Source organism: Euphorbia lathyris, chromosome 4 (genome assembly GCF_963576675.1).
Source record: "Euphorbia lathyris chromosome 4, ddEupLath1.1, whole genome shotgun sequence".
Classification (NCBI taxonomy): Eukaryota; Viridiplantae; Streptophyta; class Magnoliopsida; order Malpighiales; family Euphorbiaceae; genus Euphorbia; species Euphorbia lathyris.
In genome coordinates this window covers 91020799-91092887 of record NC_088913.1, presented here as the reverse complement: position 1 = coordinate 91092887, position 72089 = coordinate 91020799, and the positions used below count along the sequence as shown (strand labels likewise).

Below are 72089 nucleotides of genomic sequence, written 5' to 3'. Positions count from 1 at the left end.
AATATTTATATGATTTTATTAAAATATATAATATATTTTTATTTAAAAAATATAGTATTGAATTTTTTTAGCATCAGATGCACTTAATAATATATAAATAAAAGAATTGTATAATAAATAAACTAAAGCAAATGTATTTTTATTAAAAAAATATAGTATTGGATTTTTTTTAGCATCAGAGGCACTTAATAATATATAAATAAAAGAATTGTATAATAAACAAATTAAAGCAAGTGTTCCGAACAAAAATATAGAGAAATTAAAATAAGAAATTGGAGCATGTTCTTGAATTTATTTTTCTATTAATAATTCATTATTGCACATTTCTTTTTTTTTTTCTATTAATAATTCATTATTATGCACATTTAATCGATATTAATAAATGTATGCGTCAAATATTAAACAATAGAAGATACAAGGACAATAGTATATTAAGCAGCGCACGACATAATGTACAAGAAGAATGATTATCTTGGTGGTAAGTAGTGTGAAGTGTAGGTGGAAATGCCTGGGTTTGAACCACACCAGTAGCACTCCTTGTTTTATTTAATTTTTACACTCAAAAGAAGAAAAAGTGAAAGTATTTCCGAAGCTTTTAATTTTTAGTGTTGTACCGTATCTTTTCGGAGCTATCATAATATATTTCTTCTATGGATGAATCCGCAAGTTTTTTTTTCTTAGATTTAATTAGTAAGTTAATCATCATAGTCATAGAACTGGTTTTATTGACCAATAATATTAATCTTATACATCATTTCTCTCGTATGGAAGACCTCTCTTGAGAATATACTGTCACATTTATTAATATTTGTTCTTAATCATCTCCTAAACTCATATCATTTGTGATTTTGTGAAATGGAATTCTTTATATAAATAAAATATTTTATTAGTTTTGAAATATTGTATTTATGATCTAAATCTTATTATGGATGATGGAATACATCTGAATATTTTCTTTGATATTTTGTAAATACATTTAGGTATTTGTATTACTTTTCATTTCATTAGTAAATTCATTAACAAAAATAATAACTTCTGCTACTCTTTTCTCCAAATCAATATTTTTTGATGAAAATGAGTATACCATTCCATTGATGAGCAGTGGCGGAACTAGGACCCCGAATGACCCGGGGTTCAAACATATCAATAAAAAAAGTTTCAAAACGTTAAAAAAATCGAAATTAACTGTGCGGTTGACGGTAAATTTTCAAAGTCCAATCCGTTAGGGCTGGACAAAATTTTTTTAGCCTCCAACGCATTAAAACTGTAAAAATGTTATAATTTTTTTTAGAACCTAGCATTGAACTAATAGAAAATTAAACATGTTTACTTTTTTAATAGTAAAGACATAATAAAAATGAATATTAAAATGTTTATTTTTTTAATGGTAAAGACATATTAAAAATGAATTCAAAAGTGTTATAATAAAAATAAAAATAAAGAGTCAATTTAAATTAATTAATAATGGTAACATGTTTTTATAATTATTGAAAAAAAATAAAATTAAAATAAATAAAAACTTTTTAAAAGAAAATAAGGTTGAAGGAAATCGAACACAGGACCTCTCAAATAAAAGCAAGCATCCTTAATCATATCATCTACCTTTAAACATTGAAATAATACTACATAGAATCAATATAATTCTCTCCAAAATATTACGAGACACCATTACTAAAAAAAATTCTCAATTCTCGACCGGCTGGCCGGGACTGGAGCATTTCTGTCTCCAGCTTTTAGCCATTTAATCCGACTCTTTTCCCTGTAAAGCATTTCTATCGTAACAGCTGAATATCCAAATCCTCCTTTGCTTGCATTTCAGCATTACAAAGTTCAGTTGAGCAACCCAATTCCTTAATTCGGCTTTGCACATCATTCAACCTACGGTCAACCAACCTGATGTTATTTTCAACCCGCTCAAATACAGCCTAGTTCCATTCTCGTAAGATTGGCCGAAGCGTCCTAAGTTTGTGACAGAAGAGCTGAGCGAGGGGAAGCGAAAGGTGAGACGCTAACCAATGTGATGAAATCACCTCTTTAAGTGAGCCATGTGTTAACCACATAGAATGGAACCTAAATCTGGCCACACGCTGACCCCTAGATTGGCAATTTAAAAGCATGGGAGAGTGGTCTGAACGGTATATGGCAAGCGAAGTGCAACTGACAGTATCCCAAGTGTCCATAAATCTGGCAGAAATTAACGCCCTATCCAGTCTACATTCAATATGTTCCGATCCTTGCCTCCCATTCGTCCAAGTATAAAAATGCCCAAGAGAACCAATATCAAGTAATGCACAGTGATTAATGAAGTTCCTGAAATCCTAGCAAGAACTGGGAGATAGAGGAGAACCAGTCTTCTCATGAGAACCAGTTACTGCATTGAAATCCCCAAAATGAGCCAATTTTCACTCACACTATCCTTTAGATTACAGAGCTCTGACTACAAATACCATCGAGCAGAGGCAATATTATGGGCATAAACAAAAGAAAGATGTTGAAACTTTCCCCCAGAGTCGTACTTCACAGTCACCTGCTGATCATAGGAGGAGAAAATAGAGATCGCTGAGCAATCTCTGGCAATTACCCACATTGAAGTCGTAGGCTTATTATTCCAGGCAGTAATAGACATCCCAATTGAACGCCAAAAGGTATCAGAAATAGAGTCATGATGAACAAGCGGCTCTGCAAGGTAGAGTATGTCAGGACGGTGCTGAAGACAGAGTAACTTCAAAGCACGTTGTGAGCGGACATTTGCAATGCCCCGACTATTCCAAAATAAAATGATCATTCGAAACACTGTGGAGGCTTGCTAGGCCTTTTCTCACGAGTCCCCGATGAGATAATGGAACTTTTATTCTTTTTTGCACCGTAGTCCAAGGTTCCTCGTCCTGAACTTTCGAAACCAGAGACGAATCTGCAACTTTATCTGATGACTTCGAAAGCAGAACAGAAGGGCTCTGCGAATTACCTGAAGAGGTGTGAGCTTTCCATCCAAGATTCTCCAGATCCTGGTCGAGTTGAGGAGAATGAATTCCATGTTCTGCATCAAGTTCACCATTAGATGGACAATCCTCCCAACGAGATGAAGAATTTGCCATGTCGTGTAGAACAAGTTGCTTCCCTGAGTCATTCTGCTCTTCACAATTAACATTGGGAGGAAGATTTTCCGCTTTGGAAGTTTTCACATTAGTAGGAGGTTTTACCGCTTCCATTGTTTGCACTTTCTTTTGCCAAACATGATTATTATTACCCTGTTTCGAATCTTGAACGTGATGTTTCCCTTCCCTTTGGATGAACTTTGCTTTGGGTTGCTCCTCACGGCCAGGATTACATCTACAACTTCTTGCAAAATGACCAATAGAATGACATATTGAACACAAGTCCGGGAGGCGTTCATATTCCAAGAAGACCCACTGCATCAAAGATTCTGTACCACACACAGCTTGTACTAAAGTTCCTTTGAAAGATCCACGTCATTTAGGATTCTAGCATAATGCCCCATCTCTCCTTCAATCGTATTTCGATCAAAACGAAGTGGAATTCCTACAGAACTTGCAATATTAGCCATTATTAGGCCACTGATCTTTCATTTTTTGGTTCATTAAGCCCTTGATCTTTTATTTGGATATATTAAGCTCCTGAGCTTTTATTTTTGGTCTCATTAAGCACTTCATGACCAAAAAATGTAATTTTGGACATAAAGTTCAGTTAACAAACTATTATTCATTGCACATGCATTCGAAATTTGTATTTTTTTACTGTTTGAAAGCAGTTTTAGCTGTGTGATATGGTTATAAGAAAACTATAAAAATCTTAATTCAAACTATAAAAAAAAAAATTTTTTAACAATTTCAAATACATATGAAGTTAATAACGTATTTTTAACATAATTATATATTCACAACTTACTAATTTGGTCATGAATGGCTTAATGAGACCAAAAATAAAAGATCAGGGGCTTAATGTATAAGGATTAGCTTTTAGTTAATTTAAATATTAAATACAAATCTTCTTGCTTCAAAAAAAAAAAAAAAAATACAAATCTTCTATATATATGCATATGCCATATATATTTACATTATCACATCACAATAATGCGGATAATGTAAGTATTTGAATTTTCTAAATAATTTTGATAAAATATGATTTAAAATCCATAATGACTGTTGATCTTATGTATCTATTTTAAAGAATCTAATAATATCTTTATACTAGTTATATTAGCATTATTTTAAATTAAGTTCGAATAAGAAGATTATCCTAAAATAAGATAAATTAAGTTTAGAGGTCTAATGAGCTTTTTGCCAATTATAAATATATATAATAAATAAGATAAGTAGTTTAATTTAAGGGTTAAGGTGTAAAAATACCCCTAACGTTTTGGGTCAGGAACAATTTTACCCCTAACGTAAAAAATGGTACAATTTTACGTCAATTTTATCCTTAACGTAATAAATTGGATCAATTTCAGACACTATTATAAAATACAATTTATCATAGGAAGTAACGGTAGTCATTTCAATTTCAATTGTTCTCAACAACAACTGAGGTAATGGACCGCAGAAGTTAGAACGTATGGGAGAATATCAAATTTTTACTGTGAGAATGATTATTGAATTGATAATTCAGTCCTAAGTGTATAAATGACCATTATCAATTTGTTTTGTTCATATATAACAATAAAAAAAAACACTTAATTCATAACAAAAATCAAATGGCAATAGTAAAATACTAACTTATGAAGTATTCCAGGCAAGGAAAGAAGAAAGATGGATCGAAAATGGATTCTAGAACAGTTGAAAACTTTTGAAAAGTTATTTTATAGATTCAACGATTTTTAAATTTACTCAGTAGGTACGGGAATGTAAACAGATTGAACGATTTTTAAATTTCTAACCTATTTTATAGGGATGCTTTTTGTAAATGCATTTATAAAACCGTTGAGTATTTGTAGTGATTATATATTTACATTATCACATCACAATAATAAGTATTTGAATTTTCTAATAATTTTGATAAAATATGATTTAAAATCCAAAAATGACTGTTGATCTTATCTATCTATAGATTTTAAACAATCTAATATCTTTAGAGTAGTTATATTATCATTATTTTGAATTAAGTTAGAATACTAAAATAAGATATTTATCCTATATATTAATATTAATATGTATTTAGTTGCTGTTGTTATCTCTGAAATCTTTTCTATAGCAATGCCATTGGAGTCGAATGCACAAAGTCCCCCTTCCCCTCCGATTCCGGCACCGGCACCGGAGCGAAGAGTGCCGAACCCAATTATAATTGTGGAGAAGGTTCCTAAGAAAAACAATAATGCTGCAAGAGGTAACATATATATATATATAATAATTGAATGAATTGGTGTTTAATTTATGAAATTTTAATGATGTATATATAATCACATCACAGTGTTCCCTGGCGATGTAGCAATATCATTAAATTTGAATGCTCCAGAATCAGAATTAGAAGAAGAAGAAGAAGTGAAAGTATGTCCGAAGCTTTGCATTTATAGTTTTGTAATGTATCTTTTCGGAGTTGCCATAATATATTTATTCGATGAATGAATCCGCAAGTTTTTGTTTTCTTAGATTTCATCATAGTCATAGAACCGGTTTTATTGACCAATAATAATAATATTATACATCATTTCTTTCATATTGTTTTGGAAAATAAAAAATACGGTGTCATGGTAAATGTCATTCTAAACACCTTTAATTCTAGAGTATTTTTATTTTGACGTAGCCACAGGCTTTAAAAAGTGTAAAGTTCAGTAACCATATACCGTTAAAAATTAAAATTCAGTGACCATAATATTAAAATGAGTAAAGTTTAGTGGCCATGGGTGTAATTTACCCACATTATTTTTGAGATTATGTTAAAGTTGTATTTTGGAGTTTTTGGATTGATTGTATTTTAATAAATAAATAAATAAGTAAAAATGGACGAATTTTATAAATTTAAGAAGAAAAGCTTTTATATCCTATTTTTAAAATTAATTCTAAATATGTTTTTTTCCCTATAAATTACAAATACTTTATTTTATGCCCAATTAAAAAAAATTAGACTCTAATAACTATTTTAATGGAAGGAACAAATGTTTAAATTAACCCTCAAAGTTGCCATGGAGGATCAATTTAGCCCAAATAAATCTTTGGATGTCTACTCTGTAGACTGGCCATGGGCCGTGCTGGGTCGGGCCTATCAGGTTTTTATGTGAAAAATAAAATATATATTTAAAAGTAAATTTTTAATATATATAAATGTATAAATTAATTAGTTAATATTAATATGCGGGCCGGGATGGCCCCACCCGTGCTATTTTAACCAATTCCAAGTCCGTTCAAAATAGGATATTCGATGAGTTGAGAATGGGTAAAATGACAAATTAGGACAAGTTAAGGGGGTGAAAAATACCATTTTTATAGAGTTAATGGGGTAAATAAGACATTCGATGAGTTGGAGGGGTAAAATGACCAATTTGGATAAGTTAAGAAGGCTGGAGAAGTATTAAGCATTTTTTTATTTGTAAAAGTATTTGAATTTTCTAATAATTCTGATATAATTTTGATGGTAAAATATGATTTAAAATCCAAAATGGTTGTTGATCTTATCTATCTACGGATTATATTATCATTATTTTGAATTAAGTTTGAATAAGATTATCCTAAAATAAGATATTTATCATATTAATATTAATATCTATACTATATATAATTACAGAAGCAGAGAGAAATGAGAAGAAGTGTTTTATAGGTCTTTTTGATGAGTTGTCAATGTAGTAAAAAATCAGACTAAAAATATTTAATTAATTAAAAATAAATATTTAATTAATTAAAAATAACAAATTTATATTTATAATATATTAAATAATTACTAGCCTATTAATTAAAATAATAAAAGAAAGTAAGGGTTACGGGAAGATGAAAAAACACAAAGCAAAGAAAATCCAAAAATCACAAATAAACCTCTATATAAAGCATGATAGATAGTATTCCACCATTATATTTATTGGTCACGATAGATAGTATTATATTTCTGAAGGTAAATATTCGATTTTTTTCATATGTTATAGTTATTTTGTTCTCAATTTTGTTGCTGTTTTATTTTTATTAAATTAAACAATAGTTGTTATAGTTTTATCTTTCAGATTCATTTCTGTTGTTACCCAGGTTCTATACCTCTCGCTATCTTATCCATGTTTTCTTTTTTATTTGTCTTTTTTTCCCAAACTGATTGTTTCAATTGAAGAAATCCGACAGAAATAGAAGATGCATGAATAACTAAAACCGGAAAACATAAAAGTGTCAAAAATTACAAGAAATTCTTATGTTTCTCAAGGTAATTATTCGATTTTTTTCATATGTTGTAGTTATTTTTGTTCTCAATTGTGTTGTTGTTTTCTTTTTATTAAACAATAGTTGTTATAGTTTCATTTTTCAGAGATGAAATTCTATTTCTGTCGTTACCCAGGTTTCATGTCAAACCCGACCCTAAAAACCATCGGATAAGACGGTGAGACAAAAATAACAGACGCTTATGAGTCCGAAATACGATTCTAATTTCTAAGAGAATGGTCTCTAACTTATTACCTAAACGCTTATCAACTTTATCCACATTAGTTTAACAAAATCACCTCATAACTCATTACGGTAAGACTTATAACCGATGTAATAACCTATCTTATTATCTTTGATCTATAGTCACCAATTGATTCACGTAACCAAATTTATTCTCCAATAATATCAAGTCTGGATTTCTGTCACTTAACTCCTACACGATACGAACAATTAATTTAACAAATGCCTATATTAGCTAATCTAATAATAGTTGAATAACTCTTGGCAAGTATTTAATTTAACTTACGTAATTGGCTTGGACTTAACAATAATCATTATCAAGCTTCCTACGTATCCCAATAATTCATATTGGGAATCAAAGCCACGTAGTTCTACCTGTCTATTTTTACAAAAAGAAACACAGCCCTCTTTAATCTAATCTGCAGAAAAAAAATATCAGAAACCACAACCTTTCTAATGTGCAGAAAATACCCGAAAGTTCATATGTAACAAAACGAATCCCCAATGCAAATTATATTAAAATTCCTATAAGAAAATCAAGAAAACAAACAATATAGGCTGGAAAAAGAAAATTCACAGAATTCCTCACTTGAACTGAATATCCCTATATATACGAAAAACCGAGTCTTAAGGCTATTATCCACACACACAAATCACAAGTCAGTTCCTTAAATCTGAATAGGAACTTAGATTTCAGAATTGGGTTGTGCTCCAGAATGCTTTCCAGAGCCTGTAATGGCTCTGGTTGTACAAATGAATATTTTGTTTTACTCCTATAAAGGATATCAAGGAGCAAGTCAATGGTATATAATACTGCTTCATACCTAATAACATATAAGTTGAACACACAAATAAATTGCATATAATTAGGTGTTAATTCATTCCTAATCAACTATATTATGAACTTTACTACTGTTACTAATTTTTAGTTCATATTTGCAAATATCTCTTTTTAGACTTCACTTCAATAGCATTGTAATTGGCAATCTTCCATAGAAATTAGCAATTAATAGGCTGACTATTAAAATTAGTCATGACATAGTTTTAATTGTAAAATAATATTAAAATTTCTTTACCAGTTAACGTTGTCACAACCAAAGGTCCAAACAAAGCAATTGTATTAATATGTTTTTGACTAATAGAATTTGGAGTAACAAAGGCTGTGTTTGAAGACACATTATGAGGGTCTCAAATGACCCTTTTCAAACAAAACCAACCTCAGACAGGTAAACATGAATTAAGCATGTAAACAGAACCAGAATGAACCAAATCAAAGCCAACAACAAACAGATCTTAGCTCATGAACACGCAAAAGCGAACAAGTATAGTAGACATCCATTTCAAATCAAAAGACACAGAACACACCTTTGAGCCGCTAGGAGTTCTTAGAACTCGCAAGAACCCGAAGAAAAACCGAAGTAGGAGAAGGTAATATAGAGTAAAGAACCACAAACCTCAAATTTACCTTTGCAATTGAGTTATGGACTGACTAGACCTCCTTAAGAACTCAAATTTCTTATCGGAGGCGAAAACCGCCACCGCTGCCATCGGAACTTGTCCGATGAGACTGCCCAAGGGTCTTAAACTGAGGAGAAACCATGGAAGACAGCTAGGAGAACCAAAACAAGAGTGAAATCGGAGAGAAATAGTTCAGAATCCATGGAGCCGAAAAGAGAATCGAAATCGAAGAACAAAAATGAACCTCCAGGAGAGAGAGACCGCCCGCTTATTCTTCTTTTTTTTTTTTTTCTATTCCTTTCCCTGAGATTTTGGGCATTTTCGCCAGGTTATGTTCCCTGGGAGTTGACCCGCTACGACATCTGGCTTAGGAATTAGGAAAAAGTTTTTAATTTAATACCTCCATTACTAAATTATACAGTTAGGTCCCTTAGTGTTATAATTTCTCCTATAATTTATTCTAACATTTCAATTTAGCGTCCAATCTTCTAATTCGAATAATTATTCATTAATTTATTCCCTCTTCATTTTCGTATTTATTTTCATTTCATGAGTAAATAGAAAATTAAATGATTAATTGTTCAGTATTAGTCGAAGAACTGTAAACGGATTATCTAATATCAATTTATAAAAAAATTAGACACGGACGTGACATTTCATACCTCTCGCTACCTTATCCATGCTTTTTTTTATTTGTTTTTTTTTTTCAAAATGACTAAAATAAAGATTTTGTAAATTTGTATTCTTTTTTAGTATATGTTGCTAGGTGTTATCGTTTCGATTGCTAACTCTTAACTAAAATTTAGATTTTCGGCTTTATATGAACTCAATTTTTGGTTTCCTCAATTGTGCTGTTGTTTTATTTTTATTAAACAATTGTTGTTATAGTTTCATCTTTCAAAGATGAAATTCCATTTCTGTCGTTATCCAGATTCCATACCTCCTGCTACCTTATCCATGTTTTCTTTTTTATTTATATATTTTTCAAAATGACTAAAATAAAGATTTTACATATTTGCATTCTTTTTTAGTATATGTTCTAGGTGTTATCGTTTTGATTGTTAACTCTAACTAAAATTTAGATTTTCGGCTTTTTATGAACTCAATTTTTAGTTTTATTTGAAGTTAGATTAATTTTTCTAATTCAGAACATCTTGAAATCCACTCATTTTTTTAGTTTGAGTTTAGCTAATTGATATGATTGTATTTTTTTTTTATTTTTGTGCATTTTGGTACAAATAGATATAAAGTTTCACAGGATAGTTGTTCATTGAAGTTTGAGACATATTAAATAAAATATTAAAGAGATATTGGAATATTATACTTACAATGAAGTTTATTTCAATATAAATTATGTTATATTATTATTATTATCAAGAAGTTATTTTTTCCCCAATTTTCTAGACAAGGAGTGTAAGCGTCTAATACGCTTGATAAGATATTTATTCTTAAAGAATGTGGATTACGCTAGATACGAATTCAAAATCAAGGTAAATAAAAATAAATTTTGATGCTCAAAATCCTAAAAATGTATATTAATTATGGTTCGTACAAAATTGTTAGTATTTCAAGAGTTTTTAACAAATGAAAATGAAATATGATCATAGGACAAATTATTGAAAAATATTAATTAACAAAATATTATTATTTGAATCTCTTCAAATTCTCAAATGTTAAGCATAATGATTCTAATTAATATAATTAATTTCACATATTAATTATAAAACGTTTTTTTTTTGTACTGAGTGGTTATAATTACGATTTAATTCTATTTAACTAAAATTAATTTATGGATTTAATACTTTATTAAGAAAAAATAAAATGTTTAATTAATGGGCAAAAAATATTTTCACTCTCCTCTTGATACGCTTATGTCTCGACATCCTCTCTTATTTAAAAAAAAAACCCGAGAGGAAGATGGTTCTCTCCTAATTATCTTTTTCTTCCTTTCATTTTTTTTCAATTCTTTTGTTTGTTTTTCTTACTTACAAAATTCAAGAATATATAATTATTAAAAAAATATTAATGAAGTCAAATAAGCGATATCTGCGAGTATGACTGATATTCTATATAGTGAAAGAATGAAGAACAAATTGATCGAATGTCTTGATGAGATATTACAAGATGAAAATAGGAGAAATCATCATCTTAAACTGATTTAATTAGATATATTGGGTTATTATAGCAGAATGAATAATTGAATTCGAATACTTGGTGATCATGAAATTCCATCAACCAAAATTATTATCATCAAGATGAATTTGTGACTAATTCTTACGAATTTTATTTTTTTATATGTAACATATTGAATTGATAAAGTTTCTTCATATGCAACATTAGAAAAGTATTGATTGTAATAGTTTATAGAATAATATATTGATGTTGCTTCCATTTTAACATAGATTGTAATTCTTTTGTATCGTAGATATAATATTTAATTTTAACTGTAGTTTAATTCAATTTTTGTTTAACCTATATTGTAATTCTTTTATATCGTAAATATAATATTTAATTTTAATCATAGTTTAATTTAATTTTTGGTTTTTTTATTATATTCTACTATATTTCTTAATTAATCTGCTATTTAATTATTATTGTTTCACAGAATATTTGGAATATGAAAATGTATTAAAATTCCTAAAAAGTACAACTCATTAAATTTTGTAAAAATAAATAAATCATTCATCTTTAGTTAAAATTCTATAAAAAAAAAGTAGTCAATTATTTTTAAAATTAATTTAATTTGAATTATCATTAAAAAATATATATTAATTTCAAATATACATAATATAAATTTTTTTCATAGCATGATATAAAATTATTTAAAAATAAAATATGTCAATTTATTTATTTATCTAAATTATATATAAAAAAAAAGGATGTCTTATTCTCTTGTATTTGTCTTGTAGTCAATTTACTAAAATGCATCCTTCTTTCCAACTGAATATATATTTTTAGTCCATATATTTTGATAAAACATATTGTTTAGTCTCTATTATTTCAAAAACACATAGTAAGATTTTTAACATTTTTCTTAATAAACTGTTTAGTCCTTCCGTCTGTTTGTTAGATTTTTTTACCATTTATGACTTCGGAATTGACTAAATTATCCTTCATTATTTACCTTCAAACATTAGAAGAAGAAATCCAATTTAGAAGAAGAAACTATTTGTATAGAGAACAAGAAAAAGAAAAGACCTAATGCTTACGAATTTGAACGATTAAGAAGAAAATCAAGAAGAAGAACACTCAAAGTTGATTTTAGATGTATTAGAATTTAAAGGAAATGAAAATAAAGGAAAAGGAGAACGTAAATCTAAATTGGTTAACAAACTCTTTATGAGAGTCTAACGGTGGGAACTAAACAGTTCACTGAGAAAAACGTTAGGAACTAAGCAGTTCATCGAGAAAAATGTTAGAGATTTTATCATGTGTATTTTTTTAAAATACAGAACTAAACAATGTATTTTATCAAAATATAAAGACTAATAAATTAATTATCCTATTTTTTAATTAATTTTTTGAAATAGCTAATTTTAATTTTTTTTTTTGGGGTAAAACTAATTTTAATTTATTTATATGTTTAATCATAGGCATGAGATTGTTTTCCGATTTAAATTCTCTTAAATCAATGTCCATAATATATTTTTTTAATCAAGGTTGTATATTTTTAAATTATTTCTGTCATCATGGCCCCACAACAAAATAATACAGTATTTGCAGAAAATGTGTTTTTTTTGTCACCTGTAAATGTTTTATTTGCAGCACCATATTAATTACAGGGAGTCTGTAATAGCAGAACCTGAGCATTCTTTTTAGCATCGTTTTACTTTTTCGCATTTGTTATAATTAAATAACTAGTTTTAATTATATGTTGAATCACATTCATTTAGATTGTTTTCCGAATTAGTGTTGAGCTTTTTTTTTAGATCATGTTTTATCTAAATTATTTTAAATAAATGTTAATAATATATTATCCTTATTCATTTAATGCTAAAAAAATTTTAACCATGCCGTGCTATGTAAGAATTCCTCAAGAATTCCTCGTGAATGCGCCGTCACCTCCTACCTTGGATTCCTGACTGTTGCGAGCTCCACCAGACATTGGTGATAGACATGGTAATGCCTCGTCGAAATTGGTGTGACCTTCTAATCAATAAAGTGTTCTTCGAGAAGTTCGAACTTGTGAAAACTTTCACAAAACATGACAAGTAGTTATTGATTATGGTAATGATGACCTCTTATACCCCAAGGTCTCCTTAGACCTTGATATGGTAATTAATGATTTTAGGGTCTAACAAGCTAAGACACAGTCTCATTAAATGACGAAATATCAGTCCATCTCACTTATAAGGCTCTTTTCGGAAAGATGGATCAAGAAGACGCATGGGAAGCTTCAGATTCCAAAAACACGCTTAACTCTACTTTACTACGAAATTATAGGACCTGAAGCCTATGAGGAGCTGACACGCATATATCACACAAGCATGTAACTAATATTTACTTCTCTATCACTAAACTTCTTTCAAGTTAGTACTCTTTCTTAAATACCTCGTTGACTTAAGAATCAGAGAGAGTTTGCCGGACTTCGACCCCTGTGTGACTGTGTATTGTGTTCTCAGGTCACTAGAAGCAGTTTACTAAGAAGATTCTGATACTTCGATATTATTTGGTGCTGTGAGCGTGGATTAGATTTGGTGAAAGGATGGGTTATGTTCATTCCTCAGTAGTTCGTCCCTTAATTGAACCTCTTCTCCAACAGGTTATTCCGCTAGTGATTCATTCTCAGGCTCCGTTTAGTCAAAGAATTGAGGATGAGTCCGGTACTTCAGCCTCACATAATTGTGGCTTGGTTGACTCTAGTAATCATCTGATTCTGCCTATGTTTGTCACCCCAGCTTTAGACCAACAAATTGAAGCTTGTTTAGGATCACTGGATCCTGAACAATGTTGTTTCATGGATAATCTCACAAAACAATTGATTTACAACATGGGCTCCGTTTAGGAGTCAATGAATATCCTTCTTGTTGAGCATGCTTCATAAATCGAAGTTATGTGTTTGGTGTTGAAATAGGCAAAAAACCCAAAGATGTATGAAGAAAGGAGTTGCCCCGTCACTTATCCTATAGGACATCACACAATGAAGACATTTCGTAAAAAGAGAGGGTTTTCTGAAGAGTCCCAGCCGAAGGTTTTTAGGGGAAGATCAAGGGAAAGGCCAAACAGTCCTCAACATCGAAGACGTCATCACTCACCTTCACCAATTAAACATTTTCCAAGGCAAGAAGTTTCAAGATCCTCGAAATGGCGAAAGAGCGTTCATCATGATTCCACCGAATCTCTGATTCATCACTACGAAGGTCAAAAAAGGATTTGGCAGCTTCAAAATCTCCTAATCATCATGGTCAAGAACACCGAAACGGAAAGAAAAAGAATTTTCTCTTAAACAAGAAATTTTTAATCTTATCAAGGGCGAGTTTCGACAGGCAATGAAGGAGGAGGAATTCCAAACTAAGGGATTATCAACAAATGAGACAAACATTCTTTTGAGTGCTGATATTATGGATCAACCAATGTGTTATCGTCGTAATTTATAGCAATTTTTGTACTTAATTACCAGTTATTTTGTACCATTTTAATAAGTTTTAATGATAGTTTTCTTATATTTTCATCATTTATGTATCTAAGTCATTTTCGTGTGTTTTTCAGGCACTTTTGCAAGGTTTCGGCACAAATAACCAAAGTTGGGGCTTAAGGTGAGAACCCATAAGTAAAATGGAGTAAAAAAATGAGTTTTACTGACTTCCTGCATGCATCTTATCAAGATGCACAAGCATCTCGTCGAGATGGAGTTGTAAGTTACAACTCACCTTGGTCATATTGAGGGTAGAATTGACACATTTTCATATTTACATCGTATCTCCCTCATACAAAATTGAGGCGATTCAAAATGTGTTGAAAAGCTAACAGAAAGATGAACAAATGACTAATAATAATCATCTCCAAATTTGAAATGTAACAGGCTCAAAATTGTCCCAAGTTAATGCACATGTTGAAGCCTAACATTGCTTTCCCACCTTCACTCATTTCAACTCCTAAATTGTCAAAGTCTTTCACCACCATCTTTAAAGTTGAATTTGAAAGATTATGGAGTTGGGAGCCATAAGGAGACTTGGTCTTTGGAAGCATATGTGTCATTTTACTATAAAAGGAGACATTGGGAGCCATTTAAAGACACACCAAGCTTAGGCTTAATTCTTTCCTCTATAATGTTATTTTCCTGATTCTTCTCCTTAAGATTCAGTTGTTTTTGTTGTTGTAATTGTTGTTATTGTTCTAAAAGTGTTGTTTCTGCAAAATTTCATCCAATAAAAGTAAGTTTCAAGTTACCGAAGAAGTTCGTTCGGTAATCATCGTTACAGTTTCTTCTAAACTTTAATCTCTTTTATTACTATAACTCTATCTATCTTTCTAATGTGTGTTTTAATCTAATCATGGGCTAAAATCCCCTTATCTAAGGCTAAAAGCGGATCATTTTTTTTATGACTATAGCATATATACATGGGTCGCATTGTTACAAAAAAAAATTGAGGCCAGACAGACATTACAGAATTTTTGCAACCATGTGACCAGACAATTCAACAAACAAGTGAAGAAAATACGTCAGACAATGACCCTGAGTTGACTATGCGGGATTTTTTTATGCCAATGAAGGCATGGCTCATCAAACCTCGTGTCCTGAAACCCCACAGTAGAATGGACGCGTAGAACAGAAACACTTGGACATAATGAACACAACAAGGGCACTCATGATACAAAGTTCAATGTCAAAGATTTACTAGCAAAAGAAGTCAGCCATGCGGTTTGCCTAATCAATAGACTACCATCCACAAATACAATGACACACGCCGTATGAACTCTTTTATGGAGAAAAAAGCAGTGTGGAAAATCTGAAAACATTCGGGTGTTTTGCTTACGCCTTAACCCTGGATAGACACAAGACAAAATTCACAAATAGAACCACAAAATGCATTTTCCTGGGTTATGGAAAGACATCAAAGGATTCAAATTATTAAATCTAACGACTAACTTGGTTTTCTTTTCAAGGCATTTGCAATTCTTTGAAGACCATTTTCCATTCTCAGATAAACACAACATGGTGGAAACATCATTTTGCTCAAAAGACGAGCTTGACATTTTACACAGGACAGTAGTAGAAGATGATGAAGACACAAAGGCAATTCATCAAATAGACACGCACGAAGATCCACACATAGACAATTTACTTATAGAAGGAATCACAAGCCTATACATTCCACAAGAACCCATAGTCACAAGACCAACTAGAGAGAGAATAATTCCCACGTACCTTGAAGACTATCATAGAGCCTTATTGCGTGGAAATCCCTTGCCAGACTTCACCAATTCCTCATATTCACTGGGGAAACACTTGTCCTATGACAAACTACCTCCAAAGGGACAACCTTTTTCCCTCAACATCATTTGTCATATGAGCCTGCAGCATACAAACAAGCCAACTTAGATCAGAACTGGACACAGGTTATGCAACAAGAATTGACAACATTGGAATCTAATCATACATGGACCATAGTGGACCTACCTGAAGGGAAGAAACCCACAGGTTGTCGTTGGGCTTACAAACTCAAACACAAGACAGATGGTAGCATAGCCCGCTTTAAGGCCAGGCTCCCAGTAGGAAGGTGTCGACTTCACAACAACCTTCGCCCCTTGTAGCCAAATTTACCACCATCAGAAGATTACTAACAGTTGCAACCTAAAGAAAACGGGACATTACCAATTAGATATCGACAATGCATACCTTCATGGCAAGTTAAACAGAGATGTCTACATGACGCTTCCACCAGGTGTCAAAGGGGCTCAGAAACAGGTTTGCAGACTGAACAAATCCCTATACGGCCTTCGCCAAGCAGGGAGACAATGGAAGACCAACAGGAAAAGAGAGGTAAAAACTCCTCTAGAAGACGGTGATTGACTCACGATAGACATTGGAGAGGTTTTTTTGTTCATACAACGAACAAAAACTAGGGTTTGGATTTCACTTAAACGTTGTCAAGATTTGAATTCATTTAATTTCAAATCAAAATATCCCTAATCGCTAAACATAGTTTGTTTCACTAATCTAGAGTTATTTTTCACAAAAAAAAAACAGTTCCAAAAACACATAATCATGCCCAATAATAACATATTTAAGACATATATTAATTTCTATCATCCAAAAACTATATATTTCTTTAGATTCGTGGATCAAAACTACAAAATATGAGATTTGTGGCTTAGATATCAATGAAGGGAAAAAAGTATTACAACTAGAAATATAGATATGATAACAGATTCTCATGTTACCTCATAGGCACAGAAATCATCGAGTTTATTATAGGGGAAGAACGAAAACCACCATTTTTTTTATATTACCGCCAGACTTTGACTATGCCGAAATTAATCAGGGAAGGAAGTAATGATCTAGGAACTAAGAGCAATAGTAGTAGGGATGTAAACGGGACGGGGCGAGGTGAGGATTTGGTTTCCCATCCCTGTCCCCGCCTAAATGGGGATTCCCCGTCCCCGCCAGCTAAACGGGGACAAAAACTATCCCCGTCCCCGCCCCATGGGGAAACCTTGGGTACGGGGAATCCCCATTTACCCATTTAGTTAAATATAAAAGAAATGTCCATCCATGTTTTGAAGGATAAATTAGTTTGAATTTTGACAAAACAAAAGGAGAATGTTACAAAAATTAGGAGTAGCTTTGCTGTGTATTCATCCATGTCCTGATGGTAGACCAACAATGAAAGATGTAGCAACTATGCTCAAAGAAATTAGACAGGAACGAGAAGAATGCAGTAAATGCTCAGCAGCTATCACACAACATTCATATCAATGCCCATAGACAACAACAACATTAAACCATTAAAATATATAAAAGCTACAGACAAGAAGATGATGAAGAAAGCTCATACCATACCCACATTCACAGCTTTGCCCCCATTAAAACCATGCCAAATAACAGTAAAAGACTCACACACACAGAGATAACATAAATTATTATCCACAGCTTTATTAAGTTAACAATAACCACAGGTAACAAAACCCTTAGATTTTGTGCAGAAGAAGAGGTGGAGATCGAGCGGTGGAGGCGGCGGTCGAGAAGTCGCTTCCTGTTTCCGGCGCCGTGAGATATGAACGGCGGTGTGTGGTGCGAGGTGGAGGTGGCAGTGCGAGGTGCAGGTGGCGGTGTGTGAGGTAGAGGTTGGTGGCGCCGACGATGTGGAGGAGTGGGTGAGATAAAATAAAACCCTAAGGAAGCATAGAACATGAGATACGAATCGTGAATGAATAGAATGGTTAACAAAGAATAAGATTCTGTTTTTATTAATTGTTTAAAAATTCTAATATTTAAAATATTTAATATTTGTTACTTAATTAGTGATTCGTTGACAAGAAATAAAATGAGTTTAGATGGTTAAGGCGTTTGGTGGGGTTTCAATTGGTTAGAGGTTTTCAAACCTTCATATTTACATTTTTAATATATATATTTCAGTTCATTTATATATAAACGGGGATTAAATGGAGAATCCCCATCGGGGCATTACAGGTACGGCGATCCCCACGGGGCGGGATACCATTTCCCGGCCCTTCCCCGTACCCGCCTACGGGGACCATATTGGTCCCTGTCCCATTCCTGCCAAAAAACGGGACGGGGAATCCCCACCCCGTCGGGGCAGGGTCCCGACAGGTACGGATATTCCCTGCCCTAGTTGCATCCCTATATAGTAGAGACTGAAAGGCGGTGACCGTGGCTTGGCATGTGGATAGGCTACCAAGCTTTTCTTTTTCTTTATATATATGCATTAGATTATTTTCTCACGGTTAGAGTTATGTAGTTATGCTTCTGTAATTTGTAACTAGACTTTAACTCTGATTACTCACGTAATCATAATTCTGATCTGACCCGTTTGAATTACTCACAAATGATATACAACCCAAATATATAATAATAATAATAATATAAATTCCCAATTTGATTAATACGTCAATTTAAATGTGGTAATTTCATTAATGATTGAATGTGGTATAAAAGGGGAAAGTCAAGAAATATGTATGAGCATAGAATAATCAACCACTTACTTCGCCCTTTTATCCTATAGTATGTAACTAATATACATACCTTACATTTATGCAGTCCGGTTCCAGTATTTTAGAAGCCCTAGACAGATCAGTTCTGATATTTTTATGGGTTTTAGGTGAAAAAAGAGATAAAAAAAGCTTTTAATAAAACAAATTATACTTAAAAATTTAAAATAGAAATTTGGGCATATTTTAGACCTAAAATATTATATTATTTATTCATTTTCTAGGAATGAATGAATATTACAACAGTAAAAAATAATTTGGGCCTCTTTTGCCTCATGCCCTAGGTGGTCGCACTCCTAGCCTATACTAAGAGTCGGTCCATAAACATTTGGGTCTTCTTATGAATTATTTCCTACTAGATTATAATTTTTATTTTGAATTTGTAAAAATATCCAGAATAAAAAAAATTATCGGTACATGTTGTTATATAATTAACTCAATATGTTATATTACAAAAAAAAATCATTTTTTATTAAATCATGTCATAAAACTCAAATACCGAGTCCAACCCATATAAGCTCACAAAAATACATATATTATTTTTTAAGAATAAGAAAATTGTTTGCAATGGTTTATAACGCTTTGCGGTGGTCCATAAATATTCAGACATTCTTATAAATTGTTGTCCTACTAGATTATAATTTTGATTTTGATTTTGTAAAAATACTCACCATAAAAAAAGAATCGATACAGATTGTCATGCAATTAACTCAATATTATAAGTAAATTAGTGAAAATTAATTGTGTCTCATAGCGTTTTTCGGTGGTCAATGAATATTCAGACCTTCTTATAAATTGTTGTTATACTAGATTATAATTTTTATTTTGATTTTGTAAAAATACTCAAAAAAAATTTTGGATTGATACAGGTTGTTATATAATTAACTCAATAGTGTAAGTAAATTAGTGAAAATTAATTGTGTTCTAAAATATATTGTAACAAGTAAATCAATATATATTAGTTATTTTAGATTGAATATATATTAATATTTTGGTTTAATGGAAAAAATAAGATTATAAAAAATTTATTAAAATTATATAATAATAATAATAGTAAAAGTAAAAATAAAAACATATATAAAAATGAAGAGAAAAGAAAATCAGGAATAAAAGAAAATCAGAACCAAACCATACAAATTCAACGATCGAACTCTCATTCTTTTAACGACTCCATTATGTCTTTACCATTCAATATAGTACTACATTTTGTTATAAATCCAACCCTACATAATATTTAACCACAACAGTCTTAATAATAATCAAATTTTAAAAAAAATCCAAACGGAGGCCCCCTTAAATCGGAGGCCTAGGCGGCTGCCTATGCCGAATGCCCCTAGAGCCGACCCTTATGTCATCATAACTTTTAACTCTTTTTTTAGAGATCACTTTTAACTTTATGACCCTGTTTGGTAAAGAGATTTTTGGAGTAAAATTAGAGGTTTGAGACACTTTAAGATTTTGACTAGTCAGACTTTTAGTAGTGGTATTTGGTGAATAGAGGTTTGAAAGAGCTTATTAGATCCAAAAAGCTAATTTTAAAAAAGCTTATTTAGAAGCTTTTTCAATTAGTTTATTGCTCAATTTTTTATGTACTTTTTTATCCATAATTAATACTATTTAATTCCAACTAAATGTTTTACCATGTCCTTATTTGTCATTTTACACAAACAGTTATTAATAACCAGCTAAGTTTTACCAAACAAGTTCACAAAATCCGCTAGTCAAATTAACCAAAAATATAATCAGCTAAATTAATAGCTAATATAATCAGCCAACAACTAATAACTAATGGTCAAACACAGTGGCGGAACCAGGACCCCGGATGACCCGGGCTCAAACATATCAGTAAAAAAAATTTCAAAACGTAAAAAAAAAATCGAAATTAACTGTGCGGTTGATGGTAAATTTTCAAAGTCAAGTCCGTTAGGGCTGGACAAAAAAAATTTAATCTCCAACACATTAAAACTGTAAAAATATTATCATTTTTTTTAGAAATTATTATTAAACTAATAGAAAATTAAACATGTTTACTTTTTTTTAATGGTAAAGATATAATAAAAATGAATATTAAATATGTCTACTTTTGTTTTTAATGATAAAGATATATTAAAAATGAATTCAAAAGTGTTATCAAAATAAAAAATAAAGAGTCCATTTAAATTAATTAATAATGATAATATGTTTTTATAATTATTGAAAAATAAAATAAAATAAAATAATTAAATATAAAAGGGAAAGCAAATATCATATAGTATCATAATTTACAAATATCAATTTCATTCATGTCATTCTCACTTCCAACTTTTTATGACATATCAATCATAATACAAATATTCTATAAAAGTTGGGTAAGACAAATATTCTATAAAAGACAGACGCATATACTCCGCCGCCTTTATGGTAAAATCCATATATAGCCCCTAATCAATGTATTTTTCAATGATTTGAGTCTTTAATATTACAACATAGATACATCAACTCTTTATCAATTATTTTCAAATAATTTATACTTTAAAAATAAATTAAATTCCTGTCTTTTAAAATTATTAATTAGGTTCTCAATTTATACATGGAAAACCAGTTAAGTAGGTGCTCGAACTTATACTTTAAATCGTTGTTTAGATTTCTTCAAATGTATTCTGAATTTCTCTGTGAAATAAAATATAATTTTATTGATTCGGTTCGGTTCGGAGTCAACTTTGTACAAAGAATAAAGATTTTATGCTTTTTTATTTTATAATAGATTTAGAAATTAGTATTTTTAAATTCACGAAATATTTAGATTTTTAATTTTTTTTGTCCAATTTGTATAGAACACAATGTAATTTTTTGGAATAAGAGCCAAATTTAACCATAGCATTTCAAACTAAATGTAGACCTGACATATGAAATAATGGAAATTTAATTCCATTTCCAAGCAAGATCAAATTTAGCCGTAAACTATCGAAATTTTGAAAAGATGAGTTTGAGTGTTGTTTAGTCACATCGGACCTTCCAAATAAGTTTGTGGATAAATTGAAGCAGCTTCGCATATTTTTTTGTTGATTTTTTATAATTATATTAATAACATAGTAAATATTTGGGTAAATTCCAAAAAAATCCCTTGTGGTTTCATGTATTTCACAAAAAACCCATGTGGTTTGTTTTTACCAAAAAAAAGGAGCATGGTTTACGCCGTTACCCCGAAAAACGGAAAATGGCTTAACGGTGTTAAAATAGATGGGTAAAATTGGAAATTTCGGATTTTTTTTATTTTTTTTTCTTTGATCTTCTTCTTCTTCTTCTAATTTTTTTAAGTTCCGAAATCTGGAAATTCCAGATTTCCGATTTCGGAAATTCCAAATTTCCGAAATCGAAAATCTGGAATTTTTAGATTTTCGAATCCCAGATTTTCGATTTCGGAAATGTGGAATCGAAACTAAAAGAAGAAGAAGGAGGAGGAAAAAAAATCGTTTTTCCAACTTTACCCCTTGCCACATCAGCACTTTTAACGGTGTTAAGCCATTTCCGTTTTTCGGGTAATGGCATAAACCACGTTCCTTTTTTTTGGTAAAAACAAACCACAGGGTTTTTTTTTGTGAAATACATGAAACCACAAGTTTTTTTTTTTTTAATTTACCCTAAATATTTTAGATAATTTGGCAAGAAAACTTGTTATTAACTTATATGCAACATATCTAGTTTTTAACATTTTAACAAAAATTTATAATTTTGTTTGTAATACACTAAATATCGTAGATATAATTGACAGGGACAGATTCTGGATTTTCAATTAGTGGAGGCAAATTGCATACATAATTTTTTTTACAAAAATAATATAAATAAACAATTTCAATTACAATGTATCAAAATAAATTACATAATTTTAGCAAAAAAATAATTACAAAAAAAATAATTTCTTTTTACAATTTTTGTCTATGAATATAATATATAAAAACATATAGACTAATAAATGATTTATCGTAAGAAAAGTAGGAACAAATGAGGAAGAAACGTAGTTTAATATATTATTATTCATCTAAATTCATCAAATTTTGTGATTTAGAATCATCAACTTGTATTTACGCCTATCATATGAGGTTAGGCTATGCTTTAAAAACTAAAGTTGTCAATCGTAGATGACATTATTACTTATTGTCTAAAATTGATAAATTGAAGTGTGCACATAAATCTAAAAATAAATTCAAGAGGTGAAATGATGATAAAAATCAACTTTAGTAGATATAATTACCTAAATAAATGTATGGACAAAGTATACACAAAAATTCTTATATTTTGGTATATTCACAGTGATTAAAAACTTTATAAGTAGGTATTTATAATTCATGATGTTAGTAAAAATAGTAAAAAAAAACTACAATTTCAGATTTTTTGATGCGGGGCATCTTTCCCTAGGATCGAGTTCGAGCAAGGGAAGTCGGAGGAAGAACCAAGTGCGAGCAACAATCGATGAAAGAGGCCAAAGCAATACAACACATCTGCTTAGACACGCCTCGCGTGTAGTTGAACACGCTCCGCGTGTACTTGAGAGTGATCCGGAGAAAATCCAGAAGGTCACTTACGCAGAGCTTGGTTGGGGCACGCCCCGCGTGGAAGAAAACACGCTCCGCGTGTAAAAAGGGAATGATCCGGAGAAGAGTCAGCAGCCAAAACACGCAGGGCGTACTGTTGGACACGTCCTGCGTATTGGAGTGTCTGATCCTGAGAAGAATTCATCAGCCAAGACACGCAGGGCGTACTGTTGGACACGCAGGGCGTATTTGAGTGTCTGATCCTGAGAAGAGCTCATCAGCCAAGACACGCAGGGCGTACTGTTGGACACGCAGGGCGTATTTCCACTTTTCAGCAACTTGCTCCTTACTTCAGCTTCCTTGTTATTTACACATTTGGTCCCTCAGCTCCTCTCCCACCTTCAAATCAACCCCCTCCACTTATCTTTACCCCATTTACCCTTATCTTTATGCTTTAATTAATTATGTAATTCCACCCTTTATGTAATTAGGCTATTAGGGTTTTTGAGATGATATAAATTCATCTCTTCCTTGTAATGGTTCTTCAACTTTTTATCAATCAAATTAAAACTCTTCTTTGTGAAGCTTTTGTTAAGGTTTTTACCTTCAATAATGGGGAATCTTGATTTCCTATGGATTTAGTCCATGAATTTGGGATCCACTCCTTCTAGTTAGCTAGAGAAGTTGTTAGCCTTTGTGAGTTTACGGTTTAAAACTCTCAGTGGATTCCGCGCTGCATCATTTGGTATCAGAGCCGATCGTTTTCCTTGAACGGAGACTTCTTTCGACAATGATTCAACCGAGTTATTTACAAGCTTTAAAGGAACGTCTTGAAGCCGAGACAATGGAGATGAGGCTCCAATATGCCGAAATGTTGAGAATGACAAGAGAGAACTTGGAGCAAGAAGAAATGGAAAGACTTCAAAGGGGAACCCGAAATAGCCAGAGACGACAACGTCGAGCCCAACGGAAAAAGGATGAAGAAATCTCTCTTTTGCATCCTAAAGATTCATCCCAAATCTGTCCTCTATTGCAAAAGGAAGAGGTAAATCCAAAGCTTTCAATTCTTGATGTGGGAGTTGTGGGCATGCCTCTTATTAATGAGGATTTGGTTGTTTGTGGTGTTGTTAGCAATTTAATTTCTCTATGTGGAGTTGTTGATAATGAATTTGTGAATGGGAAGTTAAATGCATGTGTGGATGTGGAGGAAGGGATGCTTGTATGTGAAAACATGGGGAAGGGTGATTTTGTGTGTGGTAATATAGAGGAAACCCATGTTGCAAGGGATTCTCCCCAAGTGTTTGATGAAATGCCCCTTAGGCCTAACTATATAGGTATGCTTAAGGAAATTGATGGCATATGTGTTGAAGAGGGGGAGAAGGAGTTTGGGCTTGTTAATCTCTTTGGGAAGCATGATGAAATTGGGTTATATGTGGAGATTGATGGCTATGGAGATGGGAGAGATGTTGGTGGTTCTACCATATTGGGTTGTAGCATGTATTTTGAGTCGGACGGCTTGGCACGTGAGTTAGTCGGTTCGAATTGTGAAGAGGAGTGTGAGGAAACGGGAGGTCGTGGGAAAAGGCGGATCATTGATGAAGAGGGAAATGAATTTGAGCATGATCATGAAGAAGTGGATTTAGAAGAGGGGATTGATGAAGAGGAGAACCAATCCGAGAATGAGCTAGTAAGACATGAGGAGCATGATTATTGTGAAGGCGAATTCGAGGATGAGGTTAAAGAGAGAGAGAGCGCTTCCGAATATGAAACATGTGAGGATGGTGAACTTTGTCATAGCGCATATGAATTTGATTATGATGAAGATGGTAGAGTTTACCATGAGGAGGATGAACATCGACGCATTGAGTGGAACCAATATGGGGCCGCTAATGAGGGAGACGAAGATGGGGTCTACTATGATGAGAATGGGCGTCGGTGTGTTGAGTGGGATCGACATGGGGCTCCTTATGAAGATGATGAGTGTAGATTCTATTGTGATGATGAGTTGGAGGATGTTGACCGGGTCTATAACGATAATACTTATAAGCATGATGGAGGTAGGGTCCATTATGACGATGAGTCGGGAAATGTAGAATGGAACCGAATTGAAGAGGCTTATGATGATGATGAAGATCGGTTCCAAGTTGAGGATGAGTCGGGAAGTGTTGAGTATGAAGACACCTATGAAGTTGATGATGATGGCAATGAGCAAAATGTGTATTTGGTGACTAGAGTGCCAATGCCTAGTGAAGAGGAGCCGAGCCAATGTCATCGATTATTTAGAACTCGATGCTTAGTTCATGGGAAGAAGTGTGAGATGGTGATCGACGGAGGAAGCCAAGTGAATATCATTAGTCGGTCCGCCATGAGCAAGTTTGGGTTGGTTCCCGAGCCACATCCTAGTCCTTACCGCCTTGGTTGGGTCAACGAGGTGGAAAAGCTTCAAGTTACTCATTGGTGTAAGGTTCCTTTCACTATTGGAGCTTATGAGGATGAAGCTATGTGTGATGTTGTGGAGATGGGTGCTTGTGATGTGCTACTTGGTAGGCCATGGAAATTTGATTGTGATGCCTCCTATGCGGGAAGAAGCAACACCTACACCATACGGAAAGGCGGAATCCGATATGTCCTTATACCTCTGAAGAGTTCTCCTAGTAAGAAAATGGAGACCACTTTGGAAGAATGTCCAACTCGGGAGTTGAATGTGAATGGGTGCATTGGTGGAACGGGTGAGACATTGAGTCATCTTGATTTGGGTTCCATGTCTGAAATAGCTAGCCACTCTCCTAATGAAGTCAAATCCCAAGAGGGGAATGAAGTTGAGATGGGGAAGAGCAAAGTTGGAAGCGAGGAAGTTGAGGCGAGGTTCAAGGGTGACAAGCACGTGTCCTTCAATGAGCCACCTAAGGGGCTTCTTAAAGGGCTTCCACCTTTGAGGAAGCTACCACGTGACATAGCATGGGATCCGGGAGATAGTACACCTAACCCTACATATGGTGAATTGAGCTCTAGAGAGGAGGATGAAGGTTGCTCCTTGATTCCTCTTGTTAGCACCGAGATGCCTAGCACATACCACATGCAAAAGAATCGAGTCACTCATGGGGTAAAATCTGAACTTATTCTTTTATGCTTTGTTGAAATATATGTGTTGGAAGCTTGGTTGTGTATGTTGAGGGAGAACCTTTCCTATGAGGAGCCCATGAGGGGTGATCTTATCATGAGGCATGGGAGTTTATTATTGAGGGAGGATCTTTCCTATGATGAGCCCATGAGGGATGGTCTTGTCATGAGAAGTGAGATTTTTATATTGAGGGGGGATCTTTCCTATGATGAGCCTATGAGAGGTGATCTTGTTTTGAGGAGTGCGAGCTTCATGTTGAGGGAGAACATTCCCTATGATGAGCCCATGAGAGATGATATTGTTGTGAGGAATGTGGACTCTATGTTGAGTGATAGCCTTCCCTATGATAAGCCTATGAGAGACAAGCTTGTTGTGAGGAATGCGAACTTTATGTGGAGGGAGAACATTTCCTATGATGGGACCATGAGGGTTGATCTTGTTATGGGCTTGGGTGATTGTTTGTTGAAGGGGATGGCTTCCCGTGGAATCTAGAGAAGATGGAAGGATGTCAAGACTTGGTAAACTCGGGACTCATTAGTTTGTGCTTATTTGACATGGATGTGTGGGGGTATATGTGGTGCTTGTTGAGGGAGCATCAACCCTATGAGGAGTCAATGAGAAGTAAGCTTATGGTGAAGAGAGTGGGTTTTATGAAGTCTTTGATGAATGGGAATAGCCACCCGAGAGATGTTAAGAAGATTGATGGAATTCAAGGCTTGGAGAATGATAGCCAAGTCAGTGAAGTGGCAAGTCTTGAAGTTCCGAGAGTGTTAACCCAAGGCGAGGGAGAAGCTACTATATGTGTGCTTGGGTTCACTATGATGTGGGTTGACGAGTGTCGCCGAGATATTCCGTTTGATGTGGGCCATGGGCAAGGAGAGATCGAGCATGATAGCCGGGTTGGTGGAATGAGTGATAACAAAGTCCGGGCATATTCAATTCGAAGTCATGTTTGGGTTGTGAAGAGTACTCAAGGGATCACTCCAATTTGGGTTGATATATAGCGTCGGGACATGTCATGTGAGGTTGGCTATGTGCGAGTGGAGGTTGAGCCTAGCATCCGGATTGATGACATGAGGTACATTGAGATCCGAGCATATTCGACTCAAGATCATGTTGGGGTTTTGACGAATACTTGTGAGATTGATTCTAGTTGGGTTGAAATGTGTCGTCGGGATATTCCATTCGAGGTAGGCCATGAGTGGAAGAAGGTTGTGTTGATTCCTCAAGTACGTGATGGGGAGATCAAGAGGGTCCATGGGTGGTCCGTGCAACCAAATGAGGAGCGTTGGAAGATCATCCAAGCAGTTATGGGGAAGTGGTTTGACAAGCTTCGCCAAGACATACCATTCGATGTTGGTAGAGCATCCGAGATTGGTGGAGATTGGGAGATGAGTGCCATGGAAGATGGATGTTGGGGTGAAGTACTCGTTGAGATATCGGGAAAAGCTCGTGAGGAGAAGGTGAGTCCGACAATATGTGGAGTGGACTCCTTGAATTCATCTCGAACAACACCTTGGTTCGATTTGAGGATTCGGGTTCATTCACGACAAACACGTCTCTTCAATGCGTGGCAAGCAACTTGGGGTCAAGTTCTTTTTAAGAGAGAGAGAATGATGCGGGGCATCTTTCCCTAGGATCGAGTCCGAGCAAGGGAAGTCGGAGGAAGAACCAAGTGCGAGCAACAATCGATGAAAGAGGCCAAAACAATACAACACATCTGCTCAGACACGCCCCGCATGTAGTTGAACATGCTCCGCGTGTACTTGAGAGTGATCCGGAGAAAATCCAGAAGGTCACTTACGCAGGGCTTGGTTGGGGCACGCCCCGCGTGGAAGAAAACACGCTCCGCGTGTAAAAAGGGAATGATCCGGAGAAGAGTCAGCAGCCAAAACACGCAGGGCGTACTGTTGGACACGTCCTGCGTATTGGAGTGTCTGATCCTGAGAAGAATTCATCAGCCAAGACACGCAGGGCATACTGTTGGACACGCAGGGCGTATTTGAGTGTCTGATCCTGAGAAGAGCTCATCAGCCAAGACACGCAGGGCGTACTGTTGGACACGCAGGGCGTATTTCCACTTTTCAGCAACTTGCTCCTTACTTCAGCTTCCTTGTTATTTACACATTTGGTCCCTCAGCTCCTCTCCCACCTTCAAATCAACCCCCTCCACTTATCTTTACCCCATTTACCCTTATCTTTATGCTTTAATTAATTATGTAATTCTACCCTTTATGTAATTAGGCTATTAGGGTTTTTGAGATGATATAAATTCATCTCTTCCTTGTAATGGTTCTTCAACTTTTTATCAATCAAATTAAAACTCTTCTTTGTGAAGCTTTTGTTAAGGTTTATACCTTCAACAATGGAGAATCTTGATTTCCTATGGATTTAGTCCATGAATTTGGGATCCACTCCTTCTAGTTAGCTAGAGAAGTTGTTAGCCTTTGTGAGTTTACGGTTTAAAACTCTCAGTGGATTCCGCGCTGCATCATTTTTAAGTTTGTAAATTTTGACAAATTCATTGATAATAATTAAAAATATATAAAATTTGAGTTAATTTGTTAAAATTTATCAATTTGGAAGATAAGTTGATACTTAAATTTTAATTTGCGCTAAACATATCCATTTTTACCTTTACGAGCGTTTGATATTCTATTGGGATAGAGATAAGGATAAAAGTTGGGATAAAGATAAATATAAATGGTGGGGATAAAGATAAAAATATGATAGTCGAGAATTATTATTCAATGTTTGGTATGTGGGATATGAATAAGGATAAAATAATATATTTTACTATTTTAACCTTATTTAAATTACCTAACATTAATTTGAGGGATAAGATGAATTTTTCCATCATATTAAAATTGCAGTAGCTAGAGGTAAACTTGCTCTGGGCTGTCAACCATATGGATAAAATTGTACTATTTTGTACAATGGAGATAAAATTGCTCCCGTCTAATCGATATTAGGAGTATCTTTACATTTTATTTCGGATTGTATCATAAAAGAAAATAAAGATAACACAAAGGTATAAGGTGCAAAAGTGGCCTCCTAACATTAAGCAATTTTACCTCTAATATTGGGACTGGAGAATAATTTTCCTCTAAAGTTGACACATTGGGTAAATTTGAAAATTGATTCATTGACCGTGTTTTTTTTTTCAGTTATGAATTTTGTCATCTCCACTATGTGAATAAATAAATAAATTATAACATGTTCGTCAGCATGAGTCAGATAAAAAATTCGAATATTTTGTAAAATTTTAATTTTAATAATATAAAAAATAGAACCAACTAATATGCAAATCAAACAGAATATAGATAATATATTTATATTTTTTTTATATTTGAAAATGACTCAATTTTAAATATAGAAATAAAAAATACTCTTATTTACTGACGTTAGGAGTAAAATTACACTAACTATTTTAAATTTCAAACGCTAAAATTATATCCTTATACTTTTTATCTCTAAAACAAATTAATTAAATTATTTCTTTTATCATGCCCCACAACAAATTATATTTTTGTTTTCGGTTGTCTTAATTTTCCAACTTTTCAATTTTAATATTTACTAGAAGGATACCTCGCTTCGCTTCGATTAAAAAATAACTTTATTTATTTAATAAATCTAAATTATTTATGAAATAATAAATTTGCATTTAAAAAAATAAAATTGCCAATTCTTTCATCAATAAAAAGGAATATAAAAAATATTGAAATAGAAACTAATAGATTTTCAATTGGTGAAATATAAATTTTGTTTCATTTTATTGGAATGTAATAAACTGAAGTTTTTTATGTTTATGCTTACAATAGGCTGTTTAAGGATATTTTTGTGCTTTGCAAATTTATGCAATTAATATTCTATCTATTATTACACTATGGAATAAAGGCCAAATTTAACTCAAACATTTTTTTATTGAGAAATATAAAGTTTTTTCTTTTGAAAAAAGGAGAAATATAGAGTTAGAACATACAAAATGGTGTAAATTTAATTGCTACAGTTTATCAATAAACTTATTTAAAAGCCCGATGTGACAGTTAAAACATTACAGTGACGTAGATCTAAAACTGATCTTGCATGAAAACGTTAGAGTTAAATTTATACTGTTTTTATATGTTGAGACAAAATCTGCATTTTCTAAAAAACGTTGGGATCAAATTTGACCTTTATCCTTTATACATTCAACCAGTAATAATTTGTAAATTTATATAGAGAGCTCTCCGCTCTATTTTTGTGATGACCCATAATTTTTTTTTCCTATGATGAAACTCATATTCTGTGATCCGGAGAGAAAAATAATAATAGTTCGAGGAAGGCAAAAAAGAAAGAAAATATGAAGAGGCTGTTCAATTATTTTTCCATATTGGCCCTGTTTGGGAATTAGCTGTTAGCTGATTACATTAGCTGATTTGACTAGTTGTTTGTGTAGACCTGTTTGGTAAAAATTAGCTGATTGATAATAGCGGGTTGTGCAAAAAGACGAATAAAGGTATTCCTTTTTTTAATACATAAAAATATATTTAAAATAATTAGGGTTAAAGAAGTCCATTAATTTTAATATTGCAAAACGCTAATTGAAAAAGCTCCTTTTAAGAGTTTTTCTAAATTAGCGTTTTCATCTCAAAACTCTCTCTCAAACCTCTCTCCACCAAACACTCGAATCAACGGTTTCAGTGGTCAAACCGCTAAAGTTGGTCAAAACCGCTCTTTTTATCCCAAAACGCTCTTTACCAAACATGGTCATTGAGTCGTTGATTATTGAGTTAGTTTATTATGGATTTGACTCTTATTTAACTTTTCCATCGAATTTGGAAAAGGGGAAGATCGATTTGACAATATAATGTTGAAAATCACAAAATGAGAGAGGAAAAGATCGAATTTGGAGGAATCTACTGGAAATTATTTTATGTAATTTCTTGTTACTTTTTACTTTTTACTTTTTACTCTTTATCTATTTTAGTTAATAAACTCTTATTGTTATTTGTCAACATCAATAAGCCGAATTGCCCTAACGATACGTGCTATCGATGAAAAAGTTAAATAAAGACCGAATTAATAACAAAATCAATAATCAATGAATAAATATGGAAAAATAATTAATCAAGAACTTAATAAAATTGAGAGGTTTAATTATGTTTTTTTTTGAAAAAAGAAAAAAAAGAAAGAAAAAGAAAAATAAAAATAAAAATAAAGAGGCGTGGAATACTAAGATGGAAGTTGGGAGTAATTAGAAGCTCTAATGATGTTCTAAAATGGCACCGTTTAACACCTAATTAGATGATGGGAGCTGTGAAGAAAAAAAGAAATTAGCGATGTGGAAGTAAATTTTAAGGGTAAATCTGGCAGAAATTGGGAATTTTGTATATATACTGTTACTCCAATTCTGTATTTGGTCCTCACTCCTTTTTGGTGTATTTGTAGCGCCAACTTCATTAGCAAGGTGATAAAATACATATCTTGTCTTGTAGTGAATTTTAATTTTAATATATTTAATTCATTTTTAACTGATACCCTATCTGAAAACTACTTCCTGTTTTATATAATAGTGCTACCGCTATACCTGATCCCTACCCTTTCATTCTAGAGAGTTCTCCTTGCAGTATTACAAAAAGTAAAAACCTTCCTCTCTCTCTACTCCTACACCACCATCGTCGGCGGTAACAAAAGCTCCACTTATGGCTGAAGGTATTGAGCTCCCCGTTACTAACCCAGGAGGTGAGATTCTGCCTGATCTCCCCGTTGATCACCTGCCTGAGCTTCCCGTTGATGTTCCCGAGGGAGGTGAGATTCAGTCTGGGCTTCACGTTGTCCCCCCAGTTCCCCGAGAAGGTGAGATTCTGCCTGAGCTTTGCGATGTTACCTCAGGAGGTGAGATTCAGTCTGGGCTTTCCGTTAATGTTCCCCCAGTTGGTCAGAGTCAGCCTGGGCTTCCCGTTGATCCCCCAGAAGGTGGGAATCTGACTGAGCTTTCCAATGTTTCCGGGGGAGGTGAGAATTCGACTGAGCAGCCTCCGTTTGTTCCCCCAGAAGGTGAGATTCAGTCTGGGCTTTCCGTTAATGTTCCCCCAGTTGGTCAGAGTCAGCCTGGGCTTCCCGTTGATCCCCCAGAAGGTGGGAATCCGCCTGAGCAGCTTCCGTTTGTTCCAACTAACTATGTTCGTGACATAGACGCGGCGTGGGCAGTATGGTATGCCTTATTTTCAAATGGTTGCTGTGCCGGCTGGGGGATTCTCTTTGTGATGAGGAGTCCTAGGTTTGAACATACATCTACACCTTTCCGATTATTTATTTTCGCGATTATTTATTTTCGCCTTCATTTTGTGCGTGAATATAGTTCTGTCTTACATATCCTATTTGTTTTGTCCTCGAGTCGCACAAATTATTAGGAACGATGATAGTAATGAATTCTATGTGCATTTAGGAAAATGCATAATAGAATACATGCTTACTATAGGATCCGCTTTTTTCCTGAAGGATTTTGTTAATGAGTATAATGTTATACTCTTATTGATTTGTATGTTGACGGGTTTAAATTGTATTGGGTTATCTTTAGGTATGGGGAGTATGGGGTTTGCTCTAACATCCGTAGTAGCGGGGACTATAGTTTCAATTGGTATAACCATGGAAGATACAGTTGGTTATTGTTTAGGGTTTTATTATGCTGCATTGATCTTCATTCTAAAAAGCGGAGATGAATGGAGGTCACAGATAAGAAAAATTGAAAGGGAAAGAAGAAATCAAACAACTCTAACTCAACTGAGAAATACAGTCAAGAGGTTAAACACGGAAGTTAAAGAATTAGAAAGCCGACTACACCAACCAAACCAATCCTAGAGGTATTTATTTTTTAAATATATTTCAATTTGATTTTCCATCGGGTGTTTTATAAACTGTAATTTATAAACTGTTTTGTCTTTGATAGATCAGTCGGAGAAAACGAAGCCCCATAGATCAGCCCTGATCATTGGGAGTGAAAGGACTGGATTTATGATCTTGTTGTTCAGTTTTATTATTTTTATTTGAATTTTTGAATTTAGATACAATGTTAGAATTATTACTTTATGGAATGTTAATTTTTGTTATTATTATTTACTTATAGAACTCCGCCTGTGAGGGTCACTTGGTGGCCTTTACAGCCGGTCCCAAGTCCGGACAAAGGAGGAGGGTTGCGGTAGGTTTGTGGCGGCCAGCGTAAAACTTAGCCACATCTTATGACATGAACCATAATATAAATACCGTTGGGGCGTTCCCTACTCAGCGACGCGCTGCACTTCCTAGACCCGGGTGTAGTGATAAATGTGCAAGGGTTGCTAGGTCGTCGCCCCGAAGCGGCGCGCCACCCCAGGACCCGGGGGTGGTGTCAAATATGCAAGGGTTGCGGGTAAATAAGCTAGTCCACGGTAATGGTAGGGGTAGGGGTAAGGGTAGTAGGTTACGCTTTGGGACTTGGAACATAGGTTCTTTGACAGGAAGATTAGCTGAAATTGTAGATGTTATGAAGAGGAGGAGAATAAATATATTATGCCTACAAGAAACCAAGTGGGTTGGAGCCAAGGCTAGAGAGATAGCTCCTTGGGGTTATAAGCTTTGGTACTCAGGAAAGGATAAGGGTAGAAATGGAGTAGGTATTCTTATTGATAGGGAGTATATTGATGAGGTAGTAGCGGTGTCTAGGAAGAGCGATAGAATTATGAGTGTTAAGCTAGTGATAGGGGATGAGGTTGTGAATGTCATTAGTGCATATGCGCCACAAATAGGATTAGATGTGTCTATAAGACAAGCTTTTTGGGATGACTTAGAGGAAGTGGTGCAACAGGTTCCTAGGGATGAAAAAATGGTACTAGGGGGTGATCTCAATGGACACGTGGGTTCTAGGCGAGATGGGTTTGAGAGTGTTCATGGAGGGTATGGTTTTGGAGATAAGAATGAAGCAGGAAATGATATTTTGGAATTCGCATCAGCCTATGACTTGAGTATCATGAACACATGGTTTATGAAGAGAACATCTCACTTAGTGACTTATCGGAGTGGCGGTAATGCGAGCCAAATTGACTTCTTCTTAGTAAGGAGTGCTTGGAGAAAGAGTTATATTGATTGTAAGGTGATCCCTGGTGAGAGTATGACAACCCAACATAGAGTAGTGGTGCTAGATTTTCGAAGTAGGAAATGTATAAGAAAACAAACACCTCAAGTAGAGACTAAGATTAAGTGGTGGAAATTGCAAGGGGAGAATCAACAAAAATTTGTGGATGAGATGACCAAAAAAGATATTTGGACTTGCAATATGGATTCAGATATAGATTCGATATGGAATAAGATGGAGCATAGTATAAGGGAAGTAGCGAAGGAAGTTCTAGGGGAATCTAAAGGTAGCATGCCACCGGGTAAGGACACATCTTGGTGGACAGAAGAAGTACGACAAGCAGTAAAGAGTAAGAGAGAATCCTATAAACTATTGGGGAAATGTAGGAGTGACGAGAACTACGAAAAATACAAAGAGGCTAAAAGGGAAGTAAAGAAGGTCATACGAGATGCTAGAGCAAAGGTGAATCGGGATCTGTATACAAGATTGGATACGAAAGAAGGGGAAAGAGACATATATAGAATTGCTCGGATGAGAGATAGGAAGACGCGAGATCTCGGAAAAGTTAAATGTGTGAAGGATGTGGACCAGAAAGTCCTAGTTGGAGATAAGGATATCAAGGAACGATGGAGGTCCTATTTTGATGACTTATTTAATGGAGATCGCCAACAAGATGTTGGAGATATAAGTATCCATCACGATATGATAAATCATGAATGCCTGCGGAGAATTCAAAAGGGTGAAGTCAAAATGGCATTAAGTAAGATGAAGTTGAAGAAAGCAGTAGGACCTGATGGCATCCCTATTGAGATTTGGAGATGTTTGGGAGAAAGAGGAATCGAATGGTTGACGACGTTTTTCAATAAAATTTGGAGAAACAATAAGATGCCATCAGAATGGAGGAAAAGTACCTTAATCCCTTTGTATAAGAACAAAGGCGATGTCCAAGATTGTGCCAACTATCGGGGAATCAAATTAATGAGTCACACTATGAAACTTTGGGAGCGAGTGATTGAACAAAGGCTAAGGAGGACGGTGAAGATCTCGGAAAACCAGTTTGGCTTTATGCCGGGAAGATCAACTATGGAAGCCATCCATCTAATGAGACAATTAATGGAGCACTATCGAAATAAGAAGAAAGACTTGCATATGGTTTTCATTGACTTGGAGAAAGCATATGATAAGGTACCAAGGGAAGTACTTTGGTGGGCCTTGATAAGGAAAGGCATTTCGCGGAAATATATTGACATCATAAAGGACATGTATGAGGGAGTATGCACGAGTGTACGTACTAGTGTTGGGAAAACTGAAGAGTTTCCTATTACGATTGGAGTGCATCAAGGTTCCGCACTAAGCCCATTTCGTTTTGCCATCGTTATGGATGAACTAACAAGTTCACTTCAAGATGGTATACCATGGTGCATGCTGTTTGCAGATGATATTGTGTTGGTTGATGAGACGAAAGAAGGAGTGGAGATGAAGTTGGAACTATGGAGGCAAACTCTAGAATCTAGAGGCTTTAAGTTGAGTCGAAGTTAGACAGAATATTTGGAGTGTAAGTTTAGCGGCCGTAGGAGTAGGGAGGCAGGGACAATCACCCTAGATGGGAGAGTTGTTCAGGCCTCGGATTGCTTCCGGTATTTAGGATCTATTATCCAAACGGATGGAGAAGTAGATGGAGATGTTGCCCATAGGATTAAAGCTGGTTGGTCGAAGTGGAAGAGTGCTACGGGTTTCCTTTGTGATCCCGGCATGCCTAATAGATTGAAGGGAAAATTCTACCGGACGGCAATTAGACCAGCATTGTTATATGGTACGGAGTGTTGGGCAGTGAAACACTGCCACATCCATAAGATGTCGGTGGCGGAGATGCGTATGTTGAGATGGATGTGTGGTCACACGAGAAAGGACCAGGTGCGTAATGAAATAATTAGGACAAAAGTAGGGGTCACATCTATTGAGAATAAAATGAGAGAAAACCGACTAAGGTGGTTTGGCCATGTGAGACGTAGAGCGCTTGATGCGCCGGTTAAGAGAACCGAAGAGTGGCAAAGGGATGTAGTGGTGAGGGGTAGGGGAAGACCTAAGCAAACTTGGAGGAGGGTGATCGAGAGTGATATGAGTTTATTGGGAATTGAGGAAAATATGGTAGTGGATAGGACGGAGTGGAGGGAGCGAATCTGTGTCGCTGACACGACTTGATTTTCACGGTTTTATATGATGGTTCATGTTAGCCGACCCCGAATCATTTCGGGACTAAGGCTTTGTTGTTGTTGTATTATTTACTTATAGCCATTAAAGCAAAAAGAAAAATCATATATACTTACAATATATGAATATGATTTTTTTACATGATTTTGAAACTCATATCAACAATAATATATTATTGATATTGATTCAAGAGATTTTTTTTATGATCTAAACAAGCATAGATATAAAAACCAGACCGAACTGATTGGGTCAACTCAATTCGACAGGATCTGGGAAGCCAACTGGTTCAGTAAAAACCGTTGGGCGCAGCTCAACCGTAAATCCGGTAACGGGTTTCTTGGTTTACATTGTTTAAAATGCAGTACTTTTACTGATGTTTTGTATAAAAAAACAGAAAATTAAGGGCTAGTTTTGGTTTTTAGATAGTGAACCTTTGGTAATTGAGGAGTAGTCTGCTTATTTTTCGAATTTTAAATTCTTGATCTTTTATAACTATGAAATAAGCGAGTGATTAGCATTGATAATTATAAAAGTTGACAATGTTTTCAAAATGTTATAAAAGTTTAATTTGTCTCAATAAGTTAAAAATTCACTTTGGACGTTTTTCGATCATTATTTTTATTAGAGTTTATTATGTGACATCCAATTACATGTATCAACGTCACGTGATATAATAAAAAAAATATAACCAAAAATTAATTCAAATAAAAGTATTGTCAATTAAAACTTTAACTACAAACTAGTTGATAAGGTATATCGTTGTTAATTAAAATGTGTAGTTTTTTTTTTAATATGACAGGCACGTTGATGTGATGTTAAGATGACATATTAACAATTTCGGTGAAAAAATGAATAAAAAACGTTGCAAGTGAACTTTATCGGAATACAAGCATTTAAGTGATTTTATCGAGAGAAATTGAATTTTTTATGATCTTTTGACGATAGTCTAAATTTTAATGACTACCAATACTAATTACCAAAGAAAACGCAACATTAAGAAATCAGAAAACAATCTCATATTTATAATTAAAATTATGAAACCTAAGAGTGAACAAAACTGAACCAAAAATCTAAATATCGATAAAATCTGATTGAAAAACTGAACCAAACCAAATTATACTTTGGTTTTGTTCGGTTCTCATTTTTCAAACAATTCAATTTTCAGTTTGAAACCAAATAAAACCAAGCCGAGCCAAATTAACTTTTCTTTTCTTCTTTAATAAGATTGATTCGGGTTTGATGTGATTTTTAGAGGTGCCAGCATAGCTGAGATGTCTGTTTTTTGCGCTTTCTCGTTAACCGGCCTTCAATAAAAAAAAACCATAACGTTTTCAAGTAAATCAATTTTAACCATACGCTATCGAAAATTTGAAATGACTTGTTTGACCGATATTTAACTGTCACATCGAACTTTACAAACAAGTTTGTTGATAAATTGAAGTGGTTTCATATTTTTTTTGTTTTTTATAATAATAGAGTAAAATTTTAGACATTTTGACCAAAAAAATTCTAATTAATTTATATGTACCAGATTTAGGTTTTAGCAAATTTTTGTAATTTTGCTAAAAATACACAAAATATCTTAGGAATAATTGATATTTGAGATATCTGAAGTGACAGTTAAATATCAGTCAAACAATTTTTTCTAAGTTTCGATAACATAGGATTAAATTTGATCTCCCTTTAAAATGTTAGGGTTAAAGATAGATCATTTTATACATTTTATACATTATGGCTAAATAACCACTTCCCTTAAAACGTTAGGGTTAAATTTGAGTTTTTTTTTATCATTTTTTTAAATGGAAATACTAAGCTTTTTTTTTTTTTTTTTGTTTGCAGCAAAATATTAAGCTCTTAATCTTTTTTTTGGTAAGAAGGGAAGAAAAAAAACAAACAAACAAAAACCTAACCCGGGATCAGTCTAGGAAGACTGACCCCAATCCTATCCTCAAGAAGAGAAGGTAACAGAAAAGAAGGAGGAACGGAAAGGGTAGAAACACCTAACATCCCCCCATGCCCAGCAGCTGCCAAGCGATCCGCCACGCGGTTTTGCTCCCTATAAATATGGGAGAAGGTAAGAGAATCGAAGGCAGGACGAAGCCTCAAGATGGCTTTAATGAGATTCTGACTCTTAAGACAAACAGCATGTCTATCCGAAATCCTGTTGATAGCCTCCAAGTTGTCAGACTCCACCGAAAGTCTTTTAACACCCATGCGAATGGCGAGTTTAATGCCAGACAAGATCCCCCAGAGCTCTGCAGTAAAGGAGGAGCCCGTACCTAAGTTATGGGTAAACCCAGCCAGCCAGGCGCCACCAGCATCCCGAAGAACTCCACCAGCAGCAATTCTGCCATTACTAAGGCAGGAGCCATCCGTATTCAACTTGACAACCCCTTCCCTGGGCTTCCTCCAACCAACTAACTGGACCTCTTTAACCGGAGAGGGGTGAACCAGGGGCTCTCCTTCAAAACTCTTTGTAATAACAGAGAGTTTTTTCGAGAAGTAAAACCGGAGGTCAGGAATAAAGACAGTCTTCTCAGCAAATAACTCTTCATTCCTCCATTTCCACATTTGGTGACAAATAATAGCGAAGAGAATAGCCCCGTGCTCCATACTGGCCAACAAATTCCCATTAACGCCTTCAGAGAACCAGTCAATATCAGAGAACCCCATAAAGGAAGGAAGGATGTGGTGAGGAAGGACCCCTTCCCAAACCTTTCTACTATTCGGGCAATCCCTCAAAGCATGGCACAAGGTTTCCACATGGCCGCTGCATCTGCTACAGGCACCAGATACAGCCAAGTGCCTTCTGTGTCTATCTGCATTCGTGAGGAGCCTGTCTTTGACTCCCAGCCATAGGAAACTCCTAATGCGGTAGGGGACTTTGAGGGCCCAAATGGACTTCCAAATTTCCAAAGGAGGATAAGCTCTTAATCTAATTATGTGTGTGATTTAATCGACATTTAATGCAACAATTATATCAGTATTTCATTGTCTTAACACGTTAATTGACATATAGATTGTCATGCCAAATAATTTTTTAACTACTTTACTTTAAAAGAGCTGTGATATCCTATAGTTTACACATTTTAGATGGGATTTTTGAATTAAGAATCATTTCATCATCTCTGTCAATCAAGGTTATCAAACTCAGACTGGACCGGACGGTTCAAACCGATTCGATCGGAACCGGTCACGATTTCGGGTCAGAAGTGATCCACTTTTTAAATCTTTAAAACCGTTTAGAACCGCTCAAACCGGTCGGATCAACCGTGATTGGTTGACCGGTTGAGCGGTTTGGTCCGATTCGATTTTAGACGTGTTTACTTAGAAAAAATATAAATTATAACAAAGTTAGGATTCAAACCTTAGACTATTGGTCTGTAAACTCTAATGCTCACCACTACATTACCATTTTACTTATGTTATTAACCATTTGACAATAAATATTAATGTTATAAGTTAAATAATTAAAATATGATGTAATATTATTATTTTTATTTAGATAAATATCATTAAGAAATTATTTTATTTTCTCAATATTAATAAAGTTTAATTAGCATTTAAATTTTAAATACAAATAAAATTTAAAAATTTAATAAATTAAAATTTAAGTTGAATTATAATATACATATCCTATTAACATATTTACATGTTAGTTATTAACAAAAATAATCACTATTAATTTTTAAAGTATATTATTTTTTCAATTTTTATATTTATTTATCATATTAAATTTATTAATTTGATATGATGTTTTAATTTTTTTTTTCGAATCAAATGTTTTGATATTTAATAAAGGGTTAAGGTGCAAAAATACCCCTAATGTTTTGGGTCAGGAGCAATTTTACCCCTAACGTCTAAAATGGTGCAATTTTACCCCTAACGTTTGTAGCCAAGAGCAAATTTACCCCTAACGTTAATAAATTGGGTCAATTTCAGAAATAATTCATCAAACTGTCTTCTCGGTCATGAATCTTATCATCTACACTTCACATGTGCGTCATTTTATCAGTAACAAATCATAAACATATGTTGGGATGTGAAAAAAAAAATAAAAAATAAAAAATATACCGTCTTTTGTACGAATTAGACAAAAAAATTCAAAAAAATTTACCGAATTTGTAAATATTAATCTCCAATTCTATTATTAAATTATAAAAAACATGAAATCTTTTTTTTAGAATGAATTGATATGCAATTGGTACAAAATAATGAACAAAAATATCTGTGTTTTATAATGTGTCTGAAATTGATCCAAATTACCAACGTTAGGGGTAAAATTGCTCTTGGCTACAAACGTTAGGGGCAAAATTGCACCATTTTAGACGTTAGGGATAAAATTGCTCCTGACCCAAAACGTTAAGGGTATTTTTACACCTTAACCCTTTAATAAATATTATTAAATATGGTTAATATTATATTATATTATAAGACTAAATATGAATAAAAATATAATTTTCACATGATTTTTGAATACCGATTAGATCTTGATTAAACCTCAAATCCTTGATTTTTTTTTGTCTTTTTCGGTTTTTTTGACCTGTAAGATTTTGACAACCATGTTATTAATATGGAGCATCTCTTTGGTCTTAGTTTATTCTTATTTATATTTTTTTATTAATTTATGACTGGATACACTCTCCTCCACTATAAATAGAGACTTCATATATTAAAGAATAATTGAGGAAGGATTTAATAGGATAATCCCTTTAAAAAATGCCTCTTTTAAAAATAATATCAACAAAAACATTTAGTTTAAAAAAATTCTAACTATAATGTTCTATGTGGTCTAATTGAGTTAAATGCAATCGGTGAACTATTCACCGGTTTCATTTTTGTTAGGAAACCAGTGTTTGTAAACTTATCATGGAGTGAGTAATTCCATCCCAATCCCCTTTCGTAATGGGGATTCTTCATCCCCGTCCGGTTGAGAAAAACGGGGATAAATTTGTTCTCATCCCCATACCAATAGGTAATAGGGATCTCCATGGATATATCTGTCCATTTTGTAAATTTTTTTACAAACTAATATCAAATATATACAATTTATTAAATATAATTTATTTAAAAAAATAAATATAAAATTGTGTAATCTTTAAACACAAACAACAAATAAAAAACATAGATGAGAAGTAAATCAAATGGTCTTAGAAATGAACAGACCAATCTAATGAATTAAGTAAAAATTGTGGAATAGGACTTCCCCAATTTATAAGTTTGAATTAAATAGGAAGGTAAAATTTTCATAACCCCAATCAGAATCGAAATTTTATTATAATAAGAGATTAGAGAGGATGTTTTGAGGTGGCATTAGTCTAAGGATGGGTGTTATAATGTAAAATCTGGGTATGCCTCGGGCATGAGTGTGGAGGTTGGTGATGTGGTAAGTGAGGGTTGGAAGGTTTTATGGAAGTTAGAGATCCCACCAAAGTTGAAAATGTTCCTGTGGAAGGTGTGCTCAAAATGTTTGCCAACTCGACAAAGACTTGCTCAAAGAAGGGTTCCACTATCTTTGGAATGTGCCCAATCTGTGTTGAGGATGATGAGACTGATCGGCATTTATTCACAGTTTGTTCTTTTGCAGGTGAAGCTTGGAGAGTTGCTGGTCTAGCGGTGCCATAAGTGGAAGATATGTAGTTTTCTCAATGCTTTTAAAGGATTTAGTGTCTTCATCAAAAGAAAAGATCATTCGCACATGTTGTGTCTTGAAGATAATATGGGAACACAGGAATAGGGTAGTTTGGAAAGAAGAGTGGTGGCCAATTGATCTAAGTTGGAATGAGGTAAGGAATGAAGTTTGGGACTGGATTGCTTATCGAGCCTATATGCCAAACAAGCCTAGCTTGGTAGGCCATGGTTCAGGGTTAACATCTCGGGACAGTAGATCTAGAACTGGGGTTGTGGGATTAGGGGAACGTGTCTCTTCAGATATTGATCAGGGTCACACATGTATGAGCTATTGGATCCCACCTTCTATTGGAGTTGTCAAGTGCAATATGGATGCGACTATTTTTACACAACTTGAAAAGTGTGGATTAGGAGTTGTGGTTAGGAATACGCTTAGTTCTTTTATGTTTGGGAGTAGTTGCATTATTCAGCATTGAAGGAGCCTAAAATTGTGGAAGCACTTGCTCTTCGTACTTGTCTATGTTGGTTGGCTAGCCAAAACTTCACTAGAGTTGATTTTAAGTCTGATGCTAAAGTCGTGATTGATGCTGTTGCCTCTAGACGTCAAGATCTTTCAGAGTTTGGGTCAATTATTCAAGACTGTAGGGATATCTTAAACTCTCAATCCGATTTTAAACTTTCTTTTGTTCTCGTTTAGCGAATAGGGCCGCTCATTTGGTAGCTAGGCGGGCATGTTCCAATGCTAGCGATTACTTTTTTTCTGTTTTACTTGTTTGGTTGTCAAACATTATTTTGGAAGATGCAAATTCTTCCCGTTAATCCATTTGAGGTTTTGCCAAAAAAAAAAAAAAAAATTAGAAAGTTTTAATTGTTTACCATTCAATTGAAAAAGATGAAAGTTATAATTATATTCAAAGTAGATTCTTTAGACTATAGGAGATAATTGCATTTTAGAATTAATTTTTTTATAAATTATATTAGTATTTAATATATATAATATAAAATAGAATTTTACATATCCATATTGCATTTTAATGTGCATAAAAAATATTACATTTTAACGGTTATATCTATCCTAACGGTGGGATTTTTATGAGGCGGAGATAGCTATTACCATTTCTAACTCATCCTTGGAAATAGATAATTTTACTTCTCATTACTAATCCTATAAAAATGGGTATTGGAGATTTTCCGATCTAATAAGTTAAGTCTTTGATACACCGGTTTTATTTATTTTTGTTGCTGCAGCATTGCTGCATAGCAAATCTATCCTTTTATATATAAATAAATATGTCAATATGAAATAATCTTAAAAAAGTGGATAGATTAACAAAAGAAAAAAAGTGGTTGATTTGTTCAATAATCAACCTAAGAATAGATGAAAGGGATGTTAAAATTAATTAGAGCAATTTTAGTGGTCGGATGGTTGCACACCCTCCAACCACTCCATATTATTCATTTCTAACAATTCTCTTCGTAAAACAATTTTCATAAACAAAATCATCTCTATTGGTTAATCATAATCACATTATTTAATGGGTCTCCTATATAATATAATATTTTATTTCTTTTACTTTTAATCAATTGAACTATTTTATAATAATAAAAATATATTTACTACTAATACCAATTAAGGTCTTGAGTGGTTAAGACGCTTAAGTTATATCTCGATTTTGAAAGTGCATGACGAGTCTCAAACCGAAAAAAATTGGACAAACTATCTAAAAAATATTTATTATTAATTGATAAATATTTATAATTTAAATCATTTATTTAATTGGTTTCAAAAAATTAAATTAAAAGCATAATATAATATAAAATATTACCATTCTATATAATTTAACCATTTCATAAATAAATCCTATATAATTTCTATTTAAAATTAATTTTAACATTTTCAAATAAGATCAATTTTAGCAATCTATTACTAAAAATTTGAAAAAATAGTTTGGACTGTTATTTAATTACCGAACCAGAGTTTTCAAATATCAAATATATCTAAAATATTTAATGTGGTACTGACACAATTAAAAAAAATTATTAAAATTCGAACAACTAAATCTGTCAGATATAAGGTACTATAATTTTTTTTTTATCAAAGTGTTAAAATGTTTATTTTATTGCTAATATAGTTACAAATAACCGATAAAAAATATATGAAACTACTTCGGTTTATCAACAAACTTGTTTGAAATGTCTGACGTGACAATTAAATAATAGTCAAGATGGTATTTTCAAATTTTTAATAATATATGATTAAAATTGATCTTATTTGAAAATATTAGAATTAAATTTATAATATTTATACTTCTTCTTCTCCGGTTTCATTTAACTATGGTAGAATAAAAATAGTATTATATAGTAAGATTTTGTTTTAACCAAACAATTTTATTACAATTATTTAAAAAAAAGATATTTTCTTAAGAAAGGCTTGATACATCATTTGTCCTTTCAATTTGTTCAAAAAGGTTGATTGGTCTCGTGATTTTTCAAAGTTTCTCGATAGCGCTCTGAATTTGCATAAAATGCTCAGTTAGCTCCCTGAACTTGTGTAAAATTTAATCAATTAATCACTTGGTTATAAAAAAATAAGTTAAATACGGAAGATGTGTTGCACATGCCTTAGAATGTTATTACATAATTCACAAAATAGATTAAACATATTTAAATATAACTTCTTACCTGTTAAACTATAAAACTTTTTTCTTTTCTAATATTAGAATCGCAAATTCTGATCTTGGTCGTTTTATTTTTTTTTAAGATACGTGCAATATATATCTTCCATATTTAACTTAGTTTTTTACAATCGATTACTTAATTGATTAGATTTTACGTAAATTTAAGAAGTTAACAGAATACTTTATGTAAATTTAGAAAGTCAATTAACTTTTTTAAACAATTTCTGAAAAGCAAAGGATGTATTTAAGCCCTTAAGGATGTGCTTTTTAGGAAAAATTATAAAATTGGGTCAAATATGAGACTCATTTAAATATTTAACCTATTTACTCAACCTACTACATATCTAGACTATGTTTGTATAACTTTTCCAAAATACTCTTAATATATATATAACACTTAGAAATTTTTTAGCCTTTCGTCTTTCTCCCTCTCGTCTGACTTCGTAGATTTCGCAATATGCGAAGTCTGTGAAGATAATGTTTGGTTCAGTAGATGATTTCATTAGCAGATTTCACAATATGCCAAGTCTACAAAGATAAAAGACGTTTTTAAAGCATTTTTTTTATCTTCGCAGACTTCGCATATTGTGAAATCTGCGAAGTGATATATAACAAAAAACGCATAACAATAAGGGGTTCTAACATTAAAATCATAACATTATCAAAATTTACAACAAGATTGCCACAATAAACTCCTAATAAATCATTTCAAAGTCAACGTGATGAACTGGATGGAAATTTCTCCGTGTATTGGAAGTCCATACCTTTTGGGATGAGAAATGGAAGTTCAGACCTTTTGGGATGGATGTTTCACAGGTTCCACCTCAACTCCTCTATAACAAGATTGCCACAATAAACTCCTAACAAGTCATTTCAAAGTCATTGTGACTAATCTTGATGAGAATTTCTCCATGTATCAGAAGAAAAGTCATCTTCTCTACATCCCAGTACACCGCCTTCCTGAAAGGGATGTTATGTATTCAACCACCTTCAGAAAAATTAAATCGTGTTAGGCAGAAAAAAGGATGATTTGGCTTCGCGAAATAGGATTTCACGAACTATGCAAATATAAATGTGCAAGGAAGAGGATGATTTTACTTCGAGAAAAGAAGATTTCACGAAGTATACGAGGAGAAATATGATGATTTGACTTCGCGAAAACGGGTTACGCAAGGAAAAAATCATGAACTTTTCTCTTCACAGACTTTGTGTAATCTGTTTTTGCAAAGTTAAATCGTCATATTTCTCCTCGCATACTTCACGAAACTAGATTACACAAAGTGATTTTCTAGAAAAAGGAAGAGAAAACAGTATATACTTACATTTTTCTCGCCTTTCACCATTAAAATCATCAATAACCATATGATAAACTGGGAAAAACGATGAAAAGAACGTAGAATAATGATTTCTTCGATCCGCACAAGAAGAAAGAAATCAAGACACGAACAGAAACAGGAAGATGAAGAACCATGACTTCGTTTTCTAGCAATAGGAAGATGAAGAATCAAGAGATGAAGAGAGGAAGAAGAGAAAGACATGGTGATGAAGAGAAATTGTGCAGATTCCGTGAAATATAAAGGAAGAGAGGTAGATTAAAGGTCTGGAAATCATCTGAGGAAGGGAAACCGTTTGTGTAGGAAGAGAAAGGGGAAGGGGGAATGTCACGTCCGCGTCTAAAAATTTAAAATATTCAAAATTAAGATTATGTCATATATAATTATATTATTGTATTTAATTTGATATTTTTAGGTGTAAATAAAAAGTTTGGGTAAGTTTTATAAACACTTATAAACTAAAAAGACCAAAATCATTATTCATTCAATATAGAAATCATATGTATACTTTATATGTATAGTTGTACTTTTAACTTTTAATTTTATGTGATGTCAAATTAAAAAAAATAATAGAAAAAAATAATAAACAAATAAATGAATAGAAAAAAACGTGGCATCAACTTGATGTATATTAAAGTCACTTGTCAATTTATATACCTATGTCAATATACTTTAATAGGTGCCACTCATTTAAATTTTTGAAAACTTTGTATGAATTGAATTTCTAAAAAATGTATATAAAAAAACATCCAATATAAACTAAGGGGAAGATGGTTTAAATTAGGAAGGAAGATGGTTATCAGTGTAGAAAAGAAAAGGGAAAAAGAAAAAGAATGTTTTTTTTGCATGGTTGTCAAAACCGGACCGGTCAAATAACCGGAAAAGATAACGGATTAAGGGTTTGAGGTTTAACCGGAATCCAACCAGGATTCAACCGGTATTTAAAAATTATATGCAAATTATATATTTATTCATATTTAATCTTATAACATAGTATAATATCAACTATATTCATAAAAGTTACTCTAATATAATAATATTTATTTAATATCAAAACATAAAACATATATTAAATTAATAAATTTAACATGACAAATAAATATAAAAATTAAAGAAAAGATATACTTTTAAAATTAATAGTGATTACTTTTTATTAATAACTAATATGTAAATATGCTAATAGGATATGTATTTTGTAATTCAACTTAAATTTAAATTTATTAGATTTTTAAAATTTATTTGTATATATTTAAAGTTTAAATGCTAATTAAACTGTATTAATATTGAGAAAATATAATAATTTTTTAATGATATTGATCTAAATAGAAAAAAAATACTAAATCATATTTTAATTATTTAAGTTATAATACTAAATCATATTTTAATTATTTAATAGTAGACATAAGTGAAATTGTAGTGTAGTTGTGTGTATTAGATTCTATAGATCAAAGATCCAAGGTTCAAAGCTTATCTTTGTCAAAATTTATATTTTTTTAAAGTAAACATGTCTAAAAGCAAACCAAGCCAAATCGCTTAATCGGCACTGGATCAACCGGTTCATGGTTGAACCGGCCGGTTTGAGCGGGTCTGTACGGTTTTCAAAGCTTTAACAATCGGACCATCTCCGGCTCGGAATTGTGACCGGTTCAGGTAGAACCGGGTTGGACCGAACGGATCGGATCGGGTTTGATAACCTTGCTTTTTGGTATATATGAAATTTTGGGTTAAGGAGGTTTTCGGGAAAAACGTTTTTGGCTGACAATGGATTACGTCGGTGATCGACGACAACATTTTGGATCAGCTATTAACGGATTACACCGATTAATTTCACTGATCAACGACGACATTTCGGTAACTATATTTTAAATCTAAATTACTTTTAAAATATTCTAAGTATGATTTTGAGTAATTCTAGTTTTAGTACCCGTCAAATTTTAACAGGTTTATATCTATGATTTATCAAGTCTATAGGTTATCAATAAAAATATAAAATTTAGACAATTATGTATTAAAATAGATGATCAATTAGAGGTTTAGCTCACGGTCACAGAATGAATTTACGGAAAGAATTTAACAGACGATCAATTAGAGGTTTCGATCACGGAAAATATATGACACTAGTTAATTATTAAATTGTCAGTATGAAATGCTATATATTGAATAATAATAATAAAAATAATATAAAGAAACTAATAATAAAAATAATTTATCGGTGTCGCGAATCTAACTGAACCTTCTGTCAGAATTAAGGATACCAGTTTAGTGTTACCGTTTTCAATTTCAGTGACGAACATAAATAGTTTAATAAAAATGTTGGTTTAAAATTCAATTTATATAATAATTAAGTGACGTTAAATTATCGAATTAAAATAAGTTATAAATTAGAAGGACTAATATTGATATTTATCCATTAGAGTCGGTGTAAAGCTGAATATAAAATTAATATAAATAGATTTTTTTTGAATGAAGGTTGGGACGCGAAGGCAGGCCGGACATCTCAACTAGGTTGGCACCCCCAGCACAGCCAACAACCCGAAATTTATAAAAAAAGGAAAATAGAGTACAAGAGAGAAAAAAAAAAGGAAAAGAAAAATTACAGAAAACAAATATGAGCAACATTGCACAAGTCATCAAACACAAAAGCCTGACAAGAAAGAGGTGCGGAGTGCCACCATATGCTAGAAGCTGCCGATTGCCCGATACTAACTAGCCGATCAGCTGCCTGGTTACCTTCTCTAAAAATGTGAGTCGTTTTCCAAGTCATATTGGCAAGCCTACTCAAACAGATATGTCAATCTTTTATGATCTTCCACGGAACATCCCAGGAAATGTTATTAAGAAGATGAACTGTATAGGTAGAGTCAGATTCGATCCACAAATTCCTCCAGTTTCTCTCCCATGCAGCGCTGACCGCAAAGATAATTGCTGTTAGTTCAGCAATATGAGCCGGTGAGTCCTAGATTGGAGACGCAAAATAGCTTACCACGAAACCTCTATAATTCCAAAAAATTCCTCCCGCGCCAGCGCTTCTGGTTGAACTCGAGGCTCTGTCCATGTTAACTTTATTCCAGTTAGGCGGAGGAGGAAGCCATCGAACGATCGCATAGTCCGGCTCAGGCGGAGGGCGGACACGGACAGCAGCAGACCCAACGCATTCTCTGATTAAATGCAGCAGTTGGAATCTCAGATTTTGGATTGAGGGGAGGTCGTTATAAAAAATGGATCTATTACGGATGAACCAAATATACCAAATGCAGGTAATTACAGAGAACGTCCATCGTTTCCTCAAACTTTTTCTGACTCGCACAGCTCTGATCTGACTAGGGAAATCATTAAGATTTAAACCAGGACAGTAGCTAACCTCATGCACATTGCAGACCAGGTTCCACAGCATTGTGGCTCCCTGACATCTAACAAAAAGATGCTCTATGGTTTCCCCTTCCGCTTTACAGAGTTCACAATGCTGAGCCAGCGAGAACCCGCGGATTTGGAGGTGAGCCTGCACCGTTAGCTTGCCATGAAATAACATCCAGCAGGTAAAAGCTCGTCTAGGAGGCATAAATGAGTTCCATAAAAACTTGCTCCAGTTTATTGAAGCCCCCAGTTGAAGCTCAAGATAGAAATTTTTAACCGTAGGCCTCCCAGAATCGGACGGCTGCCAGATGCAGTTATCAGAATCTCCAAAAGACTCAAATTGCCTAATGCTATTTTGAACCTGGGTAGGAAGAGTCTGTAGATTTGTCCAGTTACCATTCTCTTTGAAATCGTGTAAAGGCTTGTATAGATTGGCCTGAGTCTTCCTTGGAATACCCAGCTGATCTGCAACAGCGGGAGCAATCCATCTAGCAGTCCAGAAATTAAGATGGACTCTTCCCTAAACCACCAAACAGTTTCAGCCCTGACAATTTCAAAAATAGACCTCGAAGAGGACCAAATTGAACAATTAGCAATGAACCTTTTCGCCAAACCTGAGATATCAAGGAACCGAAGCCGAAGCAAGATATGATGAAACTATGACCATGCAGTAATTCCCAACTGAATTTAGCAAGCAAAGCCGAATTGAAGAGCCTAAAATCATTGATACCCAAGCCTCCATAACCAGTTTGCTAACAGCAGATAGTCCATGGCACAGTGATGAGCTTCCGTCTATCCCTATCTCCGATCCAGAAAAAGTTATGAACCGCTTTGTTGATCCGAGAAATTAAAGCACATGGCCATTTGTAAACCATGAACGAGTGCACCAGAGCACCAGTTAGGGAGGATTTAATTAAAGTTAGCCGCCCAACAATCGATAAGGATTGACCTCGCCAAAGACTGAATTTTTTGAGAAACTTGTCAATAAGAGGCTGTAAGTATCGAGACCTAGGGGCCCCTTGAAACAGCGGAACTCTGAGGTAGTTAAAGGGGAGAGACGCAGTCTTAATGCCCAGAATATCAGCAAGACGACTTTTGCAAGTAGAAGGGATGAAGTTGCCAAAAAAACCCTGAGATTTATCCCAATTTACCGCTTGACCAGACATAGATTCATAGAGATTGAATATATCCCTAATGCAGTTCATATTTTTTAGCGAAGCTTGGCAAAAAATCATCATGTCATCTGCATATAGAAGATGAGAGGGAAAATAGCATTTTTGGTATAACTCATAGACTCAAAATTACCTTCTTCTACCAATTTGGTAATCCATCTGCCAAGAAAGTCCCCAGCAAGCCCAAAGAGCGTGGAGGAGAGCGGGTCTCCCTGCCGGACTCCACAAGAGCAGCTAAAGAATCCTTTAATACCACCTCCCAAAGAAATTGAGATTCTAGCTGATCTCAGAATTTCCAAAATCCAGTTTCTGAACCTCAGAAAGAAGCCAAAAGAGTCCAGAACAGCTAACAAGAAGTTCCAGTCTAAGGTGTCGAAGGCCTTCCTGATATCAATTTTCAAGGCCATGTTGCCCCCAAAGCACTTCTTTTTAAGCAAATTGACACCTTCAGAAGCCGCAGCTATGCAATGATGAATACTTCTGCCAGCTATGAATCCAAACTGATTATCAGAGATTATTCTAGAAGCAATATGCGCCAGCCTGTATGAGAGAATCCTGGAAATGATCTTGTAATTGAAATTTCCCATTGCAATAGGACGAAATTGGTGAATTTCATTAGCTCCTTCAACTTTGGGAATAAGCGCCATGAGGCTAGAATTCATACCGGGAAGCATATATCCAGAATCAAAGAAGCTGAGAACCATCTGACACACATCGAGTCCCACAATGTCCTAACAATGCTGGTAAAAAAACCCTTCGAAACCATCAGGCCCAGGCGAGCTGTCCCTGTTCATACTGAAAACTGCATCTCGGATCTCAGAAATAGACGGTCACCTAGTAAGAAGCTCATTATCAGAATCTATCACACTACAAGGAATAACAAAGTTAACAGCATCATAGTTGACATGTCTTAAACTGCCAGTGAAAAGTGATTCATAGTAATTAACAACATGCTGAGCTATCACCCTCTCATCATTCACCATAGAGTTATTGATTAAAAGGCTATCCAGAGAAGGTTGCACCTTTCTAATTTTAGCTGAGCGATGAAATAAATTGGAATTTCTATCCCTTACATTAAGCCATTTTCCCCTGCTTTTATCCCTGAGAAGCAGTTCTTGCCTATACAGCTGAAGCTCAAGATCCTACTGAGCATCTGTTTCCTGAGCAAAACGGATCTCATTTAAACCATCCCTGGAAATACTAGCTTGTATCTCCTCCAACTTGGCCAAAGCAGTGGCAATATTGCTTTCCACCCGCCCAAAGACCTCAATGTTCCAAGCCCTGAGCTTAGGGCGAAGGGTCTTTAGTTTGTGGCAGAGCAGTTGAGCCGACGGGAGAGAAAGAGAGCAGGAGCTCCAGTGATCAGAAACCAGCTTGTGAAAGGAGCTATGTGTTGTCCACATCGAGAGGAAACAAAATCTTCCTTTTCGAGCAATGGTAGAAGCGCAAGAGAGAAGGATCAGGCAGTGATCTGATTTAATGCGAGGAAGAACTGAGCAATGAATTCTGTCCCAGCAATCAATAAAGGTGTCATTAAATAAGGCTTTGTCTAGCTGACATTCAACATGCGTATCACCCATTCTTCCATTCGACCAGGTAAATTACAAACCTGTGCTTTCCACCTCAGTCAATTCTCCATTCCGGATGAAATATCTGAAATCTCTACAGCTGCTTTTAGAAGGATTTCTGCCAGTTTTCTCACGCGCTCCCCTTACTGCATTAAAATCCCCTAGAACAATCCGTTTATCACAACCTCTAATCGCTAAAATAGAGTCCTAGAGCAAACGGTGCCTGCCAGTGTTGTTATTCCTATAGACAAAGGTAATCTGAAAATCCTGAGAGAGCAGACAGTACCTAATGATGATATGCTGCTCATGACTGAGAATAGTTTGACAGCGATTACTGATTCCAATTTTACAGAAGAGCCAGATGGAATTATTGTCATTTTGGAAGATGAGCTGTAGCCTAAGAGAGGTCCAGAAGAGAGCTGAAATTCTATCAAAATCAGCCATAGGTTCTACAAACTAAATCTAGATGATTGGTTTTACACATCAGCTTTAGAGCTCTTTGGGTACCCAAATTCTGAATACCCCTACAATTCCAGTACAAAATGATCATGTGTACTTAAAAGACGGTCGAACTTGCCCTTTCAGCCGAGAGTCGGTAGTTTTAGCCTTTGGTTTCTTACGCGTAGTAATCCAGTCACTTCCCTCAGTAGCAAAGTCATTCACAATACAAATATCTCTTTTTTAGTTCTAAGAAAGTGTTGTGTCCATTGATGTGATTCGGAAAGGAAATTTACCTCATTAGGCAGAGCAGTCGGCAGATTAAGCACAAATCCCTCAGAGTCTGAAGCAGAGCGGCTGCCATCGTCGCTGCATTCACCCCGAGCCTTAGTGTCAGCTCTATCAGCAGTAGCTCCATTCCTTTGCATATCCGGATTGTGTAATACCATTGGTAAGGAATTCGCTGGTATCACTTTGTTTCCTGCACCACGTGAGGCCTCCTCATTCTACATTGTATCCACAGCCTCCGTGCGATTCTCATCAACGATATCGGCAGTATGAGTCTTACACCAAACCATGCCATCTGTATTCCTTTGCTTCTTGCTTGCCTGCTGCTTGCCAGCATCAGTGTTGCGTCGACATTGCGCTGAAGAGTGACCAATAGAGGAGCAAGTACTACAGAGCATCGGTAAATTCTCATATTCCATATAAACCCATTGTTTATGATTATCCGTATCAATTCGAAGCTTGGATTGAATCTCTCGAGACAACTCAACATCAACTAATACTCTAGCGTAATGCCCAAATTCACCATTTACTGTATTCTGATCAAACCGGATGGGAACCCCCATAGCTCTAGCAATACTAGCAATGATTCTGGTGTCCCAGAATTCCCAAGGCAAATTGTAGATACGAACCCATACCTAAGTAGAGGTGTACTTATGTAATTCAGGATTGAAACCCGGAGTCCAAGGCGAGAATCTGATGATGCCTGACTTCAAGGAGATTTTGCTTATGTATGCTGACTACTTTAAACTTAATACAATGCCTGCATTATATTATTCAACTTGATTAAAATCTTATGTGATGCTGTTATTATGTTTTATGTTTTGCATCTTCAAATACATCAACTATGTTTATCATTTATAATGTTTGTTGATTGTATGCTGTTAACACTGTCTTGCATGCTATAAAAAACTGTCTTATAAGACTCATTGAACAACAATATACTCAGCGTTCTCTGATAGTTAAATCTTCTGCTTAAACTGAGTTAATAGAATATGTTCCATGAGTTGACCTTTATATGAAAAACTGACGTAGGACTTACTCAATTAAACCTTAAAATGTTTAGAGTAAAACTGAGTCAGTAGCTCAACCCTTACGGGGGAGTTTATTAAGTTATAAAAGGTCAACTATCATAGGCGAGCTCAACACTGAGTTCTTCACTGAATAGTTTTGCCAACATCAAAATGGGGGAGTTTGTTGAAACACCTTTCCACATGATTTTGATTTGACAAAATTATTTAAGTATATGATTAAAAAATATTCTAAACACACTAAGTTTAAATGCTTTGATTTATTATACTAATGTGTTTGTTCAATGTTAAGTTACTTGTTTATAAGACACAAATATTAAAGGGTCTTTTACATAAAGATCAGAAATGATAAAAATATTTATAATTTAATCAAATTAATAATTTTATTAGTATTATATCATATATATCATTTTTTATTTTAAAACTGTCAAATATTTTTGAATTTCTATCATCTTTTAATATTCTCTAACCATTTCTAACCAATCATTTATTGATAACTACCTAATTGCCAAAATGCAAAATATGATTTGCTATAACTGTAAATTACTTTTTATAAAGGCTTTTCTGTGTAATTTCTCCAATATTAAAAGGCTAAAGGCCCAAAAGAAAGTCAAAGGCCCAAGTCAAAACAGATCAAGACCACTCGGCCTGTGTAAGCAAAACGCTGTCGTTGTTGATAAAATGCAGCTCAGCATGAGAAGGATCGAGAAGACCTTCCTTGACTACTTCGGAACGAAGCTGTTGAGTTAAACGACAAAGAGTACAAGACAGCAGCTGAGCAAGAGCAACTTCCAGACAAAGTATTTCCACTTCGGGTAAAGTTCAGAAGACACAGAAAGCTGTCTGGTTGACTTTGCCGTAAAAGGAGAGACATTCTGCTGGACTGACCAAAAGCTGCTCAACACTGACCGAAGACAGAAGATGCAAGAATCTGATTGGCCAACGACACTGAAGCAGACTGAATGACAACGACATAAAGCCGTTTCCCTCCAACGGTTATTTTGAAATTTGAAATCACCGAATGCCTCAAGTGTCACTATAAATAGGCCTTTCAATTGCTTCATTCGATGCAGATCTTACACTAGCCATTACGCTGACCAAATTCACACTTGAAGTTCTGTGAGAAAAAGCAAAGCAAATACTTACACCAATTTCCAGATTATTGTGTAAAAGTCTAGAGTGATTTCCAATCATCTAAAGTGTCTTAGCAATTGTTGTTTAGGACAATCTTATTATCAATTCTAGAAATAGAAAGGAGAGGCTGAGTACTCGGTTATAGTACTCAGTGGTAGAATAGGAGTGAGTAGAGGTATAGAGAAAGGTACTCTTGTTATACTCAGCTTCTAGTTGTAAAAGGTTTGGTGCTCTACCTTTAAAGAGCTCAGTAGAGAATTCGAAAGCTCGGAACGTGTTCCGGGGACAGGACGTAGGCATAGAGGCCGAACTTGGATAAATCTGCTGAGTAACATCTTTCTAACCTTAAACTCCTTTGATATATATATTGCTTGCTTAAAAATTGACTAAGTAAAGAGGTCACGCTGAGTTGTGTGCATTGAGTATCTGAGTTCAGGAATAGACTCAAGTGCTATCTCCTGACTCAAGGAAAGAAGCTGACTTAGTCATCAATTGACTAAGCTAGTGTCTTAAGTTCACTCAGCGCGCTGTGTAAACCTTTTTCAAAGAAAAAGAAGTCAGCCTCAACGTACAAAATTTTAAATAGTTCCTATCCCCCCTGGAACTAACTTGTTACGTTATAAGGAACCAACAAGTGGTATCAGAGCTTAAAAGCTCACTGTGCAAGGTTTGACTACCTTGAGCTGATCCCCACTATGGCTGAAAACAGCACTCGGTTTCTCCCAGGAAATCTGACAACTCAGATTCTACCAGAGGGTCTGTCCATAACTCGGCCTCCCCTATTCTTCGGGTCTAACTATACCTTCCGGAAGAATAGGATGAAGAATTTCATTCAGGCTACAAATATGAGTGCATGGCTATCTATAGTCCAAGGCCCATTTGTTTCTATTGAAACTGTTGATGGCCAAACAGTTGTCAAATCTGAGACCAGATGGACAGAGGATGATCTCAAGAAGCTACAAAATCATGCTTCGGCTATAAACATGCTTCACTGTGCGCTAGATGCTGCAGAATACAACAAGATTTCAGGTTGTGAGTCAGCACATGAGATCTGGAAGAAGCTGGAGGTCACCTACGAAGGAACCAATAAGGTGAAAGAATCCAAGGTGAACCAGCATATGAGATCGTACGAGCTGTTCGAAATGAATGATGATGAAGGGATCTCAGACATGAATGCAAGATTCACAAACATCATCAACGAGCTCAAGAGACTTGGGAAGATCTTCACTGAGGAAGAAAAAGTCAAGAAGATTCTTAGGAGTCTTCCTAAAAGCTAGCAAGCAAAGAAGACCGTTGTTGAGGAAGCTCAAGACTTAACCACCTATAAGTATGATGAACTCATTGGCTCACTGCTGACCCATGAGATCTCGATGAAGAATTTCGAGTTGAAGGAAAAGTCTAAAGACTAGAAGTAAAAGTCTCTTGTCATGAAAGCTGACTCCACTGATGGGAGCTCAACAGACGATGAAGAGATGGCTATGTTTACCAGAAAGATGAAAAGGCTGTTAAAAAAGAATGACAAATATTCTAAGAAGCCTTATAAGAAGTTTGATAAGTACAAAGCTGACTCCAGCGACAGCAAGTACAAGAAGGACAGCTCAAAGCCCATTACATGCTTTGAATGTCATCAAACTGGCCATATCAAGTCAAGCTGTCCCTCGCTGAGGAAAGAAAGAACGAACGGCAAGAAGGCAATGGTGGCAACCTGGAGTGATAGTGATGATTCATCATCATCTGAAGCTGATGCCACTGAGTCAGTAAAGATTTGTTTCATGGCTGACGAACTTGCTGAGCCATGTGTTTCTGAGCATGTTGACCCCTCCATTGCATCTGACGATGAGGAACATTCAACTGAGGTAATATCACTTCCCTTGCTCAGAAATGAAATGGTTAATGCCCTGAGTGACCTCTACACACTTGACAAAAAGTCTAATAAAAAGGTTAGAGCACTCAGCAGGCGATGTGACGAGGTTGAGGAGGTCAAACTGAGTGACCTCCGATATATTCTTCAGGACAACTCAGATTTGCATAGTAACATTGGAATTATTTAAAAGTTTGTCTCAGAGGTCCAATCAGATTCTAAGAAACTGAGAAAGGACGTCACATCTATTCAGAACCAACTAAAGGTTCCAAACAAAAGAAATATTCCTCTGAATACTCAGTACCGAAGTACTGGTCAACAGAGATGGAATCCTCAGCGGAATGTCCAGTGTGACTTCTGTGGGAAGAAAGGACACACCACAAAGGTGTGCTGGCACGCTCAGCACTGGGGTGTTGACCAGTCAGTGAGACATCCTAAACGGAAGGCCAACTGTGGCTTCCGTGGAAAGAATGGCCATACTATCCAAGTATGTCACCATAAAATAAAATATGATGCTTTACCTGTTGAACCTAACAAGCCAGGACCCAAAAAGAATTTGGTAGCTAAAAGTAACTAGTTACATTGCAGGTAAGCCTGAGGTGTGCTGAGAAGTAAAAAATGTGGTATATTGACAACGCATGCTCGAGGCATATGACTGGTGATGAAACACAGTTCATCATATTTGAGCATAAACGAGGAGGAAGCATAAGTTTTAAAGACAACAAGAAGGGTAAGATAGTAGGGTCAGGGACCGTTGGAGGTAATCCTACTATTGAGTCTGTCTCCCTAGTCAGCGGACTCAAATATAACTTACTCAGCGTAGCTCAGCTATGTGACAATGGGAGAAAAGGTACATTTGATGACACTGGATGTAAAATATTCGAGGGTAAAACAAATGAGTTAATTTTAACTGCCCCTCGTATTGATAATGTCTTCATGCTGAACTTAGAGAAAAAGTTTTCAAAAACTGTATGCTTAGTTTCAAAGGAAGAAAATTCCTGTCTATGGCACAGGAGATTTGGTCATGTAAGCATGGACCTCCTGGCCAAATTAGCAAGAAAGCAATTGGTTGAGGGACTGCCAGAACTTAAATTTGAAAAAGATCAATTATGCCACGCTTGCCAAGCTGGAAAACAAACCAAACAATCTTTTCATAGTAAAAACATTGTCTCAACTAAGCGTCTATTAGAGTTACTACACTTGGATCTCTTTGGTCCAGTCCAGCCGCTGAGTCTGGGTGGAAGAAGATTTTCCTTGGTCATTGTAGATGACTTTTCTCGGTACACTTGGATCATCTTGCTGAGTAGCAAGGATGAGACCTTTGAGACATTTTCAAATTTGGTAAGAAAACTTGAAAATGACAAAGACCTAAAATTGTCTCACATCCGCAATGATAATAGTGGAGAATTCAAGAACCAACAGTTTGTTGAATTCTGTGAAACCAATGACATTGACCATAATTTTTCTGCTCCTAGAACGCCTCAACAAAATGGGGTTGTTGAAAGGAAGAACAGAACCTTGGTAGAAATAGCCAGGACAATGCTAAGTGAGCATAGGCTTCCAAAGTACTTTTGGGGAGAAGCTGTCAACACAGCGTGCTATATTCTTAATAGGGCTCTTGTTAGACCTATACTAAAGAAAACTCCCTACGAACTTTGGAAAGGACGAAAGCCCAATATTGGATACTTTCGTGCCTTTGGCTGTAAATGTTTTATTTTGAATACCAAAGATAGCTTAGCTAAGTTTGACTCAAAAGCTGACGAAGCTATCTTTTTAGGCTACTCAACAAACAGCAAAGCATACAGATTTTTCAATAAACGAACTCAAGTTTTAAAAGAGTCAGTACATGTTGAGTTCGATGAAACTAACCCTGTAGGAAGATATCAGCCGCTGACTGAGGATGATCCCCACTCAGTACCCGCTGATCAAGATACAGTCGCTGAGTCATTCCCTTAAGGGCTGACCAAAGGTAAAAGTGAACCTCAAATTGTTTTCACTGACCAGTCTACACCTGCAGAGATTGTTGAAACACAGACAATACAAGACATCAATCTACCAAAGGAGATAAGGATACCAAGAGGACACTCAGAGAGTGCTATTCTTGATTCCGCTGAGAATACCCTGATGACAAGAAATCAACTCAGGAGATACCTAAGCAACATAGCCTTCGTCTCAGTTCAGGAACCAAAGAACTTCGCTGAAGCTGAGCACGATGAATTCTGGATGAGCGCCATGCAAGAAGAACTTGATCAATTCAGAAGAAATGATGTATGGGAGCTAGTGCCATATCCAAGGAGTCAGAAGACCATTGGAACAAGATGGGTCTTCCGTAACAAGCTGGATGAACAAGGGAACGTAGTCAGGAACAAAGCCCGACTTGTAGCTCAGAGCTACAGTCAGCAAGAAGCAAACAAATGCAGACTGAGTTTGAAATGTCAATGATGGGAGAACTCAACTTCTTGGTTCAAATTCCCACCGTTCCTTTCGACCTATCAAGTCACCAACTATCATCTATAAATAGTGAATGATTTCTCACTATTTACTCTCTACGCTTGAAATTCGCACTCAAACCTTCTTTCTCTCTAAACCTCTATTCTTCAAGTTTCTGCATAGACATTCTCAAGAACACCATGTCTGATTCCCAGAATTTCTCTGGTGACCAATATGAAGATAATCGCTCAGACATCAATCCCCACTCTCCACCTGCGCAAGAATATGTTGAGACCCCAGAAGATGAGGCTCACATTGGTCATGGTCAGCATGACAAACCTATGGATGAGATCAGCATCCTTGGTATAGATCCCAACACCGAGCACTCAACTCCTTCAAAAAAGAAGAAGAAGGACAAGGGCAAGAAATCAAAGGAGGTTGAGGAAAGAACTTTTCGATCCGTCTTCTCAGACGTTGAAGGACTTGATGTCATCGCTTCACGCTGGTTCTCAAAGAGCTTCGTCGAAGTTGAGAAACCCTACAGTGACTGGATACCCAAAAATGGATGGACCAAATTTTTTTCCTTAAACGGGCTAACCTACCCAAGGCTTGTAACTGATTTCTACTCAAATCTACTAGTTGCTACAGACGATGTTGATTTTCTAGTCACATATGTCAACAAAAAGCAAATCGTCATCGACCGCTCATATCTAGCCACTCTCTTAGACTTGAAGAACGAAGGAGCTGAGTTGAGAAAAACCAATGACTATAAAAAGGTCAAATACACCACCACCTTCTGTAAGCCTGAAGGGCATGTCGGTGAAGTCTCATGCACTTCACTTACTCAGCATCAAAGACACGCCCACTACCTGCTGACCAACTACTTATACCCAAAGGTCCATGCCACATCCTCTGCATCCAACTTCGAGTAGTGTTTTCTATGGCACATGCTGAACTATAAACCTCTGAACATGCTTGTATTCTTGATCGGGGCTATGCAACGAAGCACTGGAGCACTTCGAATGGGATCTCTCATCACCGAGATTCTCAAGGATTACAAGATCAACTTTGAGGATGAAGAAAGCATACAAGGAACAGAAATCACTATTGAAAATCTTATTGGGCTCGGACACAACCTTCCCTTTAGCCAATTAAGAAAGCAAAAGGTGCTAGTGACCAGAACACTGAGGAAACAGTGGTCAAGAAAAGCAGAAGAACTAAGGCCCCCGCTGACAGGAAGAGGAAAGCTGTGCAAAGCACCTCTAAGGGAGCTGTTCCTCCTCCAAAGAAACTGAGGGTCGTATCCAAAAGAACAGATGCTCAGCCCCAACAAGGTCAAGCTGAGCCCAAGTCAGCTGAGAAAAGACCTAGGCAAGATGTGCCTGAGGCAGAAGAAAGAGCAGACGCTGATGAGGAATCACTGAGTAAGAAACAGAAGAACTCTTCGGAGTTAAGTCCAATTGATGCTCTACCTACTACCTTCTTCGTACCCATCAACTCTCATTATGCCCAGAGTCAAGGTGTTGACCCTGAGCAACAGAACGATGAAGTTGAACTGGATGATCAGTTCATTGAACAACTAGAAGAAGAAATAGAGGAAGAAGAGCAGGATGATGAGCAAGAACAATCTGACGAAGAAAGTGGTCAGGATGACACTGAGTTAGAAAGTGAAGAGGAAAATGCTGAGCAAACTAATACTAAGTTGGCTGCAGACGAAGAAGTTGAGCACACAGAACAACACAATACTGATCAGGGAGAACCTTCTCCATCTCATTCAATTCCCGCTGATCCCACTCCTCCAAGGACTCAGGGAAAAAGAAGAAGACTTGTAAAGGCACATCAGACTACAGTTTTGGACTTTACTGAAAACCAACCTGAGCTGACCCCTGATCCTTCACGTATCAAGCTAAAGTTCTTCAGAAAACCTTCTACTTCTCTACCAGAGCAAACCGAAAAGCAAGCCTCTGTTTCTCTTCCACAGGAACAAGCCGACTTAAATGCTTCTGACAATCCGACCAACACCGAGCAAGTTCTCGATGCCACTACTGAACTTAGTCCTCAGCTGACTATAGAAATTCCTGCTCCAGGCAGCACTGAACCTATCCCACCTTCACCAACAAGTCAGATTCAGCCTGACTCTGAACCTATCATCAATGCTGCTGTTCAATCACTTCCCAAACCAACAGAACAAGTGCAGGTTGACACACCAAGACCAGTCACTGACCCTGCTGGCACTTCAAATGTTGAATTAAACCTAACACCTCCACCAACTGGTCAAACTGATGAAAGCTCATACAACTATCTCACTGCCACTGAGTCTGGTAGAAGGATAATTAACTCGGCGCAGGCCTTGATCCAAGGCCTTCATCAAACCTCAGAAACTGCTGCTGGGTCTGCCAATACTGAGTCCACTCAGCTCTCACAAGTCACTCAACTTCTCAACGAGGTTCGAGGTCTCAAAGACCTGCTGAGTGTCATGACCAATATCCAAGCTCAACAACCAAAGCAGGAGTCCATAACAAAGCTGGCTGAACTCCAGCTGACTATGGTTCAACACCTTGACTCCCTTCAGGGACAATTCCAAACCTTGTCAGTTGTGAATTCTGGGTATGCCACTTCAGCTGAAGTCCACCATCTATTCAACCAGCTGCAAACTGAGCAAGAAAAGACCAACCATCAGCTGGCTTCCTATTCTCAATGCTCAGTTGAGCAGATCGGTGAACCTGTTCGCTTGCTGAATCTAAACAAGGAAGAGATGGAAACTGACCAACTGAAGCAGAACGAAATTCTCCAGTACTCGTAATGTACCTTCACCCATATACATCATTCCAACGTCCAACGTCCAACGTCAGTACTATGACACAACATTACTGAGAATGTTTCATCAGGCATTTGCTGCGCTGATGGACACCATAAGTTGGGTAGGAAAATCACAAGAATATGTGCTGAGCATGCTCAGCTCATCCAACATCGAGGTTGATAAAGATGTACTGGAAGAGGGTGTCATTATTTTTGATGGCATAAATGCAAGCACCCTTAAGCTTAAAAACATGTCAGCTAAAATTACTGAAGCTGTCCAGGCCAGATCTTTCAGGCCTCCTCCTCCCGATGCTGCCAAAATGTGGGAGAAAGAACAAGTTGGGAGCAGTCAGCAAAAGCCTAAGAGTAAAAAGAAATAAAACTATCTAGCTCAACTTCTTAGTTTTATCTTCTATGTTTATTTTGCTTATGTATGCTGACTACTTTAAACTTAATACAATGCCTGCATTATATTATTCAACTTGATTGAAATCTTATGTGATGCTGTTATTATGTTTTATGTTTTGCATCTTCAAATACATTAACTATGTTTATCATTTATAATGTTTGTTGATTGTATGCTGTTAACACTGTCTTGCATACTATAAAACACTGTCTTATAAGACTCATTGAACAATAATATACTCAGCGTTCTCTGATAGTTAAATCTTCAGCTTAAACTGAGTTAATAGAATATGTTCCATGAGCTGACCTTTATCTGAAAAACTGACCTAGGACTTACTCAATTAAACCTTAAAATGTTTAGAGTAAAACTGAGCCAGTAGCTCAACCCTTACGGGGGAGTTTATTAAGTTATAAAAGGTCAACTATCATGGGGGAGCTCAACACTAAGTTCTTCACTGAATAGTTTTGCCAACATCAAAATGGGAGAGTTTGTTGAAACGTCTTTCCACATGATTTTGATTTGACAAAATTATTTAAGTATATGATTAAAAAATATTCTAAACACACTAAGTTTAAATGCTTTGATTTATTATACTAATGTGTTTGTTCAATGTTAAGTTACTTGTTTATAAGACACAAATATTAAAAGGCTAAAGGCCCAAAAGAAAGTCAAAGGCCCAAGTCAAAACAGATCAATGCCACTCGACCCGTGTTAGCAAAACGCTGTCGTTGTTGATAAAACGCAGCTCAGCATGAGAAGGATCGAGAAGACCTTTATTGACTACTTCGGAACGAAGCTGCTGAGTTGAACGACAAAGAGTACAAGACAACAGCTGAGCAAGAGCAACTTCCAGACAAAGTATTTCCACTTCGGGTAAAGTTCAGAAGACATAGAAAGCTACCTGGTTGACTTTGCCGTAAAAGGAGAGACATTCTGCTGGACTGACCAAAAGCTGCTCAACACTGACCGAAGACAGAAGATGCAAGAATCTGATTAGCCAACAACACTGAAGCAGACTGAGTGACAACGACATGAAGCCGTTTCCCTCCAACGGTTATTTTGAAATTTGAAATCACCGAATGCCTCAAGTGTCACTATAAATAGGCCTTTCAATTGCTTCATTCGATGCAGATCTTCAACTAGCCATTACGCTGACCAAATTCACACTTGAAGTTCTGTGAGAAAAAGCAAAGCAAATACTTACACCAATTTCTAGATTATTGTGTAAAAGTCTAGAGTGATTTCCAATCATCTAAAGTGTCTTAGCAATTGTTGTTTAGGACAATCTTATTATCAATTCTAGAAATAGAAAGGAGAGGCTGAGTACTCGGTTATAGTACTCAGCGGTAGAATAAGAGTGAGTAGAGGTATAGAGGAAGGTACTCTTGTTATACTCAGCTTCTAGTTGTAAAAGGTTTGGTGCTCTACCTTTAAAGAGCTCAGTAGAGAATTCGAAAGCTCGGAACGTGTTCCGGGGACAGTACGTAGGCATAGAGGCCGAACTTGGATAAATCTGCTGAGTAACATCTTTCTAACCTTAAACTCCTTTGATATATATATTACTTGCATAAAAATTGACTAAGTAAAGAGGTCACGCTGAGTTGTGTGCATTGAGTATCCGAGTTCAGGAATAGACTCAAGTGCTATCTCCTGACTCAAGGAAAGAAGCTGACTTAGTCATCAATTGACTAAGCTAGTGTCTTAAGTTCACTCAGCGTGCTGTGTAAACCTTTTTTAAAGAAAAAGAAGTCAGCCTCAACGTAAAAATTTTAAATAGTTCCTATCCCCCCCTTGGGACTAACTTGTTATGTTATAAGGGACCAACAGAAATCACAGTAAATAAATTGCCCATCAGTTCAGAAAATCGATTCAGCAGAGTATCAATAGCAGAAACCACAACAAACAAAATGCCCAGCAGTTCAAGGAAGAAAATCAATTTACCAGGAAGGAGTCGATCACCATAATCCGTTAAGGCAAGAGAGGATGACAGATAGCACAAGCCCTCCAACTACTGGTCACCGGCGCCACCACGCTACACCGGTCGACGAAGAGATCCTCCTTCTGCGATCTATCGATTACGTTTTGAAAATGCTTGATGATTTGAATTATAATGTTTTACGTTTGTTTGATTACGAGTTGGTTTGTTAAAGCGGTTTATTCGATTTGATTCGTTTTGATAAAACGTTGTTCGATTTGATTTGTTTTGATGAAACGTTATTCGATTTGATTCGTTTTGATAAAACGTTTATTTAATTATGAATTGGTTCGTTTTGATAAAATAATTTATATATATATATATATATATATATATATATATATATATATATAAAGATTATAATGAAGTGAAATAATTAAGAGAAATAATTAATGAGTCAAATAAGGTGTGAATAATTAAGAGAACTACCTAAGTAAATAGAACCACCTAAAATAGGTAGAACTATGCGGCTTTGATTCCCGATTTGAAAATTAAAGACATTCGGGATACGTAAGGAGCTTGATATAATTATCAAGTTCAAGCCAAATAATTAAATAAATTTTAGGGGGTCTGAATAATTTTTTATGTATTAGAATATAGGTTCGGGTTTCAGGCTGTCCGAAGTTCGTTATCCTATATTCCGTTCATACCCGATGCCGTTTAGGGTCGGGTGTGACAGGCAAGATGAAAGGTTAAGGGTATTTTGGGAAAATCACACAGATATAGTCTAAATATGTAGTAGGTTGAGTAAATGGATTAAATATGTAAATGAGTCTCTCATTTGACCCAATTTTGTAATTTTCCCATACTTTTTACGTTGTTTTAGAGTGTAGCACGGGGACTTTATGACTTAAATTTTTTTTTTTTGTAGGAAAAAGTTTAGGTAAGGGTAGGTCTTGTTAGAGATAATGTTCAGATTATCTCTACGGATAATTATGACCTAACTAAATAGAGTTGTATTCGTATATACAACTCTGTTTAGGTGTAGAGATAATATTCCTATTATCTCTTAGATTAGATATAAGAGTTGTAATCTAACTATACGACTAATTAGGTCAGACAAACCTAATTGGAATACACTTGTATCTGTCATATAAATACATCTGATTAATACAAACCCTAATCAAGGGAAATCATTCAATCATCTCTTTCTCTCTTTCTAAGTATTTCGGCTCTCTCTCTCTCTAAAACCGAAACACATTCAACATGGTATCACGAGCAGATCATGGTTCTAATCCGCCTGTCTCAGCTTCCGCTTCAGTTCCACCGAATTCCCTTCATGGGGCGAATGTTGCTTCAGTCGAACAACAGCCGGCGTCTGTCTTTCAGGCCGATGCGACCTCCCCAACCACCATACGAACTCCGGCGTCTGCAGGAAACTCCTCGTTCTTCCTCAGCTCTGCCGCCGCAAGCTCCAGCTTCCTTACGCCACATCCGTCGGCGACTGCTGTAGCATCTCCGTTTGCGCAAGGAAGCTTTGCGTCTGAATTCACCGTCAATACGGAATCATCCGCGTCCTTGCAACCGTCATCTGGCTGGCGATTTGAGTCACCGTTTACAACAGCAGCCCCGCCGTCTGTAACATCGACGTACTTATTCAACAAGCATGACGTGGGTGTCTTTCCCCGGAATTGACAAAACCCGCAGCGGCAAGGCTCTCCACCGCGACATCAACCACAACTGTTCCCTCCCTCGGGTAATTTTTCTCAAACCCTAATCAGACCTGGTTTTGGAACTCCACCTTCATATCATAGCTCCCAATTGCCATCCACATTCACAAATAACTCCTCTGAACCGTTTATGGCAAACCCTAATCACACTCATATCCCTAACTTCTATCACAACCAGGCCCCTCCCCCAAACTACTCCACATATTCGAACACTAATGCACATTCTGTCACTCAATCTCGTGCTCCTCTGGCACATACACAAACACATATTAAGCTCACCCCACATAACTATAAGGCATGGAGGATGGCTATTGTCTCCACCCTTAAGCATCATCACTATTTTGATCACATCACAAGTAATACTCCAACTCCTCCCAAATTTTTATCTCGAGGTGGATTCATGCAAAATAATGATAACATGCTTCTCAATCCTGATTACACTGCATGGGATGATCTTGAAAATGCTATTATGTCACTGTTGTTGCACTCAATTACTGAAGAAGTATACTCCATTATCACTTGCTTTCACTATTCTCATGATATATGGATAGCTTTAGAGACAGCATACGGTATTATCACCGATAGTAAACAATTTTAACTTAGCATTGAATTACATGAGCTTGAACAGAATGATCTATCCATTAGTGAATATATGCAAAAGCTTAAATCCATTCTAGATGATCTGGCTGCTTCTGGAAATCCTTACCCCATGCACCTTCTACCTACCCTCCTCTATAAGAATGTCAATGAAGTATTCAAATCAAGTATTCAGAATCTTGTAACTCAAAGAGGTATTCACATTGATTACTATGAACTGCTAAGCAAACTGAAAACAGTAGAAGGAATGGTTCAATCCACCAAAAAGTCGACATTCATGCTCCCCGTGCCTAATCCTAGTTCGCACGAAGCACATGTCTCAACTGTGTCTCCAAATGCAATAACAAAACCGAAAACAAAAAAACGGAAGGGAGGTAAGTGCTTTAACTGTGGGGATTTGGATCATTGGGCGGACAAATGCAAAAGACCCAAAGCGTTTGCAACACGGCAAGGAAGTCAAGGTGCGCAGGCACATATTGCATGGCATACCCCATCGGATCCTTTCAGTGGTCCACCGCAGCCATGGTACCCGGACACAGGAGCCATTAATCACATGACGGCTCAACCAAGTCAGTTGCAACACATGCAACCTTACGCTGGCAATGACACGGTGCACTTTGGCAACGGACAAAGTTTGCATATCTCTCACTTAGGTCAAACTTATATCAAAAATCTCAAAGTTTCTGATATTTTACTTGTTCCTAAGCTCAGCAAATCTTTACTCTCGGTTCAAAAGTTCACAAGTGATAATAACTGTTTCTTTGAATTTTGGCCTAACCATTTTCCTGTGAAGGATCAAATTTCTGGGGAAATCCTGTTACACGGCCCGAGTAAAGATGGTCTTTATGTGCTTCCACCCAACTTGAAAGAGGCGCTAGTTGAAGAAAAGGTATCGTTCGAAAGGTGGCATGCGCGTCTAGGTCATTGTCATAATCAAACAGTGAGCAGAATTCTGAAAGACAACAATTTATCATCCTCAGCACCAGTTAGTGGTTGCTCATTTTGTCCCTTAGGGAAATTATCTCAAACTTCTTTACCGTCTATTATTCGTTCTAGTACTTTTAAATTTGAAAGTTTGCATTTGGATGTTTGGGGCCCGGCCCCTATTCTTTCATTTAATGGACATCGCTATTTTCTAATTATCATTGATGAATTTACTCGCTTCAGTTGGTTATTTTGTTTGAAAAATAAAAGTGTGATAACTCGTGGAGAATTTCCGATTAGATTCCGTCTCTGTGGGGGGCGTCGTTGGGACGAGGGGAAGCTCCGATGCCAAAGTCAGTAAGGTAGAACAAGAGAGCAAACTGAATTGACAAAGGGTAAGTGAATGTGTACCTTGATAGCCTGATGTATAGGCTATATATATAGTCATGAAGTTGTAACTTGCAGTAACTAGAAAGTCTCCATTAATGTCCCATTAATGGCGGTTACTGGTTACCTTTAAGTTGGCGATTACTGGTCAAGCTGGCGGTTAGCTAATTGATAGCTCATTAATGGCCTTTACTGCCGGGGCGGCCCAGCCGTTGCTAATGGCGAATCGAGGGTTCATGGAGATTCGCCTTATAGGTTCACCCGCGGGTCTCTTGTGGTAGGTCCTTGGCGAATATCCCTTTTGATCCTTGGGATAATATCACAATGTTATCAAAAGCCCCCCTAAAATGTCGAGAATGCCTTTTAGGGCGTTTGATCTCCCAGGCGTGCTTTTATCACCTTGAATCAGGAGATTTTGATGATGTGTCTAAGGAGGCGAGTGACAAAGCTGATACTGATGTGATTGACAGCACGGTCCCTGCTATGGTAACCTCGACTAAGGAGAATGAAGCTCCTCCAGAAGGCGTATCTAAGAATGTGAACCTTTTATGAAGGTTTGAGCCTTTGTGAAGGCTTGAACCTTTGTGAAGGCTTGAACCTTGGGGAAGGTTTGTATGCTTGGTATTCCTTTTGAAGGAATCAAGCTACCATATGCGTTTGATCTGCTTCCTATCTTTGAGGTGGATCAATCTGCCATAGGTATAGAAAACTCCTCTTTTTGAGACAAGTTTTGAAGGATGTAAAGATCTCACGTCTGAGAAATGTTTTAATCCTGACGGTGATCAGGGCTTGATCCGCCGTGTTTTTGAAGGATGTAAAGATCTCACGTCTGAGAAATGTTTTAATCCTGGCGGTGATCAGGGCTTGATCTGCCGTGTTTTATTTTTCTATCTTGGAGGAAAGTGGACCCGCCCTAGATGGGGGATCATATATGGAAATGATGCGCTTTTTGGGGCTTCCTTATACGGAATCTTAAGAACAAGATCCGCCCTATGTGGGATCATATATGGATATGATGCACTTTTAGGGGCTTTTGATTCCTTATGGATAGGTGGCCAACCGTATCCATTGTTATCCTCTAGGGGCTTCTTGAGAGTTATATTTCCTTTAGAAAGGGAATTTCCCGCCCTTTATGGGACCATTTGTTCCTACCGCATAGGATTATGATTCGCCTTAGGGACTTCTTTTCTTCAGTTCTGCCATATTGAGGAGAATGACCCACCCTTAGGGATCAGTAAGAATGATCAGCCATTTAGGGACTTTTGTGCATTTTGTGGAGGGTTTTGGCACTCTAGGCACTTGCCTTTTTAGCCTTTACTCATTTTCCAAAGTGTTTTTACTTTGCATTTGTGAAGGCGAGACTTCGTTATTTCTATGATGAAGACGTGAATTCATTACTTTGATGAAGACGAGGCTTCATTGTTTGGAGATGAAGACGCGGCTTTATTACTTGGATGAAGACGAGGCTTCATTACTTGGATGAAGACGAGGCTTCATTATTTGGATGAAGACGAGGCTTCATTATTTGGAGATGAAGACGAGGCTTCATTATTTGGATGAAGACGAGGCTTCATTATTTGGAGATGAAGACTAGGCTTCATTATTTGGAGATGAAGACAAGGCTTCATTATTTGGAGATGAAGACGAGGCTTCATTATTTGGATGAAGACGAGGCTTCATTATTTGGAGATGAAGACTAGGCTTCATTATTTGGAGATGAAGACGAGGCTTCATTATTTGGATGAAGACGAGGCTTCATTATTTGGAGATGAAGACGAGGCTTCATTATTTGGATGAAGACGAGGCTTCATTATTTGGAGATGAAGACTAGGCTTCATTATTTGGAGATGAAGACAAGGCTTCATTATTTGGAGATGAAGACGAGGCTTCATTATTTGGATGAAGACGAGGCTTCATTATTTGGAGATGAAGACTAGGCTTCATTATTTGGAGATGAAGACGAGGCTTCATTATTTGGATGAAGACGAGGCTTCATTATTTGGAGATGAAGACTAGGCTTCATTATTTGGATGAACCCTTTGCTTTCCAGAACTATTTTTACTAATGCATTATATCTTTTAGCAAGTAATTTTCTAGAATCTAGTTTAGGATTTCTCTGATTGTTTAGGGTAGGTGGCCAGCCGTACCCCAATGTGTGAACCTTTGTGAAGGTTTGAAGCTGTTCTATTCCTTCTAGTGGAAGTAAACCTGCCTAGGGGATCAACTTGCTACCTATCTTTGAGGTGAAGCGATCCGCCGGTAGGACTTGTGAACCCTTCTTTGGGAAGGAAGTGAGAGAGTGTAAAGTCCTTGTGTCCAAGGAATGTTTTAACTCTTTCTCGAATGGTGATCATCTAAAGATGGATCCGCCCATGAGAGTGTTCTCCTATCTTTGAGGAGAAAGTTGAGGGTGTAATGATCTCATGTTTGAGACGATTTTAACCCACTTTTGATGGTGATCAATCCTTTTCTTGTCTTTGAGGAGAGAGTTGAGCTCATTTGAAAGCTCTTGAGGGTCTGTGCTTCTTATTTTTATGGAAAGGGGATCCGCCCGTGATGGGATCAATTGTCCTATCTTTGAGGTAATTGATCCACCTGTGGAACTTATGATTCGCCAGCCATTGGGCGTATATGAGCACTAAAAGCTAGGCAAATGAATATAAGAAGTATGGCGAGAAAGAATAAATTATAAAATATAGGATACTATAACAGTTTAATGCACATATAAGAATATGTAAAAATACTGATTTTTAGGCCCATGGTTCCGTCTTTTCTGAGCAACTAGAACCGCATCCTCAATGATGTTTAACTTATGAGTAATCACATCTGGGCTTACTCCTGTGGGGATCTCATTCTCCTATGTAAATACGCTTTCAGACTCAATGAAAACTTTTTTAACATCCTCTTTGATCTCAAGTTTTAATCCTTTGGCGATCCGCACCCGCTTTCCATCAGCAATAAGGAGCGTTTCTGTGTCGCCCAAAGCTGTAGTGACAAGTTAATATTTCTCACCTTCGTCCTCTTTGGATTGTGGGTGGATTGATAGTGACGCTGAGTATAAGTCTCTTTAGCCACCTTTTGGTTCCTGCTAATCATTACTCCTCCTTTGCTGGTGGGAATGTACATTGTCAGACGACGGATGGAAATTAGGGTTGCAACCTCTGGCCCTTGGTCTAGATAGTGTGACCCGTCACTCCAATGATGTCAACAATGGTTGTTTCTATTTGGATCGGATCAACCTTTAGTTTGGCGAATGC

The 72089-nt window shown here is 35.6% G+C and overlaps 1 protein-coding gene across 1 annotated transcript; it reads left to right on the top strand.

Annotated features, from left to right (window-relative positions):
- The first annotated feature begins 32452 nt into the window (after positions 1-32452).
- Positions 32453-33895, top strand: LOC136227759 (uncharacterized). The gene is made up of 2 exons (XM_066016498.1): positions 32453-33700; positions 33787-33895. The coding sequence occupies exon 1, from the start codon at positions 32540-32542 to the stop codon at positions 33248-33250; it is 711 nt and encodes a 236-aa protein (XP_065872570.1). The 5' UTR covers positions 32453-32539; the 3' UTR covers positions 33251-33700; positions 33787-33895.
- The last annotated feature ends 38194 nt before the right edge of the window (positions 33896-72089 follow it).

Bases quoted from the DNA above. Each gene is read 5' to 3' on its own strand.
- LOC136227759 (XM_066016498.1), top strand. From the start codon at position 32,540: ATGGCTGAAGGTATTGAGCTCCCCGTTACTAACCCAGGAGGTGAGATT.